This window comes from Eupeodes corollae, chromosome 3, assembly GCF_945859685.1.
Source record: "Eupeodes corollae chromosome 3, idEupCoro1.1, whole genome shotgun sequence".
NCBI lineage: Eukaryota > Metazoa > Arthropoda > Insecta > Diptera > Syrphidae > Eupeodes > Eupeodes corollae.
Window position 1 is genome coordinate 22,174,562 of NC_079149.1, and position 60,948 is coordinate 22,235,509.

At 30.0% G+C, this 60,948-nt stretch overlaps 1 protein-coding gene and 1 long non-coding RNA gene across 2 annotated transcripts in view; both read left to right on the forward strand.

The window, feature by feature from the left end:
- The window catches only part of LOC129952318 (scavenger receptor class B member 1), a 28,417-nt gene extending 2,973 nt beyond the window's left edge, over positions 1-25,444 (forward strand). The window contains exons 2-6 of the mRNA XM_056064854.1: positions 23,222-23,313; positions 23,375-23,596; positions 23,660-23,938; positions 23,996-24,587; positions 24,650-25,444. Of these exons, the coding sequence (XP_055920829.1) occupies positions 23,222-23,313; positions 23,375-23,596; positions 23,660-23,938; positions 23,996-24,587; positions 24,650-24,927 (1,463 nt within the window). The 3' untranslated portion in view covers positions 24,928-25,444. The remainder of the gene's footprint in view (positions 1-23,221; positions 23,314-23,374; positions 23,597-23,659; positions 23,939-23,995; positions 24,588-24,649) is intronic.
- An 11,640-nt stretch (positions 25,445-37,084) lies between these two features.
- On the forward strand, positions 37,085-37,761 carry LOC129952320 (uncharacterized). The gene is made up of 2 exons (XR_008782294.1): positions 37,085-37,587; positions 37,660-37,761. It is a non-coding gene; the product is annotated as an uncharacterized LOC129952320 (long non-coding RNA).
- The last annotated feature ends 23,187 nt before the right edge of the window (positions 37,762-60,948 follow it).

Genomic DNA, 60,948 nt, shown 5'->3' on the forward strand with positions numbered 1-60,948 from the left:
TTTTTGACTGAAGGCCGACAAGTTTTTAAAATGTATAAATTAACATATAAGACCTTTCATGTTCAAACCCAGAATAGAACTTCGTACTTAATGTAGGACTGAAAATTTATATCGAGTTAAGAAAAATATTTAATGGAAAATCATTTTTTTTAACAAAAAATTAATGCAAAATATAAAGCAAAACAAACTTTTTTATTTTTATCTCTTTTGATTCGGAAAGTAATCTCCAATTTTTACATTTTCTAACATTTTTGCAAAAAAATGAATGCCAAAAAAATCAATCCTTTAAAATTTGTAATGGAAATACTTAAAAGTTAAAGCTGAACATTTTTACCATTTTAAAGAAAAATAACAACTTTATGTTAAAAATTTAAAAAATAAGAATGTATCACAAACCTAATGGATCTTAGGTTTAGTTTTCAAGAAATAGTTTCATTTCATACTTTCAAGTAAAATCAAAGATTCAATTTTTAGTTTTTATTTATTTTGGTTAATGTAAATTTAAATGTTGGATTAAAATATATCAGGAACAAAGAAAGACATCAACATTATTTAATCATATTTCAAACACTGTAGTTATTATTAAGTTAATTTTTTCAAAAAAAAAACGAAAACCTACAAAAACAACTAAGAACTGGTTGAATTTGATTTTCTAAGAACAAATAATGATATACTAAGTGATATGTTCTGGCAACTCTGTTGCTGCTGTCAAACGATGACAACTTCAATGCAGCTATCAAATGAATATAAGTCTTTTTCGTCCGCCTTTTTTGCGAACGATTTGACTTCTGTTCCGCCTTCAGCGTTGATCACATCCAAATCGAATTAAATTATAAATCTTTAATTAAATTTAAGTTAAACCATTTTCAATCGTCTTTTCATTTCCGGTACTAAATTTATCACTTGGTTCAAACATAATTCATTTTAAACAAATTATTGTTAATAATATTTGGTAAAATACAATACAAAAAAAAACTTTAAAAGCAGTTGGGCACATTTAAATCCTTCTCTAAATCAATTTAAATTTAAAGTTGACTTTAAAATCAGTTTTTGAATGAGGGATGATATAGTATACTTCAACGCTAAAGCACTGGTCTAAATTTAAGTCTAAAAAAACTACAAAAGAATTGTATTTTCTAAGGTGGCCACCGGATCTTCTCGATCTTCAATGGAATGATCTACCACAGTCTAATAAAAAACAATACATAAAGTGCTAGGGCACGTTAGAAACCTTCATTAGTTAGAAGAGTTGTTTAAAGTGTTTCAAATTAAGAAACACTTAAACAAGACATTTTAAATAAAGAACTGATTTAACTAGAGTAAGCTTTTTTGTTTAAACGAGATCTGTTTAAAATTATGCGCAAGTGTTTCTTACAAAAGAGAATTCCAAAAATATTGATATATTTATTCCACTTCTCGAATGTACGTATTTCGGTAGAAAATATTTTAAATTTGAACCTTTAAAAAAATATTTCCATAAAAAAATACTTTTTTTAAAAATACAATTTTAAGATGTTTAGCAAGCACTAATGACCTCTTTTTGAGAATTTTATTGGTCTTCTTTGCGACCAGTTTCAACTCCATAGTTATATTATAGGTGCCATTCAAATAAAATTTGTTTTTTTTGCAAAATAAAAAAAAATTTGATTTCCAAGGATGTAAAAATTACGCTTTCAGCTTTAAAAGTAAGAGCAAAATTACCTTTGCATTAACGAAAATTTGACAACTTAAAATATATCTAAAAATACCAAGTTCGTTACTGTTTTTTCAATTGTACTTTGTCTTGGGAGAACTTGACACATTTTCCAATACTTTTAAATGTGGAGAAAAAAAGAAGAAATACAAAATTTTTGACTATTCTACCGTAATTCCTCTATAATTTAAAACCCTTTAAAACATCAAATCCTTGACTTAAAATAAATTCATATGATGCAACTTAGATGTATATAAATACATTTATCAAACTTTTAGACTTGTATAACTAAAAAAAAATATAAAATGCAAGTGTCTCGTACTTCCTTCTCTTAATTTCGGTTTTTATTTTCATAAGCTTTAGCAAGCAGACACAGAACAATACAGTTTAGGAGAAGATGCGTTTATTTTTAACTTTTTTAATACCTGCTTACTTCAGTTTTTATTTACATTGTATTTTAAAACATGATTATTTACCTAAAAACCTCTTGGTGTCTGAAAAAAATGATCATTTAAAAATGTATTAAAAGAAAAGAAATACCTTTTGTGTTTTTATTAGTATTATTTACAGATTCAAGCAACGTTTAAATTGCAGGGTAAGACGATACACCTTTAAGGTACTCTGAGTAACCATTTATATACATACGATGGTTATACATTTTTAAGTTCGATAAAGTGAACAATTATTTTAATTACATATTTTTATGATCCACAATATGGGATACAAAACAGGTTTATATTGACAATGGTTTTAATTCAATTAATTAACTTTGTTTAGGGACAATATAAAGTTCTGTAACCTAAAAAAGTATTTTAGGAATTGGAAAAGTTTGAAGGACATTTTAAAGGTGCGCGGGATCTGACTCAAAAATTTAAGTGCCATTTGAAATTTTGAAAATCGTTAGAGCCGTTTTTCACTAATTTATTATGTGTACATTTGTTTACTTTGAGTTTAAAAATAAGTATGCAGTGGTATAGAGCTTATAAATATGCGTTTTACATTTCAGTTTCATAAAAAAAATTATGACTAGTTTTCGAAATATCGAATGTTTAATATTAAAAAAGAAAAACAATAATAATTTTAATTATCAAATACTATTAAGACGGTATAAGAGCTTGCGCAGAACAAATATTGAAAACTGTTGATTATATATTGAGAAAAGTTAAAAACAAAATAACTGTTCTATTGGGGGTTCCCTTGACCCTTTTGTAGCAAAACAAGAATGTTTTTTATATTGAAAGAAGCCTAATTAAGAAAACAAAATTAAGCAAATACTAAAAAAAAATCTATCGGTTTATTTTTGATAAAAATTGAATTTTCGATTAGTTTGAGGACTACTGTAATTATTAGTCTTTAAAAAATGAATAAAAAACACGAAACGCGAATCGGCAACAGCCATTTCCAAGTTTGAACTCAATCGTCGTAATGGGATGGGATGGGATGTAGGGACAAGGTTCGAGTCCGAGAAAAAGCCAAAGCAACTTTTAAAAATACATATTAACTTCCCAGATTAAGTTATTGTAATGAAAAATGTTGACATTTCTCGATGTTTCAAGGTCCCTAGAGTCGAAATAAAACGTTCACGACGTTTTTTCATCGTCCATAGCTCAAGAACCAGAAGAGATATAGACTTCGAATAAATTTTGTTATAATAAGGCAGAAAGGGCTCTTAAGAAAGTTGCGTGGGTAGTTTTTTTTTAATACAGCATTTTAAAAAAAGGCGAACATTTTGGTCAATGACGCTAGAGACTTGAATTAAATTTATATTATATATTGTAACGTTATACAAAACCAGTATATTTTTGGGAAAAATAATCCAGTTAACAGTTTGTATTTCAAATCGAAAGAACTTTAAAAAAAATGTGTCATCTCAAAATTTTAGGAATAAAAATTGATTTCATTTCCAAAACAATTTTGTGCAACAAAAAATAACGTTTTTAAGCATGTGGTAAAATTTTGAGTAAAATCGAATGAATAGTTTTTTTTTAAATAAAAACTTAAAAGAAAATTTAAAAAAAATGGTTGGTAAAAAATGATTTTTGACACAAATATATTTTCAAAAATTTGAGATAATATCTTCCAACTAATTTAAACTTCGAAGAAATATTGTTTAAATATTCGAAAAAAATTTGAGAAAATCGAATTGAATCAATTTTATTTGTGACTCAAATATCTTTTAAAAACTTTGAGATATTGGCTTCAAACAAATTCTATCTTTTAAAAACTATTGTTGTTAACATTCATTAAAATTTTGAGAAAAATCGAATTGACAGCTTTTTTACAAAAAATGAAAACCAAAAAAAAAACAATACAATATTATATTTTCAAAAAATAAAAACATTGTCTTCAAACTTATTCTATCTTACAGAAAATATTGTTTTCGACATTCGAATATTTTTTATAAAAATTCAACAGTCCTTTTCATTAAAAAAATCTACAAAAAAAATACGCAAATTTGTTAAAAATTGATGTCCGGTTTTTGATATCTACCAAATTAATTTCATTGATCCAATTTGTAAAAATTTAAGAAATAATACTAAGATTGGTAAGATCGACTAAAAATCTATTTAACAAAACTATATTTTCAAACTAAACTTTTTCTTGATATGAAATATATTGTTGGTAATTTTAAAATTTTTAAGAATAATTCAACTGACAACTTTTTTAACCCTACACAAAAACCTACAAACTTTTAAGCAAAACAAATCGACAGACAGGATGGGAAGTTATCAGTGTGGGTCGCATCCCAGCATCTTTTCTTTTTTTGTTAGTTTTATTAAAATGTTGCTAGTAGCAAACCCCTTGTTTTCAATCATTTCAGCACATCTTCGAGGCATGGAGTCAATAAAATTGCTTATAATACTGTTTGGAATAATCCAATTTACTTTGATCTAACAGATCGTTGTAATTTATAAAATTGATCGATACAATTCGTCGATCCACAATTTCCAACAAATTTTCTATCGGGTTGAGATCTGGGGACTAAGCTGGACATTGTAACACGTCAATCTGGGTTTCTTGAAACCACGTCTTAACCGTATTAGACGTAAGCTTTGAACAGTTGTCCTGCTGAAATAATAATTTCAGAGCCAACTGATCCTCAGCGTGTGGCAGCATTATTTGGACTCGTCCAAAAAAAGTACGGTCCTCCATTTCCTAGCGGTCCAGTTGAAGTCGTCATAAGTGAAGTTTGAATTTTAGTCCACCATCAAAAGCTCGTTTGTTCTCGCGTTTACGTCCAGGTCGAGTTGATTTTAATTGATTTTAATATTTCAGAATCTTCTCGTTTTGTTGTTTTACTTGGCCTATCACCTCAAGGAATAACTTTTTGGATTTGTAAACTTTTATTAATTATCAAATCAATTATTTTGGAATACAATATTTTTCCGATATTTTTATTTGACTTACTCCACTTTTATATTCTTTTAGAATTCTTTCTTTTATTTCGTTACAGTATTTGTTTCCAGCCATTTTAAAAAAGTTAGCTAAGAACACTGATAAACTTGCCCGTGAACTGAATAACACCTAATAAATAGATTTAACCGCATTCGTTTGCCAACACCTTTAATATGAGTAATTTTGTAGTTAACGGACTAACTTTTTTATATTAATAAGAAAAAAATGGATACCAATAAAAAGTTGCTTTTATTTTGACCAATGCGAAATTGGGTTAACTGCCCTACTTATGTCATATTTAATGATCCGTTATGAAAACTATTTTCTCTTGTGGTTTATTTAGAAGTCAATACATAATGTATTAAGTGTTAGAAAAAAATTAATTTATTTAATTTAATTATTTGTTTAAGTTATGAATTTTTGAATGACATAAAGATGAGGATATTATTAGTTTCCCATGTTTCGGCTAACACGGTAGTTCCTATATGTCACAAGTAAAAATTATAAATAAGTTTTACGAATGTTGTTGAAAAAGATTAAGTTTTAAAAATTATTTCTAGCTTTTCAATTTGTCGTTGTCTAATGAAACCTAAATTCTTTTTTTCTTAATTAAAAAAAATTAGTCACATTCGTAGTTTTTTTTTATTAAACAAAATGTACATCATACCACCATGGCGTATGTGTAACCTTTTTATATAATTCATTAACAAAGTCTAATGATGTTGAACACGCGTCTTCTTAACCATCGATTTATGCTGACACAGACAAAAATATATCTCAAATTAATCTAAATATTCAAATAAATGTTTCTTCTTATCAATAAAAATGTCTATACTGGCACCACCCCACCACCGACAGACCGCACCATTTATGCTGATAACAGACAAGACATGTATAATTTTTTAAGTTTTTAAGGAAGCAACAAGCAAAAAGCAATCAAATGTCAATTAATTTGCACTTTTAGTTGATTATTATCCCTCAAATCAAAATCAAAACTCAATTAAATTATTAAAATAAACATGCGCGCAAAAATAATAATCATCAAATTCGTATATTTTTAAAGCCTCTGTCTATACCTATAATAAGTGTTATCATCGTTTTATTGAAATTTACATATATGAGCTCCACCATAAGTAAAAGGTCAATAGCATTGAATCTTCTTTTATACAAACTAATCTCGCTCTCTCATTCATTAATTGACTTAGAAACAATATTATTAAATAAACTTTTATAGTTACAAACATACAAATAGGCCCTTATAAGTGGGGATTAATATAACAAACATTAATATGTATGCTAGTCTAACCCTTAGTACAGGGAGAGGCATCTTATAGGTAGGTAGAAATGTTGTTATCAACTTTGTAATTTTTGTTTTTATTTTGTACTATTTTTATGTCGAGCAGACAACAACAACCGCGATTATGCTTATCGTCTTTGCGAACTCAATAGACCTTATGAGGCCTACAATACAAAAGCCTCATGGAAAAATATCTTCATACATTAAGATTTTTTTTTCTTCTTCTTTTAATAATTTGATTTGGACTTCTGTTTTTAATTAATTAAGGAATTACGTGCGATTAAATCAAATTAGTGAAATGCTGAATTTATAAGTAGACTATGTACTCCTAGTAGTAGATTAAATCTGCTCATAATCGTCATTTGCTTATAGGTTCTTGAATTTTCGGAATAAATGGCTATAGAAATTTAAAGTATGTTAAGGCAAGTCTTATCTGTATCTTTTAAGAGGTCGATTTTATGCTATCAATATTAAATAAAGTAGCTATGTACTTAAGCTTATCTAATTATTACAGTTTTTAAAAGACTTAACTCAACTTGAACAAATGTAATAAATTGTATTGTAATTTTTATCGAAAGTATTTATGTAGGTAAACTTATCTGAAGGCGGTTCATAGTTTCAAAATATCAACTATTAAAAAAATGTTTGGCACAATTTTGAGAAATGACATGTAAATTTTGATGCGTATTTATATTTAAGTATACCGATTTATATTTCATGTGATCTCACTGAATTATGGGGACAACTTAATTCGCCGGAAACAAAAAGATCAGCGAAAATTACTGGACTTCAAATAAATCTACCGACTTCAACACACATTCATATAATTTTTCTTAAGTGAGCAAATTTATAGAGCATATAAGTTCTAAAAATAATCTTTATGAATAATATAACAATGGTTAATGAAGAGTTTGAATTGAGAATGAACTAAGTGAATAAATTAGGATTTTGAAGTCTTAAAAGATTTTCCAACAAGAGGTTTCATTTTGATTAGCCTAATATTCGAGAATCTGTCACTTTACGAACTGTCATCTTTTGATATTTAAAAAGTTGCATAAACTTTGTAATCGATAAAATTATAAATATATAGGCTTCAAAATGAATTGCAACAATGGTATACATTTTCCAGCACAAGCAAAATTAATGATGTGAAGTATCGAAACCCTATGCTGTGCTTATAAAACAACCGAATATTGCTGCAGAAATATTTTTCTTAGGAGTTTTTTTTCAGTTTTTGAAAATAAAAGCTGTCTTCATACATGTTTTTAGGTCAAAAATCGAAAATTCGAATTTCCTCCAAAATTTACTACGATTTTTTTTCTCACTTCGCTTCTTTCAATATACAAAAATATATTTTGTCAGCTTTGATGATTATACATTTCTTTCTTCTAACTTCCCATAAGAATCAAATCAGTCTGTTTTGTCGAATTGAAAATTTTGACATTTCTCGACGTTTCAAGGTCTAGATGCCTGTTTGTGCGTGTGTTTGAACGTTCGAACGATTTTTCGTCGTTCTTATCTCAGGAACTAGTAAAGATATCGACTTCAAATAAATCTTGTTACACAAATAATAATGGAGAAAAACGCAGAAAAGACTCTGGTTAACCCAAAATATATTACAAACCAATAGCACTAGCGACTTAAATTAAATTTAATAAAATATATTATGACTTGGTTCCAAACTAATATAATTTTAAAGAAAAATTGAACAAAAAAAAAAATAACATTTTCGACATGTGGTAAAATTTGATATACATCGAATTGACATTTTTTTTTACAAAAATTGGTGTTCGATTCTCGATATCTCGTGAATAAATGAAGACCTTGACTTCAGAATGATTTTGTTGTGTCGTACTTATTTTCAGGAAAATACAAGCCGTATTTTTTGATATACGAATAAAAAATTTTAGGAAATGCTACTAAAAAACAAGAAAACTTACAAAATCAATAAAAACTGATAAGAAATGGTTTTCAACTCAAGAATGTATTTGGAGAACAAAAAAAAGATATCACACACAAAATAACGTTATGAATATTTTGTTCAAGTTTTATTTTTAAAACAAATTATTATGGATCAAAAAATGTTGATATTTGAAAAATGTATCAACATTTTTTAACGAAATTCAATTGCAGATTGAATATTTTTAAGCACATAGTACCGTCATAACAAGAATATTTCTGGAAGAGAAAGCGCGTATTGCAAATCGGTTTAAAACCTTAATTTCCAAGTTTGAATTCAATAGATCCAATGGTTTGGGCTGTAAGGGCCTGGTCATACAGACAGACGGATGGAATATGGGACAAACTTTTTTCGACTATTCTACCATCGCTTTCTCATGTTTGAATGAAATATCGTTGTAAATCTTCAAATGTAAGTACTTTTATTAAACCTGAATTTTAAGATACAGACTAATGATTCTAATTAATAAATTAAACTCGGTAATTCCGGGAGGGATGGCACGATGGGAGAAATGCCGCACTCAACCAAATTCTTAATTCCGGCAGTTTTGTTCGTTAAGTATTTAAGGCTAGGCATAAACTTGCTTATATCGAATATGTAACAAATTAGCAGATTTTTAACTTCCCATAGGATGTTATTGTAATGGGTCCGATTTCACATTGAAAATTTTGACATTTCTCGACGTTTCGTCCTCCATAGCTCAAGAACCAAAAAAGAGATGTCGATTTCAAATAAATTTTGTTATAAAGATAATAAGGCAGAAAGATGCAGAAAGGGTTCTGAAGGCAATTGCGTGGGTGGTTTTTTTACCATAGCAGTTTGAAAAAATGGTAAACATTTTGGTAAACCCTAAATATCTTACGAACCAAAAACGCTAGAGACTTAAATTAAATTTTAAATAATATATTGTAAGGTGATATCAAAGAAGTATATTTTTTGAAAAAAATCCATTTAACAGTTTTTTTTATAAATAAAAAAAAACTGAAAAAAATGTGTGAGCTCCAGAATTTTATGACTTAAATATGATTTCATATCCAAAACAATTTTGTGCAACGAAGAATAATGTTTTTGACATCTCATAAAATTTTGAGAAAAATTGAATTGACAGTTTTTTTTATAAAAAATAAAAATCTAAAAAAAACATTACTCAAAGTTCGTAAAAATTGAATATCGACTCAAATATCTTTTCTTGAAGTTTAGGCGTCAAACTTATTTTAACTTATAAGAAATTTTGTTTTTAACATTCAGTAAAATTTTGAGAAAAATCGAATTGACAGTTTTTTTTACAAAAAATTAAAACCTAAAAAAGTTAATAAAAGTTGGTAAAAATGATTTTCGACTCAAATATCTTTTCAAAACTCTAAGATATTGGCTTATATTTACTTTTATCTTCCAAAAAATATTGTTTTCAACATTAAGTAAAATTTTGAAAAAATCGAATTGACAGTTCTCTTACAAAAAATTAAAAACCGAACAAAATTAACTAACGTTGGTAAAAAATGATTTTCAACTCAAATATCTTTTCAAAAATTTGAGGTAATATCTTCTTATTAATTTTTATTTATAAGAAATATTGTTTTCAACATTCGATCAAACTTTGAAAAAAATCGAATTGACAGTTTTTTTACAAAAAAAAAGTAAAAGAAAACACAATTCTTAAACTTGGTAAAAATTTACTTTCGACTCAAATAGCTTTTCAAAAATAAAAATATTGGCTTCAAACTTATTTTATTTCACAGTAAATATTGTTTTCGATATTCAGTAATTTTTATATAAAAAGCCAACAGTCCGTTTTTTCATAAAAATAAAATCTAAAAAAATACTACGCAAATTTGGTAAAAATTGATACGAGTACATATAGACAAACTTTTAAGCAGGACAAATCGACAGACGGGATGGGAAGTTATCAGTGTGGGTCGCATCCCAGTCTCTTTTTCGCAAAACATTTTAACCAACTTTCTATCATCCATGTATACCCAATTAGTCCTGTCAAAAGTAACAGAAAAAAATAGTCAGTCAACCGTCGGCAAATTTTCTATCACAAAATTGTACGACTTCTTGCAATCGTTTGTACTTGTCTAAACACCCAAATTGTTGTATTTTCAAATAATTGGACGATTGCCAACTTATTGTATTTTGGTTGATGTTCTTTTCAAACAACATCATCTAATTTTTATTTTGAGTAGGAAATAACAACTAAATATTCCAGGATTTTGAAAGAATTCAAATACTACGAAAATCGAAAAATAATAGGAAGTTATCGTTTGCCAAAATAACAAAAAAATAAGTTATACAAACAAAATTCGAAAAGAATGGAACGCATAAGCAAATTTTCTAAGATAACCGTTATTGACTGCTTTATTATTGTTTCACTTTTTATATTTTTAACTTCCCATGGGAAGTTATTGTAATGAGTCCGATTTGTCAAATTAAAAATTTTGACATTTCTCGACGTTTCAAGGTCCCTAGAGTCGAAATAAAAGATTTTTAGAAAGATGTCTGTGCGTGCGTGTGTACGTACGTTCGTACGTCCATACGTCCGTACGTCCGTACGTTCGCGACGTTTTTTTCCTCGTCCATAGCTCAAGAACCAGATGAGATATCTTCTTCAAATAAATTTTGTTATACAGATAATAAGGCAGAATGATGCAGAAAGGGCTCTCAAGAAAATTGCGTGGGTGGTTTTTTACCATAGCAGTTTAAAAAAAGGTGAACATTTTGGTTAACCCTAAATATCTTACGAACCAAAAACGCTAGAGACTTGAATTAAATTTTATATAATATATTGTAACGTGATACAAAACAGGTATATTTTTTGAAAAAAAATCAATATAACGGTTTTTTTTATAATTCAAAATAAACTAAAAAAAAAAATTTGTAACCTCCAAAATTTTACGACTGAAATATGATTTCATCTCTAAAACAATTTTGTGCAACGTTGAATAATGTTTTTGTGATATTGGCTTCAAACTAATTTTATCTTATAAGAAATATTGTTTTCAACAGTAGGACAAATTTTGAGAAAAATCGAAGTTACAGTTTTTTTTTACAAAAAAATAAAAACCTAAAAAAAAAATGTATAAAAGTTGGTAAAAATTGATTTTCGAAAAACTTTTAAGCAAGACAAATCGACAGACGGGATGGGAAGTTATCAGTGTGGGTCGCATCCCAGCCTCTTTTTTTAAATGTTTTTGCACGACCTGTTGTCGCTACTAAAATATCATCTGCCTAGAAAATTGTGTTCGAATGATTCTACCAATTTTGTTTGTTTTCTAAAGTCTTCCAACCATGTAAACACACAATATTTAATTAGAAGATACAAAATTGCAGGCAATTGTAAGCCGATTTTCTACCAAAAAGTTGTCTAATATTTGGATAAAATTAACAAACCGTATAAACGGATAATTTTCACCTGATTTTCATTCGTCACCTAATAGAATGCAATTGGAAGACTTTTCCTAAATCTGCCAATATTGGTACATCTTTTGTATACTTTGCTTTTACTTTTTGTATACTTAACTTAACTATGGAATTTATTTAGTTTGCAGCTAAAGGTCCATACCAAATCGATTTAAGGTTGTTTTGTCCAGTTTCAGAGTTTTATGTGACTTACATTTATTTATTTCTTATTTGTTTTCTTTTTTTCTTAAGTTTAAAATAGTAGTACGGCATCTCTCTCTTTCATCTTGGGAAAAGTTGCCGCAGTTTATTTTTGAGAAGATTCCGCAACTTTATTATTACAAATCAAAATTTAAAATAAGTTAGCTTCAACCAGCTAAGAACCATTGCTTGTTCAGAGTTTTAGAGTTCAAATTAAAACAAAAACTGATAAAATAGGATGCAACGCACAAAATGTTTTTATGTTGTTTTATTTCTTTTGAAAATTGAGTTTACGTTTGTAAAATAACTACATTGAAATGAGCTGCATTTCCGCAATTACGACATAATTGAAATTGGTAGATATTAGTGTTAACCAAACTTATTTTCAACAAATCAGTGTTATGTGCCAAACAAACAAAAAAACGGTCAAAATTTTGATCATAATTTGCCAACGATGACATCTGATTTAAAACTTTTATATAACTTTTTCTTTTTAAAACACGTTGTCCACAAAGTCTATGAATTACATTGCTTCAAATACAAGACATTTAAGATTGAATGTGAAAAGGTGCTGCAACAATGGACGTGACGGCCATTTGACTAAAATCGTTTTCTTCCTTACAATTAAATAAACATTCACTGATAGCTTTTAAAACACAGTTTTTTTTTTTAGAATGATACCTTTTATTTTCAAAACCCTGTAATTTTGTCGAAAATATAATTCTTATAAGTTGATCTTCAACTAAACTTTAAAAACTTGCATTTCTGCTGCCGGCAGTACCAGAAAATGTACTTATTTTACTACAAAAAAAATTCTATACAAACTAGTATAGTTTTGGTTTTTCAGATTTCTGGATAAATGTTCCCACAATATGGCAGGTAATAAGAAATTGAATTTTAATAACAAAAGTTTTTATTCTTAAGCCTTTGGTTACATAAAATTATTACTCAATGGTATATAAAACTGTCTTCACATGGTGATATTGAAACAGCGACTGATTTGTTTTTTTTTGCAAAATTTCAGGTTCTGTCTGCTAAAGCATACTGACAAATAAAAATACCAAATATCAAAAGTGTTATTAAAGTGTTAATAAAAATGACAGAGATACATCGTCAAAAATTTACAAACCTATGTACGAACTTTCATATAGCTCTTCATAATTATTTGTCAAATTCATAAGAATAATGACCACTTTGCATGAGTCACTCTTTTAAGTCAGACAATTCATTAAATAAATTGTCTTATAAATTTTAGTACCTCTCCATTTTAAATATAGACTTTCATTTTTGTATTATTGTTGTTGTTGCACCGTCTTCGTGGTCGTCATAATAACACAATAAAGTCTCAAGTCAACAATGAAAATAAAAGTTCTTACATATATTGTACTTAATCACGCATTCTTTCAGTTAGCGGGTGGCGTCTGTCTTTTTAAGTGTATAATTTATATCATAATGTTAAATGTCTCGAAACTTAGAAAAACTCAAGACAAATTTAATCCACCATACAATACCAGAAGATAAACAAATAAATAAGAATATGAAACTGAAATCTGTGCGGGTCAAGCTCCGATAGGAAGTTTCGTTCCAGAAATTAAAATAAAATTAAAAGCGCATTGTGTGGAAACGTGACACTCAAATGTGTGGTCGTTATGATTTGTCATCAAATGTGAACTAAATTTTTTTTTGTACAGCTCTATGACATATAAAAACAGTGACGTAGGTCAAGATTATTTTTAATGAAAAGCTTGAAGTTGAATTTATTTTTTTTAGAAATTATCTCAAAATGGTATACATCCATACAAAAATTAAATATACATATAAATAAATGTTAGATATTGTGTTGAGTGCAGTTTTTATATTCTGGGACTGAATATCTGATAGCTGATCACTATTGTAAATAACATAAGAGTCGATCTTCTGTCAGTTCATATACAATTATGTAAAAGTAGATCTTATAGGTAACTTCGTAGGGGTTTCATGCAAGAGGACTACATTCAATCCCTATCTTACAGTTCCTCAAGGATATTACCTCTTGCGGGGAATTGACAAATTCCCCCAGGCATAATTCTTTTTATGAAAGGTGCTTCTCAAATAAGCCGTTTGGATTCGGCATAAGAACTGTAGGTTATTTCTATCTCTGACATTATTCGCACCACAAAAGATTGGTTTAGAGTTGTAGGTTTCTAGGCCCGGATACTTCAAAAAAGCCCCACTAAATTTATTCATTATTAATTCTGATGCCTCCCCATTTCACTTTAGATTTTGAGCTAATACTACGAAACTGTTATTCTGTAATTAAAATGCTTACAGTAAACCCATATTATTGCACTGTCTCAATTTTCTTCCTTTTATGGAAAAGCTATTTAAAATGTGTTTCGAATTTGAAGTTTTCATTTTTATACTACATGTAAATACAAATCAAAGTGCATGTGCCTATTTCACTAAATGCTTTTCACTTTTCACTTTGCAAGCTTGCACATTTACCTTGCGAATTATGTTTCACTAAACTGAAATTTGCAAAGTGCAAAGTCCTTTTTGAAAAGTGAAAAATGTTGTCCTTTCTGTTAAACGAAAAAATAAACTTTTGTAAATTATGTTTAGAGCTCTAAAAAGTTTTTCAGTAATTTGTATTTGCAATTAAGATATTGTTTTGAAAAGTTGTCGAAAACTAATGAAAAAATATAAAAGAACCGTTTGAAAAATGAGAAAGTAAATAAGAGCTTTTTTAAATTTTGACAAGGAATATGAATGTTGATTAAGATGATTCATCTTAATTTAAAAAATGTCTGATTTTGTACAGGTTTTTTAATCCTTCTGCCGAATTGTCCTGCTTAAAACTTTAACAAAATATTCAAACCAATATTTTATGGGAAATAAATAATTTGAAGTCAATATCTTATTTCATTCTCTCAATACTTCAGTCGAAATGCATTTTTCATCAGCTTTTGTTGTTTTTGTAGGGTTTCTAGTTTTGTTAAAAATTGCATTAATTGAATTTTTCTAAAAAATTAACTGAAAATCACCAACAATATTTTATGACTGTCAAGTTAGAACTACATTTTTCGAAATTTAAAAACTGAGTATGCAGTTAATTGTAGCTTTTTTTGTTGTAATTTAGTTGTGGAGAGAAAAAATTCCAAACATTTTTTTACTTAATATTTTTTTTTTTAAAGAGGGGGTATGTATTGCTAACTCGACACTGAGTGTACAGACATAGAACAAGGATATTCGAAAATGTAACGATGCAATTAATTGTAGTTTTTTTGTTTAAAATAAGTTGTGGAAAGAAAAAAATTTAGTATACTTTCATTTTTTTTAAAAGCGGGTATGTAGTGAGTGCGTGAAGTTAGCCTCCCTTTTTTCATTTTCCTATCTTAGAAAGTTGTTCCGGTTTGTTCCGCATTGTTCCAAACTTTTTTTTTTGAAAAACAACTAAAACTGGGGGTCTTAGAAACGAACATTGTTTTTGACGTCTCTTTTCCCACGTCTCTTTATTTTTTAAAGCCTACATTTTAATAAGCACATGTAAACGAACCAAAACTTGGCTTATAAACTATTATTAAACTTTCATAAATAATCCCGATGTTTTTTTTTAATTTTGTAAACATTTTATAGCTAAAGGCGCACAAAAAAGAAAAAAAAATATATTTTACTTTTTAAAATCTTTATTTTTTATTAAATCCTTGGACTAATTAGATTTAAGTGATTTTGGATAGGAAACAAGTTCTTGGAACAATGCTGAACAAACCAGAACAACTTTCAAAAGTAGGAAAATCGAAAAAAGGGGGCTAACTTCACACACTCACCACATACCGTCTTTTGAAAAAAAATGAAAGTAAACAAAAATTTTGGAATTTCTTCTTTCCAAAACTTATTTTAAACAAAAAAGCTACAATTAATTGCATCGTTACATTTTCGAATATTCTTGTTTTATGCCTGGACTCACAGTGTCAAGGTAGCACTACATACCCAATTAAAAAAAAAATGTTTGGATTTTTTTTTCTTCCACAACTAATTTACAACAATTTAAACAAAATCAAAAAGTGTAGTGCTAACTTGACATCAACTTAGCACTACGTTACACTTTTTTGAAAAATCGTCGAGCTACAAATTTTTTTCTTACACAACTTATTTACAACAAAAAGCTACAATTAACTGCATAATCAGTTTTTTAAATTTCGAAAATGTTGTGCTAACTTGACAATTGTCAATATTTTGAATATGTTGAAATCTATTCTATTCAAAATCTATTTTTGTTAACTAGATTTTTAGTCGAAAACAAATTTTTCCAAATTTTAGTAACATTGTTCGAAAGTTTTTCTCTCTTATAAAGGGTGTCCCAAAATTAACGCAAGATTTGAATTAAATAGAAAACGCCGTTTTTAGTCTTTTGATAGTTATATTTTTATTGACTCGTAAAGTACATAGGATAGGGTTATGTATGGAATAACACATCGGACAAATGACCTCCACAGCTTTGCATGCACATGCGCACTCTTTTGTTGAATTTTTCCATGACCATTCTGCATAAATGTGGCTGAATTTCGTTGATGCAGCGTTGAATCTCCTCCTTTAATGCACGGGTGGTTGTGGGCTTGTTGACATAGACTTGTGATTTCAAATAACCCCATAAAAAGAAGTCTAATAGTGTTAAATCACACGATCTAGGAGGCCAATTTTGATCACCGAAACGAGAGAGTACACGACCTGGAAATGTCTCATGCAGTAATTTAATTGTTTCACGGGCTGTATGACATGTGGTACCGTATTGTTGAAACCACATATTGGACACATCAATATCATCCAATTTTGGCAGAAAGAACTGTGTAATCATGTCGCGATATCGAGCACCAGTAACAGTCACTGCTTGACCAGCATCATTTTCAAAAAAATATGGCCCAATTATGCCTCCAGCCCAAAATCCACACCATACAGTCACGCGTTGTGGATGCATTTGTTTTTCGACGATCACATGTGGGTTCTCCGAACCAAAAATGCGGCAATTTTGGCGATTGACAAAGCCATCAAGATAAAAATGTGCTTCATTGCTTAGGATGATTTTGCTCGAAAAATCAGGGTCCATTTGTTGATGTTCAATAATCCATTCAACGAACTCTCTTCTGTGTCCATGGTCATTAGGCTTCAATTGTTGTGTGAATTGAATTTTGTAAGCATGAAGACACAGATCTTTGGTGAGTATACGCTGTAGAGAGGTTCTTGAAATTAGCAATTCTTGTCCACGACGTCGAATTGAGGTTCCTGGATTGTCAGCAACACTCTCACGCACTGCTTCGACATTCACATTTGAACGGCTTGTTTTTGGACGACCAGTGTGTTTGGCGTCTCCAACGGATCCAGTCTCCATAAATTTTTCAATTAATCTCTTCACAGTTGACGAAGTTAAAACACTATTCCGACCATATTTTGTATGAAATTTTCGAACTGCAGCCGCCAAGCTTTCACTATTTTTGGAATATTCTTTAATAATGAAGACACGTTGTTCTATCGTGTAACGCTCCATTTTTAATAACCCTATACTGTTAGCTGTCAAATTGCTTTTTTTCAGGGTTGCCAACACTTCACTGCACAAATGGCGACAAATTCAAATCTTGCGTTAATTTTAGGACACCTTTTATAAACGAATACATGCTGAATTTTTCTAAGAAAATTTACCACAAAGCGAATCATTTTGAAATCAATAATAACATTTATTCACGAGATATCGAGAATCTATTATTAATTTTTAAAAATGTTGAGTACTATTTTTGTAGATTTTAATTTATATGAAAAAAAACTAAGTGTTGGATTTTTAATAAAAATTTTACTGAATGTTGAAAACAAAATTTTTTATACGATGAAGTTAGTTTGAAGTCAATATCCTAAATTAAAAAAATTTGTTTTCGATTTTTATTTGTTTTTGTAAAAAAAACTGTCAATTCGAATTTTATCAAAATTTTAACAGATTTCAAAAAAGTTATTCTTCAATGCATACAATTATTTTGGAGATGATATGGTTTTTTGTTAATAAAATATTCGAAGTAACAATTACTTGTTTTCCAATTTTGATTTATAAAAAAACGTCAATTAATTTCTGCAGAATATTTGATTTAAAATATAATTCAAGCCGCTGGAATTAGTGGTTCATGAGATATTTTTGTCGTTAACCAACATTTTCACATTTTTTAAAATTGCTATGGGAAAAAACAACCTACCCAATAATCTAAAAAGTCTTTTTTGCATCTTTCTTCATCATTATCTGTACACCAACATTTTTTGAAGTCGATATCTCCACTGGTTTTTGAGATATGGACGACGAAAAATGCTTAACGGACGCACGTACAGACATCTCTCTTTGAATCTTGATTCTAGGGACCTTGAAACATCGAGAAATGGCAAATTTTAAATACATTTTTAATTTTGATAAATGGGACCGATTACAATAACTTCATATTTAAAATTAAAAGTAAATCGTTCTGAAGAATATTTTGCATACGAAAAGTTAACTAATAGTGACCAAAGAACAGTAAAACAAAAAATTAACTTCGCTATCGGGAATGACAAAAAAAAGTTTTTAATATCATCGATTTTTTGTTGTCTAAAATTGGACATAACCTTCACTTCAATAGCCAGAGAAACATGTGTTTAAGTCCCCTAGAATAAGCAAAGCAATCGCTTGCAGAGTCGAGTGTCGAATATTATCATTGAAAAATTTCTCTCTAGCCCCATTTGCTGGCCACAACATTGTTCAGATAAATCCTATCAATTTTCATCAAGGAGGATTTCCCTATGTTTTTGTTTATTTTCTTGCAAAAGTTTGTAAAGTAAAGAGTTGTTGGTGAAATAGTCTCCAGATGTTTTGAAGAATAATGAATTCATTGACATCTAATTTAAAAATCAAAATTCCTTGAAAGTAGTTTAAAGGCAACTAATTAATAATTAACATGGCTATTAGAATTTTTTTTTAATGACAGACAAAAAATAAGCTTATTCTAATCTGCTACAAATAACCAACTGTATGTAACAGTCTATTCAAAGTTATCATTATATTTGATCTTTCAGTTGACGTCGATGCATCGGTGATTTTTATATTTATTTGCAAAAGTTATGGAGTATACGAGTAGGGTCTTTTATTTCCAATGGAAAATCCTCAAAAAAGGGGAACCCTTATTTTGTCAATTCTCCCGATTTCTCGTTATAAAATCACCAAGCTTCACTATTTTTAAATTAGTCGTTTAAGTCTCATTAGCTTCTTCAAACTAAAATTTTAAAATGCAGTCTTATGTTCTAATTTTCTTACTTTTTGCAACTTTGATATCAGCTTTCTCTGCTGATACTTCTTCATTTCAAGACACTCAAGGATTACCTTCAGCTTCTAAAGACGAATTGGATGCCAGAGATGTGATTTTTACTCCCAACCGCCTTAAACGTTCTTCATGTAATTTATTGAATTCTTTTAATGTGCGTTGTAATCCCTGTCAATGTCATGTTCATTGTTTGGCTAGAGGAAGAAAACAGGGATATTGTAATTCAAATCATTTATGTTCTTGTAAATAAATTCTTTTAAAATATTTTTTTTTTTAGTTTTGTTTTATTTATTTTTTTTTACTAACTTTTTTAGCCATTGTTTTTTATATGAGGAAACCCATTAACTAAGTACTAACTAATTAAAGGTCAGAAACTTATGGTTTTTCAATTTTTTTGTTTAGATTTAAATTCAAATATTGCGAAAATTTAATGTATCGAGTTTTCGACAGAACTATACTCGTTAAAATCATTTTCAACGAATTTAAATTTCAATGAGCTGAGTGTTTTACCCGCTAATGGCAACGCTTAATTAGAATGGGATTGATTACTTAATTAAAATAAAAAACTTCTGAAGTGATGTGAAGGCCAAAACGTAATGGCCATTTTATTGGAGAAGAAGAAAGTAATGTGTTTAACAATAACACTGGTCGACAAAATTACCTTTTTCTACTGTCCCACAAACAAAATAATACTTTTTTAAATGGTTAAGATGTCTTAAATTCGAATCTCGCCATTAAATTTTTCTATCACATCAGGTTTTTAAAATACCCCCTTTTAAAAATGATAAAAACAATAAAAAATGGGGTTATTAATGCTAAGTTTAGCAAAACACAAAATTGTCTGTTTAAGATACAATTTGAATAATTTTAATGTCTCCTTAGATTTTGGAAATTCTCATTCATTATGGGCCTTTATTTGTCTCTCAAGCTATTAAAAAAACGTAGAATTTGTTACTTACATAGTTTTAAAACATAAGCTTTGGGCTAAATTGTTAGTACTGTTTTCGCAGACAAACCGTTTTTAACATAATTTTGAAGATAACAGATTCGTTACAAGAACGAAACTTATTTTCAAATTGTTTTGAATTTTTCTGTTTAAAACCTTTTTAGTTTTATAATAAGTTTAGCGTGAAATCTAAAAACTTATAAAGATTTTTCAAATATGATTTGATATAGTTATAAATATTTCAACTAAATATTGGAGAAAAGCTTTTGATTATAGATTTGGAAAACCATCATCATGATACAGTCGAAGAAATTTCTGATTCTGATATGTACGTTCTCTCTTACTTCAAGATTTTCACCTTTAAGGAATTGAATAGATTTTGAAGAATTGCCATCCCCCTTATTTTTAAAGTGGTCCCAAATATAAGGTGTCCAAACCTAACATTTCGGTAAACAATTAAAATCGAGTTCAAGATATAATACGGGTAGGAAACTTTTCTAAAAAATTGTAAACTGGTAAATTTTAAAACCCTCTAATTCATGAAAAAAGAGAATAATTTCCGAGTGCTTTCCAATCGTTTTTGATAAATATTATTTTGAGGTGCAATTTATTTTAAAATACGATGTTTTTGGTATTGACTGTTCAATAATTCATTAAAAGTAAAATTTAAACATTGTGAAGCCCCAGTTTGGAAACCCTTTAAATCTGTGTTCTCACTTTGAGATTTTGAACCTACTTCATGTTCATAATTTTTTGGAATTTATTTCAATATCACTCTTAAGAATTGGACTTCAGACATATGATATAAAAATATAATCAACAAAGGCTTATTAGGGCAGCAAGTACCACTGATTTAAAAAAAAAAATACCAAAACAACTTTTGAAAGAGAACGACCTTGTGCCACTTAATAAACATCATTTCTGATAATGTGTTACATTAAAGGATTAAGTAAAAATAAACCTTGAAACGTTTGAAATTTAAAAAATGTTTGTAATGAGAGACTTCGTATGAATATCATAACCTATTTCTAGAAACAACAATTCTGGGTGTAAACATATTGATCAACTCTCCTCCTATATCACTGTTATACTTACGTTCTTTTGTTTGTTTCAAAAGCAAAAGTTACGATAGCAAAACAATTTTCGCTTATTAAATGACGGAGATAACACACATCACAGTCGTCGTCATGATGGTCATCATCGACATATAAGATTTATTTTCATACTTTTAAGTTGCATTGTTGTGAATTTTATTTATATTGTAAAAACCAAAGTTCAATTATATTATATTCATGTACTTACGTTCGAATAAGTATATAATATAGGTCTGACGATGAATTCCAGAAAACAAAAATATTGATAAACATATTGTTTATTATTATTTATTGTACTCGAATTTCGTTTTATTTAATACTTAGCATCACAAATCTTAAATGGAATTATTTCTGTCATATTCGAGTAATTTCATAAATTAGTGAACAATAACCGAATATATTTTTAGGTGGGCCTTAAAATTTAACACCTTTGCCTTAGCTTCTAATTAATAGAAGCTAAGGCAAAAATATCAACGATCAATTTACAATTCTTAGTACACAAAACTCTCCGAGTGAAGATTAGAATGTTTGCTAAGAAATGGGGTTACTTGTTTCGTAGTATGCTCTGGCATTTGAAACTTGTTAAACTTGGCTGTCATATGTCTTGACACAATGGTTTTGAATTCGTGAATATCAAGATGTAGAGGCTTATAGATGCAAGTGCCATCCATGGATAATGGCAAGGGAGGTATATCTAGCTGTAATGATACAAAATAACACTGGGTTTTCGAAGCATTAAATTCCACGCGGTTTCTTATTCCCCATTGTACAATGCTGTTTAGGTCGGAATTTAATGAGCTTTTACAATTTTTTCACTGTAGTTTGACATCAGAATTAGGCAGATGTGAAAAAGATTATTCAAATGTTCGATTACTAACGTCAGCGAAACAATTATTGGATTAGAAGTAGAAAAAAGGAAATCATTAATAAAAATGAGAAAGAGTGTCGGAGAAAAAACGGAGCCTTAGGGCACACCAACATTTATTTTATGGACTTCAGACTTAGGACTTTCCAATACTCCTTGAATTAAACGGTCAGAATGATAATTTCTAATCCAACGAAGGTGGTTCTCATCTGAACCAAAGGTACACTTTTTCTATAAGAGGATCTGATGAGAAGACTCTATCAAATGCTTTTAAAATATCAAGCGCAATAATTTTACTTTCTCCAAAACGGATTTGCTTTACTGTTCGGTGAGATGAACATGAGATCACCAGTGGACCTATTGTTGCGAAAGCCATACTGTTGGTCATTAAAAAGCTTAAAATCTTCAAGATATATCTTGAGATGGTAATTAATGTCAGCGTTTCAATGACCTTGGAAAGAAGGGACGTGGTGCAATCGGTAGGTAATATGAGGTCGCTGAAGATTCGTCTTTTTTGGGAACGGGCTGGGCAATTGAATAATAGGGCAGATGAAAAAGGCTACTTATTGGTTTTGCAAGTTGAAGGACACCTCAGTAGGTTAATAGCGACCAAACGATATTTATCTTGAGATCTTTTAAAACTCTTGCCACAATACGAGTTCGAAAAAATAATGGTCAAATAGAATCACTAACTCTCTCAAGGACAAGCTCATAACATTACTACGAAATTGGAAATTCAAAAAACACTGTGAAGAAATTTGAATAAAGCGAAAGTTTTACTGAGGTCGCAAGACTTGTGCATCATTATAAGGCACACAAAAATATTCCTGCTGCCATCCCAAGTTTTGCTGAAAATTAGAATTGATTGTTTTTTAATGTTAGCCTTTTTTCCCAGCGGAGTTTTAAAAAAGTAGATAAATCAAAAGATAAATGGTTCTTGTTCTTTTACCTGTTTCATCGAAATCAGTTTTTTGAAAATGCTCTTAAACAAGTCATTGATATTTGTTTTTAAGCAATAATTTTCTCCAAATTTCAACTAATCCTTGAATTATTTTTCTATTTCCAGTATTGGGCACTATGCTGCTTCTATTCATGATAAGTGTGACAGGATTCTTTGTCATGTGGTTTACTCAGTACTATGATAATTCATACACATCTGTAAGTTTTAAAATTTCGGAGACAAAAATTAAACAATACTAAAGAATTATTTTATTTACAGAAATTAATATTAGCCAATAACTCAGCTGCTGCCAAATACTGGGTCAATCCCCCGGTTGATACGTATCTCAAAGTTCATGTCTTCAACTACACCAATATCGATCGTTATTTATCTGGAGAAGATTCAAAAATTAAAGTTCAAGATGTAGGACCGTTTACTTACCAAGAACATTCGACCAAAACGAATGTTAAATTTAACTTAAACAACACTGTTACTTATAATGTGAGTTGATGGTTTCGAAAAAAATTCATAAAACCTTAATTGGAACGATTTATTTCTTTTAAGGATCACCATTCATACACATTCCTTCCGGATAAATCGTCCGATGATCGGTTCAAAACCGTCACCGTTCCAAATATCCCACTTATGTCGGCTTCTGTTTCGGTGGATTCACTGCCATTCTTTGCGAAACTAGCTGCGACCACAACTATAAATGCTCTGGATTTGGATGCCTTTCTTGAACTACCAGTGGATGACTTCGTTTGGGGTTATTCGGACAAATTGTTGAATGTGCTCAGAAATATCATGCCCGAGCTGAAGCCAAAGTTTGGAATGCTCATGAATGTAAGTGGTCTTGAAATAAATCAATAACTTTAACTTATGTTTTTTTAAAATCATCAGCGTAATGGCACAAGCCCTGACACTCTTCAAATCCATACTGGAGTTGATGATGTCCGCAAGCTCGGAGTTATAAGCCAATTCAATGGAATGGATCAACTTAACTTTTGGCGAGATGATGAATGCAACCGAATTGATGGTTCCGATGGATCTCAATTTCCACCTTTCCTCATGGAAGACAGACAGCCATTGCATGTGTTCACTCAAGCCCTGTGTCGAAAACTTCCTCTCCAATTCGAGGAAGAAGTTACTATATTACAGGATATCGACGTCTGGAGATATCGTACTCCGATGAATGTCTTCGCCAATCCAGATGATAATCCAGAAAATGCCTGCTACTGCGACCCGAGTGCGGTCAAGTGCCTTCCAAGTGGAATCTTCAATGGAACCAGGTGCTATGGAGCACCAATATATCCATCATTTCCTCACTTCTTCTCAGGTGATCCAGTGCTGTTCGAAGAATTCGAAGGTATCGAACCGAACTCGGAGAAGCATCGAACATTTGCTGACATTCATCCGAGGTTAGCATTCCCTGTCGATGGAGCCTCTCGAATTCAAATAAACATCGCTCTCCATAAGGGAAAACTTCTTGAAAGTAAGCTTAATTAATTGGAATACAAAAGTGATTATATTAAACCTTTTGTACTCTATTTTCAGACAAACTTAAAAAGATGCCCGATGGCCTGATGCTTCCAGTTCTATGGATCGAAATTACTTCTGGGGAACTGAGTGAGGAACTCAGGACGTTGCTCTATCACAGTACTTTCAGCGCAAATGTCATTCAGATTATCCTGAAATATGGAACCCTACTTACTTGTGTGACATCGTTTGCACTTATTGTCCTTGCATTCTATTACCTCGGACAGATGCGAGAGGAAAAGAAGAAAGCTGACTCCAAAGACAAATCGGAGCTAGAAGAATTGAATAAAGACTAAGAGATGAGTCTAAAAATGTGCCTGAATAATCACAAACACTTGAAAACTCAGATAGTTTTGGATTTTCTTAACGATTTTTAATTTTGTTATTTTAAACTAAGGGAACACATGCAATATCATTTTTCAAGAGCAAAAATCAATTGCTCTCTTTTATTTGGAAACTTGTTTTAAAAATATACCAAAATCAAAAATGTTTAACTGAAACGGATGTTAAATAAATTAAGTGCTTTTTTTTAAGTCTGATTACAAGAACAAAAAAGACATCTTATCGCATTTAGTGAAGTGCCCCTTTCTATAGATTTTAAGCCTCCCTGAATCTTCTTCTTGACTTAACAATTTGCAGTTAGTTAAAATAAATAAATATATTTTTTTTATACTTTTCTTAGATAAAATATACACATTCATTTTTTATACATTATAAAATTTTGTAATATTATTTTTAGAATCAAGAAATGTTTAGTGTTAATTATTTAGATGTAAATATAAAAAAATTAAAATTGTTATTGTAAAATATAAATATTAATTGTTATAATTCATAATTTTAAATATTAAGTTTTTAATTTTGTTAAATAAACAATAGAAATAATAAAAAAAATATTGTTTATAATAATAATTAAAAATATTATGTTACCTGTGAGATTAAATTAGTTTCGCTTTTTATGCATTTATTTATGAGAAAACGAACTATGTAAATAGATTTAAAAATAAAATAAAATATTGGAGTCAATAGCAAGTTTATTTTTATTTTAATATAAAAACAAAAAGTGAAGAAATCGCACGAATTTTTGGGTTTATGTTGCTTGTATCTTTAAGGTTTCTACCCCAAAAATGGATTTTATTGAACAAAAATTCCTTGACGTGAATGTCTCTAGCAGCTTTTTTTCAGCAGTGGTAGAGAGAAGCGTTCGAAAATGGGCATTTTTCCGATTTTGGGGTCAAATTGATAACTACTGGACCGATGATTGCTTGTCAGATTCATTTTTAGGTTTTTCAAATGCATTTTTTAAGTTAAGACTCTAATAACTTTTTTCCTGGGATAAAAATCAAAAATTAAATCTATTTACAGATTTAAAAACACAATTTTAAATGAGTGCGAAGTCGATCCCAAGAGATTCGAAAACAAAATTCTAAATATTTTGCTTCAGAAAACAAGGCTTCAAAGACAGTTGCACGTGGAAAATTTCTAGAAATAAAAATGGTTAGGGATTTGATAGAGAGGGATACTTTTTACTACACCACAGAAATCATCCTTAATTGAAATGAAAACATTTTTTAACTTCTGTTCCTCAATGTTTTGGATATTTAGACGGATTGATGATAAAATTGTAAAACTGACATGGTTTAACGGAATTGCGGCACCAAAAACCATTCAACATTTCTGTGTAGACGAAAATGAAGGCACTGAATGTAAAGACCTTTGTAATGAAGACATGAAAAGCATTTAAAAGGCTTCGAAAGTTTGCCTTGTTTTTCAGAAGATACTGGTGCTTGATGTTACTTTAGTAAACAACCGTAATTTATTAGTGGACAATTGGAGTGTTTCCCCTTTGAATTCGTTTTTGGATCACAAGTGGATTCTTTTTCAAATTAGTTTCGAGTCGAAAAACCTTCCGCCTTATAGAAATCCCAAAAGAACTGACTAGAAGAAATTCATTCAAATTGCTAATTCTAAACTAAGCAACTTATCGAATCTCACAGAATTGATAGGAGACCTTGAATCAAAGGTGAAAACCTTTGAAACTTCTATAAGTAAAGCTTTTAGAGTCTCTTGTCCAGTTAAATATAGCCGTAAAGCCCTTCTATCTTGGTATAATGAAGAACTGCCCAGTATTAGGAAAATGACGAGGACAATTTTCAATATCTGCCACAAACATAAACTTTCATTTCTAAAAAAGCCTAATGGAACCTGGACAGCCTCTCCAGCCGAATCTCTTTGCCTACTGATGAAGACGCACTTTCCGGGTTGCGAGAGTGATAACCCCGAACCGCTTGAAACCACAGAGCTAAACGTAGCTCATGTGGAGCAAGTCAATTCCGTTATAACCAGAGAAAAGATTTTGTGGGCCATCAATACTTTTTCTCCATATAAATCCCCAGGCATGGATGGCATACTGTCAGTTATGCTTCAAAAGTTGCATGGCAGCTCCATGCCTGGAACAAATTTTACAAAGGATGCCTCCTTCTCAAACATGTGCCCATGTTGTGGAGACAGGTCAAATTATTTTTTATCGCGAAAGTGGGTAGGCGAGGTCACGAATCCGCGAAGGATTTCAGACCAACAAGCTTAACATCTTTTGTGCTTAAAACCTTGGAGCGCATTCTTAATTACCAAATTAGAAAAATAATAGTTGGACGACCTCTCGGAAGCTCTCAGCATGCTTATCTTAAGGGCAAATCTACGTACTGTAGAACAAACAATCCATTATAAAGAATTTACTCTTGCCACCTTCCTAGACATAGAAGGTGCTTTTAACAACGTCCTTACCGAATCAATAGAAGAATCGCTCGTTAAGTTCGGTGTAGAAGACTTCAATCGAGATTAGATTATTTCCATGCTCAGGAAGATTCGAGCCACTCTAGGGAATTCAATCGCAACAAAACACGTGAGTAGGGAAACACCCCAGGATGGTGTCCTTTCGCTTCTTCTATGGCTTCTGGTCATGGATAAAATTCTCTTTAAATTAGAGAGATGTGGAGTGAAGGCGGTAGCCTATGCGGATGATTTGGTGCTATTAGTGTCAGGAAAGTACACCTCTGTGATTTGTGAAATCACGGAGTCAGCTTTGAAGAAACTTAGCAGCTGGGCCACGAGTTGTGGACTTGGAGTTAACCAAAGTAAAACGGAACTGTTGCTCTTTACCACCAAAACTAAAGTACCGCCCTTCACGCTACTTCGACACAACGGTCAAATCCTATCATTGTTTTCCAGTGCAAAATATTTGGGAGTTATATTCGACACTAAACTAAACATTGAAGCACGGGTTAAGAAGGCCTGTTGTGCCTTCTACGCTTGCAGCAAAACTTTCGGCAAAAAGTGGGGACTTCAGTCGAAGATGATTTTATGGACGTACACAGCCGTAGTACGTCCAATCTTAACATATAGTTCGATTGTGTGGTGGCGTGCAAAGCCTATAATATTGATAAGCTACAGAAGGTTTAGAGAACAGCTTGCGTGGGCACAACAGGGGCCATGCGTACTTGCCCAACGGACGCCTTAAACGTTATTTTGGATCTTCTACCAATCGACCTTTTTATTAAATACATAGTTTCCTGCAGCGCTATTAAACTGAAGGAATCAAACAGCTGGTTGTCAAAACCTTATGGTCACAGCAACACAACGAAATTGATTCCCTCACATATTATCTCGGTAGACACTGACTACTGCACTTCTACTTTGAACCTTAGTAAGGGTTTTAAGGTTATTTTCCCATCCAGAGAAGATTGGGAGGATGACATCGTGCCGATAGGTTTCGACACAACCATCTTTACTGACGGCTCAAAGATGGAGTGCGGAGTTATTTTTGAGATCTTTTCCGAGTCCCTAAATGTAGCTAAATCCTTTATTCTTCCTGACTTTGCTAGCGTTTTTCAGGCTGAACTGCTGGCAATAAGGGAGGCATGTAAGATTCTTAAACAAAGCCCAAACCAAAACCGAAATGCGGCTATCCTTACAGACAGTCAGGCAGCTGTCAAAGCCATTAACTCTGCCACATCCTCATCTAAATTGGTCCAGCAATGTCACGATGAGCTTGCGAGCCTGAATATTAACCTCGGTGTCACCCTGATCTGGGTTCCGGGCCATAGTTGTACCGTACCTAACAATATACTTCAAACAACCAGTGAGAGATGGTAAAGCCTGGAAATAAGTGCTACAGCTTTTCAGGAAACCGCCTATTGGTTTATAAGAGATTCTAAATGGCTAGAACAAGCTAATCCATAGATATCATACGTTTTTATATATCATTTTAAGGGAAGTTTAATGCTTCGAGGTTTTACAATGTATGTATCGGGTTTTTCAATAAGAGCGCTACAAACTTTTTTTTTTAAATCAAAACAATAGCAGTTTTGGAAATCAATAAAACTCTTTATTAATGTGAAAGTACGTTCGATGCATGGCTACCACGGGAACGGGTGCGGAAGTCTAGACCCCAATTTTCGTCGATTTTCAAGCATAAGTCAGCCGATACTGCTGCTATTTCACGTTTAATATTCGTACGAAGATCACCAATAGTCACTTGCTTGTTGGCATAAACAATAGACTTGACGTAGCTCCACAAATCCCACTACCGAGGCGGCCAAGCGACTGGGCCATTTTGTGAGATAACACGTTCTCCAAACTTGGTTTCCAAAAAATTGACTGTTACATTCGCTGTATGGCTTGTGGCGCCACCGCACCGTCCTGTTGGAACCACATGTCCCCTCCAAGTCCAATTGGTTCCAAAAAAATATTCGGCTAACGTGCCAGCCTTGATCATCACGGAAAAAGTACGGCCCGATGACGCCAAAGCCGATAAATTACACTAAACTGTATTTTTTTCGGGATGCAATGATGACTCATGCAGTACGTGTGGATTGCTGCCTGACCAAAACCCCATATTTTGTTTATTGACGCAACCATTCAGCCAGAAATGAGCCTCATCGCTGAAAATATTTGTTCAATAAAAATAAGAATCATTTTCATTTGCTCAGACCAATTCACGAACATACGACGGTTCTGGTGGTAAAGCGGCTTCAGTTCTTGCGCCAATATAATCTTGTAACAATGTTAGCCAAGATCTTTCCGAAAAATTCGCCACAACGATGTCACAGAGATTCCCAACGCTTGAGAACGACGTGTGAGAGACACATTTGGGCTTTCTCCAACTGAAGCCTCAGTGACAACAATATTCTCGACACTACGGGTACTTCTTTTTCTCAGTAGCACGGGAACATTTTGTACTGTGCCTGTGGATTCAAATTTGTGTACCAGACGTTCAATTGTTGATCTGCTAGGACGATTTTGACGACATTAAATTGGACGTAGCGCTCTTAACGTTTAGGCCACTGACCAAAAACACTCTATATAAAGATATAAATCCTCGGTAGACATCTTGGTTTGCCTATAACCTAAACCGGAAATCAGCCTCATAAACTTTTGCATAGTGTGCGTGTAATTTCTCCTCTAATTTATTAAATTTCCCCAAAAAACTCAGTAAAGTACTATTCACATGAGCACGACCAACGACCAACGAATGAACGAATATTCGTCGATTTTGACGTTTCTTTCACATGAGAGTTTTTAATTCGTCGCGAATGAAGCCACAGCCGAACATCATTCACCACAGAAACCAAAACAAGAATGATTTTTTAGGTTAAGTACGCTCGATTATTTTATTCGTTGCGAGTGTGGATAATGTGGAACGCGAATAAAATTTGACAGTTCCTATCAACTATAATTTTTTTCGCGACGAATAAATTTGTTTTCTTAAATTTATTAATATATTATAATGAAAAGTAAAAGTATGTATCATAAATCAATTGGAAACTATATTGCTATCGTTTTGTTAAAAATTTGTGTGGAAATATGTCTTCAAACGTATATAAACTCACATTTTGTAATTCATTCGTCGTTCGTTGGTCGCGCTCATGTGAATACTACTTAAGTGGAAACACGTCAAAATTTCTCGTTGAATTCTTCCACATTACAAATACAACAATGTAAGCAAATGGGTTTTGGAGGGTGATACGTACGAAGGATTTATATCTTTATCTAGAGTGTTTTTGCCACTGACTCCGAATTTCTGTAGTAAATTTTAATAATTTCGACTCGTTGTTGGCTTGTATATCTTTCCACCATGAAATGGAAAAACCGTACTGAAGAGAAATGTCAAAAGAGCGCTCAAGAAACATATGAAGCGTCGTTTACTGTCCCTGTCGCTCTACTTTTGTAGCGTTCCTGTTGAACAACCCCTAAGAAGTGTGGCGATACGATAATGTCATCAATCGCCAGCCCATGACCCTAACCTTAACTTCCTCTGAATTCAAAAAGTTACAAAGCAAACTTATTGTAGTGTTTTCAGAAACAGAAATTGATAGTTTTAAATTGAAAGCATACTTTTAGGTCACATACAAACAAAACGAAAAATATAGACACAAACCATTAATAAACATTAAAGTTCCCATCAACAAAATATGTTCCTAAGTACAATTTTGATTTTTATAAACATTTGCATTGTTCAAATAAAAATAAATAAATTAATTTGTGATCACAACTATCAACAATTTCTTTATGTGATTAAGAGAACCTACCTTTCTGATGCTGAATCAAAACGGCTATTTTCATGCTAACAATTATTATTGAAGGATTTATCAATTCCCCGCAAGATTCAAAAAAATATCTAAGTTGACACTGGCACATAGATTTCTAGCAAGACAGTCCTAAATCAATGTTCCTAATCTAATTGTCATTGCAATTAAAACAAAAATTGTCATTAAGTGATTGCACATAGCCAAAATTACACCTAACGCAACATAACCTTGCAACCAAAAGCTAAAATTGACTTCGGATCATGATCATTATTAAACTTAACTTAAAACGCACCAATCTGATTTAAAATCATACAAGAAAGTCACGCAAGTTCATAATTTTTGTTGTTATTTTTATTAAAGTTTTGTAATTTAGTTCAAAAAATCATTAAAAAAATGAAATAAAATCAAAATTGTTTTAATTTTAACCATTATAGGTTCATTTGTCAAAAGGTCAAGTTTGTAATTCATCAGCACAGGGAGTCAAACAAATAAGTGAATCTTCAATGTCATCTCCTGATATATTTACGAATTCAAAACAAAATAACGAAACGAAACAACATTTTCTAATTACCCCAAAATTAGAGTAAGCCCAAACCACAGCAAACACCACCACACTATCCAAGAGAGAGGCTAAACTTATAATGTGGTTCAATTAAAAAATTGTTGCAAAATCTTGCGAATTGATATATGTATGAATAGATACTTAGATAGATACATAAACTATAGAGAAATGTGTGTGGAACATTGATAAAAAAGATACAGATAAATGTTACACATCAACCATAAACTTAACATAAAGTTTAGTGTTTATCATGCAATTTAAACTGTGATCAGAAAGAGCAAGAGCTTTTTTTTTATTTTATCCAAAGACATACTAAATTAGACAGGGTGTCTTTTGTCTAAAGGTGACAAATAATATTTCAACACGTTACAAGCATTTTTGGATTAAAAGGTTTTCTTAACTCTGTAAAAAAAATAAAAAAATGAATTTTAAATATTTTTATCATTCGAAAAACTATTTTTTTTTTTTGAAATTTTGTGGTGCTAAAGATTTGAAACAATGTTAAATTCAAAGAAAATTTTAAAGCGAAATTTTAGCTGCCGTGAAAAAAGCAAAAGTAGAATAAGACCAACTTTCAGCAGTTAGTCGTATTGCACTTTGACAAAGTTAAATAAGACAAAATCACTTTGTTTAAGTGCAATAAGACCAACTGTTGAAAATTGGCTTTATTACACTTTACAAAAATGATATAAGGCCAATAATTGAAATTTGGCTTTATTTTACTTGGCTTCTTTACACGGTACTAAACTTTTATATTAAACTTCTGTTTTTCGATTCAAATTTAAAATTCTGTTTTTTTTTAAGTTGAAATCGCAGTCATATTTTTTGAAAATGGCTACAAAAATGTCGATACTAAGTTTTGTGTGTATAATTTAAACCAACATTTTCTCTAAAAACAAATAAAACAATATTTTTAGAAAATATGCTTCAGAAAATTTGACAAATATTTTATGGAAAATTATTTTGATTTTAATTTTAAAAATGTGTGAACATTGTATTTTAAAAAATTGTTTTAATTGAAATATATAAAATCGCAAAAACTGTTTAGAATAAAGATTAGATTGTTAAGAAGATTTTTTAAACTTGAAAATAACCATTTTAAGAAAGTTAAATTTTCAAAATTTTTGAATTAATTAAATGCAGGGTACAAAATGGACATACCTATTCTTTTATGGTTCAGATTATTTGTTTAAACAAATTGTTGTCATCAAAATTAAATTTTTCAAAGGTGTTATGAATTTATGAATAAAAAAGCAATCCTATAAATTAAAGAAAACAACGTAATCCAATTGATTTCAATTTGTCAAGGCTTCTTGATGGTTTCGGTATGTACCTCACAAACTTTTAAATCGTTTCAAAATGTTCACCATAAAATCGGTAGTTCATGGTCTTAATACAAAAAATCATGATTGGATAGCATGAACTTACTCGTGTATATCTATTTAAAAAAAAGTACTTATATTTTATGACATACAAATAAATAAGTTTTAAAAAACCAGCAAAAAAATTTTGACATTTCTCGACGTTTCAAGGTCCCTAGAGTCGAAATAAAAGATTTTTAGAAAGATGCCTGTGCGTGCGTGTGTACGTACGTTTGTACGTCCGTACGTTCGCGACGTTTTTTCGTCCTCCATAGCTCAAGAACCAGAAGAGATATCGATTTCAAGTAAATTTCGTTAAACAGATAATAAGGCAGAAAGATGCAGAAATGGCTCTGAAGAAAATTGCGTGGGTGTTTTTTTTACCATAGCAGTTTGAAAAAAGGTGAAAATTTTGGTTAACTCCAAATATCTTACGAACCAAAAACGCTAGAGACTTGAATTAAATTTTATATAATATATTGTAACGTGATATCAAAGAAGTATACTTTTTGAAAAAAATCCATCTAAAGGTTTTTTTTATAATTCAATAAAACTGAAAAAAAAATCTGTCACCTCCAAAATTTTACGACTGAAATATGATTTCATCTCCAAAACAATTTTGTGCAACGAAGAATAAGGTTTTTGACATCTGATAAAATTTTGAGAAAAATCTAATTGACAGTTTTTTTTATAAAAAATAAAAATCTAAAAAAAACATTACTCAAATTTGGAAAAAATTGATTTTCGATTCAAATATATTTGCAAAAACTTTAAATTTAGGCTTCAAGCTTATTTTAGCTTATAAGAAATATTGTTTTCAACATTTTGAAAAATGTTGAGAACAATCGAATTGACAGTTTTTTTACAAAAAATAAAAACCTACAAAAAAATGTATAAAAGTTGGTAAAATTTGATTGTCGACTCAAATATCTTTTAAAAACTTTGAGATAATAGCTTTTAACTAATTTTTTCTTATGAGAAATATTGTTTTCAACATTTTTTAAAAAATTCAAATTGACAGTTTTTTTTTTTACAAAAAATAAAACTCTAGAAAAAAATAATACTAAAACTTTGTAAAAATTTACTTTCGGCTCAAATAGCTTTTCAAAAATTAAAAATATTGGCTTCAAACTTATTTTATTTCACAGAAAATATTGTTTTCGATATTCAGTAATTTTTGTATAAAAATCCAACAGTCCGAAAAAATAGTGCGCAAATTGGGTAAAAATACATGTACACAAACTTTTAAGCAAGTCAAATCGACAGACGGGATGGGAAGTTATCAGTGTGGGTCGCATCCCAGCCTCTTTTTTCATATTAAAATTATGACCCATTTTCAAAAAAATGTTAACATTTTTTAAGAACCAAAAATAAAAGCAATGACTTGATCATCAAATAGTATTGAGATAATATAAGACCTTGTGCAGAAAAAATTTAAATCGGTTGATTGGTTCTTGAGATAAATTAGAAACAAAATAACGGTTCTATGATGAGTACACTTCTGGAGCAACACAAACGCGAATCGGCTCAAAATGATAATTTCCAAATTTGAAGCCAGACAACCCAATGTTTGGGCTGTAGGGGCGAGGAGAGACACACAGACGGATGGATGAAATCGGGGTACCCATTTTTTTGTTCTTCTCGACCTAAGTGATGTCAAGTTTGATTAAAATGTCGGCATCTAAATTTTTTACGAAATCAGTACTTGTCATTCCTGTTGTTCCTATAAGAGGCGGATATAAAGCATTAAAGCGACCTAATTGACATCGCCAAAACAGCTGATGATGGCACGATTTTTTATTATTGCGTGGGTCATCCTACATGACCAGTTGATCGGCATAATCCATTTTCTTAATTTCAGTGCTCTTTAATGCCAACTGTTGAACGAAACGTTGTTCGAAGACTCATTTTCGAAGGCGCAACAAATTGTCTCACTTTATAGATGCATTATTGACTTCTCGAAAATAATGTTCTGGTGTTTTTGTGCCGAAATAAAATTGTCATCAAAACAGATCTTTTTTCACACAAAATCGTTGTCCAATTCAAGCTGTCAAACTTCAAAGCTATAACAAAGAGGATGGTCGTGAGCCCTTATTTGCTGAGACAAGAAAAATATTCTAGATCTTTGCGCAGAATTCTAATTAAGTTATTAAGTGAAATGTTTAGCTGTTGAAATCAATGATATTTCTAAATTGTGCTAAATTTCCAACAAAGAAAACACTATTTGGTGTCACATCACTCACTTTGGAAATTAGTTCTCGATATTATCCGTAACGTTGTTGAAGCATAAATTGAATTATTTTGTTCTTCGGAAGATTGCTTTTGTGTAAAGATTGTACTGTCAAATTAACTATTATTTAGAAATGAAACACTCGATGACCAACAGTTTCAAAGTATTCATGATATTTCTTTTTATTATAAAGTTTGAACGTTGACATTATGTCTGAAACACTACATTTAAATGACCACTACGTGAACTGTTGCAAGCATCGATTCTTTTGAGGTAATTTTTGAACACATATTTGCAGTATCTCAGCCATAACTTGACTAATGTTGTTTTTTAAGTGCTCAAGAGTTAAGGGTTCATCTGCATAAAAACGGTCTTTCACATAGCCTCAAGGCAAACGGTGTGAGATCGCCATTATGCCGACGAGAAATTACGCGGCCAGGAAATGTCTCTTGAAATAATGCCATATTAATTCGAGTTGTACGGCATGTGGCACCGTCTTATTGAAACCAAATATTCACCAAGCCGTAATCTTCAATATAAGGAAAAAAAGTCGGTTATCATATGACCATAACACTCCAAATTAACGGTGACAGTTGTTCATTGTCGTTTTCGAAGAAGTAAGGTCCACACCTCCGGAACCAAACAATGACTTTTTGTGGATGTAACTGCCTCTATTGAATTACTTGAGGATTTTGAGAACCCCAAATTCGACAGTTTTGTTTATTAAAACACCCACATACACACCAAGTGAGAAATGTACTTCGTCGCTGAAGAACATTTTGTTCGAAAAATCGCCGTCCAGCCCCTGTTGTTGAAGAACCGATTCGACGTATCTACGCGCCGTTGTAAATGGTTAGCTGGCTTCAGTTGTTTGGTGAGCTGTACTTTATATGGATAAAGGTTTAGATCCAAATGCAAAATACGAAAAAGAGTGTCGTTAGACAGTCCTAATTCCTGAAAACGACGAGGAATCGACACATTCCGGTCTTCGGCAACACTTTCACTTACAGCAGCGATATTTTCCGGTGGTACTAGCGAAACATTGATGCAGAGGCCCTACAATGTCTGTAACCAATCCAGTCTCTTAAAATTTCCCCACAATTTAGTTTCTTGCGCGTTTTTGACAGTAAGATCGATTTGTTGCTCAATTTTTGTTCTTCCATAAAAATATCTATAAAATAAATTCCAATTGAAAAAAAAGAAAAGAACATTTTTGTGTCAAACAAACAGAATTTGCGTTCAAGAATTCCAAAACCGAATTAATTATGTCCAAATTTCGTATGAGCTAAATTTCCAAGCCACCCTGTTAATGTACATCAAAAAACAAACAGATAGCTAGAAAGAAGCTTAAAATTCATTAAAAAAGATTATTCAAACGTGGATAAACTACCAGACTTTTTTAACTACTTATAAGCTTACTGTACATCTTTTTTTTTTTTTTTAAATATTTTTATTATTTTATACGTTTTTTTGTCTTGCTTCCAAAAGGTGCTCATATCTTTTCATTTTGGCATAGAAGATATTAAAGTTTTTCCTACCTCGGCGTCCGTCCGCGTAGCCACCGCCGTCATATCATAGTCGTCGTCGTCGTCGTCGTTGTCGTTGTCGTTGGCACTCTATAATCGTCTCGAAATAAGCCAAAATCGAGGCTTGTGCTGCAGTCTTCGCTTGATGCCGGTCGCAGTCTTGATCGCCAATACAATCCGAACGGTTGGTTGATTTCTTTCATAATAATTTTTTTGTATCTCTTGGATCGTAGATAGTTTTTATATATCTTTTATAATTCATTCATACTCATAGCACCGAAATAAAGGCAGAAAAGAAAATTTGATAATTTCTTTGATTCTGTGAATATATTCGTTGTTCGTTCGTCTTGTTGGCTTTTTTTAAAATTGTACGTATTTCTGAGTTGCAATTGACTTTCCGTTGTACCGTGAATCGATTTTATTGCCGTATCTAAGATCAAATATTTTATTGTTTCGTCAGAGGAGATCAAAAGATTTGTTTGTAATTGAATTATATATGTAATACCCCCCTGAGGGCGATTTGCTTAAATATTTTTGTTTTAAATATATTTTCGGTTTTACATAAAGGTTCAATTTGAGTTTTAAATAAAGCGCGATCAACCTGTTTCTTAAAATTTTTTGAAAGTAGTTCATGTTGTGATTGTTTTTCATTCTTCTATTCACTTTTTACGGCTTGAGGCCAAAAGTGATAAAGTAAACTGAGTTTTATCTTTTAATTGTTTTGATTTGATCCAATTTTTATTTTCTTTCTATTTGTGCGATCAGTTGGAGGAATTTAAGTGATATCGGATTTCAACAAAAACACATCATCAAAAAATTAGAATAAATATTTTTCTGGATTTTGTTTAATTTGTTTTTTCTTTGAGGTAAGTTGAATGAACTTTTTAAGATCGATTTTCATGATCAAAAGAGTAAAAAGTAAGAAGTCTTAACAAAGAACGAAAAAAAAATATACTATAATGTAATTAGCTTTCTCTTACGAAACCATTGTGGAATTAATTGATTGTGCTATTTTTTTTCTTTTTGTTCATACTAATTTCTTACTGGGAATAAATTAAGAACAAAAAGAGAATAAAATATTTCTGTTTATCATCTTCATAATTTTAGTTCTTGTTTTTGTTTTATTCTTGGAAATATTTTATAATTCGTATTTGTTTTAGGATGTGAAAGATTTTATAGTTTTATTATTATTATTGGTTTTTACACAACTTAATATTTTGTGTTTTTGTTATGGACTTTCGTGTGACCTTAATGCATTTTTGTGGAGATATTAAAAGTTAATTAGAAAACATTTAAGTATAAGTTAAGTATAGTATACCCACCGCAATCTAGGATTTGTCAATTAAATAATTTATTTGTATCTACTTTTATGCATATAAGTGCATTTTTGAAACTATATTTAACTCATATAATTTAGAGACAGATACAAACGTATGTCGTTAAGTTTACTGATAGAAAGAAAGATTGATTGCAAAGGTCACAAATGTTAAGTGCAATTGCATGCTTGTAATTTGTTTATCACTGCACTGCAAGTATAATAACTTAACGATGTTATTTTTATTTAAACAACAACAAAAAATATTTTTAACCAGAAGGAAAAATGACAGAAAATATAATTTGAAAATAATAATAATTACAACAAAAAAATTAAAAATTAGCAACAAAATAGACAAATTAAAGATTCTTATTTAGTTTAGTCCAATTAGAGTATATTTGAAATGACTAATAAACGATTTTCTTTTAACTTTCTTGAAAGTAATTGATCTTAAATATGGATAAATATAGGTAGTGTGTATTAATATTATAATTAAGGAGCTGTCGGAAAGCGGATTTGGTCAATATACAAAATTATTTCTGATTATAGGATGTCAGCAAATTAACTGAAAGTAAAGTTTTTATATCTTGTATGCTTTGAAACAGGTGAATTTTTTAATTCTATTCAGGTATTAAAAATAGTATGAATCGATGACTGGTTTAAGGCTTGATGACAACCCAGAAATTTACTTTGAAAAATAAGTAAAGATCGTTACTAATTCATTTAGTGATTTCAAGAATAAGCACAAAATCGTTCCAATACGTGAAATTTTTGAGTGTATGTGAACTTAGAAAATCTCTTTGTTTTTGTACAGAAATATGTTAGAAACAACTTACATTATTCTAAAAAAAAATAAGGTGGCGCAACAGTCCGTAGAGAAACTTTCCTGTGTGCAGTTATTGCAGGGATGGAGGGGTCCTACAATTTATATGCCGAATACGAACGGCTAATTTGAGAAAGCACTTTTTCATGACAAAAACTACTCTTGGAGATATTGTCAATTCCTCGCAAGAGTACCCGTGAAAAATAATTTAGGTGGAACAGGCAGGGATCGAACCCAAGACCTCTCAAATGACAGTCGAACGCACTTTTTTTTTTAAATTCATTTTTATTGATTCATTCTTAAACCTATCTTAAAGCTAGACAAAAATTCATAAAACTAGCCTAATTATCCATAACTTACAACCAACTTAATGGTCCCATACGGACACTCTAAGTTAAACTATAACAGTCGAACGCACTTACCTTCATGCCACGGGTACTACTATTATATTACATTATTCTGCGGTTTATTATTTGAAGAAGGTAGTTAATATCCATTTTTTTTTTGAATTTGTACTGAACTTAGAATTTCCTTACAATCAAAATTTCTCAAAGTCGAAAATATTAACAATATCCTCCAATCCGTTACAAGCCGATATAAATAGTCATAGCTAAGGTTGCAGCACTATAGCTTTTTCACGAAATTTTCTATCACAAAATCAACTAAACTTTAAGGAAATGACGCTTAAACTTTTTTCTCAAAATTTCATGTGTTGACTGCAAAGCGTTTACCATTTTCGTAAAATATTTTAACCATTTCAATGCGCTTTTAAAAGATTATTGGAAACTCTCAAATAATTTTCTATTCATTCTTAATTTACAAATGGTTCTTTTGAAAAAAACATCATTTATATTTTATGGAAGGGGATCTCTTTAAAGTTTGTGTGATTAAAATTTTGTGTTATAGTTTTTGATACAGCTTTGGTCATACTGTTGTATATATAAAAGTCTGTATTTCAAACCTCTGTAAACGAAGAATAATGTATACTAAAATACTGTATAAACACAAGTTTTTGATATTTCTGTTTTTTAACTCTTGAATTTTTCTACATCAGCAAGTGCAGCCAGCAAGTGACTTGTTATTGTAATCGATCCGATTCGCCGAATTGAAAATGTTGAGATTTCTCGACGTTTCAAGGTCCGTAGATTCAAAATCAAAGATTTTTAGAGATATGTCCTTCCGTCCGTACGTTAGTAGGTTCTGAAAGCTTTTTTCGTCATGCGCATCTCAAGAACCAGTAGAGATATGGACTTTAACTAAATTTTGCTATATAGATAATAGCACAGAAAAATGCAGAAGTGATTTTCGAAAATTTGAGTGGGTGTTTTTTTTTACTAAAGGAATTAAAAAAAAAACAGAAAATTTGGGTTACCTGAAAACATCTCACGAACCAATAACACTTGCAACTTTATTTGAATTGTATGTTATATAATGTGATGTGATGCCAAACTGGTATAATTTTGAAAACAAAATCAAAAAGAGGCTGGGATGCGACCCACACTGATAACTTCCCATCCCGTCTGTCGATTTGTCTTGCGTAAAAGTGTAGGTTTAAAAAAGTTGTCTGTTGAATTATTCTTAAAAATTACCAACAATATTTTTCATATAAAGAAATAGTTTATTTTGAAAGTCTAGTTTTGTTGAATAGATTTTTATTCGAAAACAAATTTTTATCAATGAATAGATGAATTAAATTAATTTGAGAGATGTCAAGAACTGAACATCAATTTTTACCAAATTAACGTACTATTTTTTGTAGATTTCAACGGACTGTTTAATTTTTATAAAAAGAACTACTGAATATCGAAAACAATATTTTCTGTGAAATAAAAAAAGTTAGAAAACAATATTTTTAATATTTTAAAAGCTATTTGAGTCACAAGTAAAATTTTTCCAAGTTTTAGTATATTTTTTTGTTGGGTTTTTATTTTTTGTAAAAAAAACTATCAATTCCATTTTTCTCAAAATTGTTCTGAATGTTGAAAACGTTTTTTTTTCGTTACACAAAACTGTTTTGGAGATAAAATCATTTTGTATTCGTAAAATTTTCGCGGTGACATTTTTTTTTTAGTTTTTTGATTTATAAAAAAAAGTTGATTGGATTTTTTTCAAAAAATATACTGATTTGGTATTACGTTACAATATATAATATAAAATTTAATTCAAGTCTCTAGGGTTAACCAAAATGTTCACCGTTTTTTTAAACTGCTATATTAAAAAAACCACCCACGCAATTCTCTTGATAGGCCTTTCTGCATCAACCTGTCTTATTATGTGTATTACACAATTTATTTGCAGTCGATATCTCTTCTGGTTCTTGAGCTATGGAAGACGAAAAAAACGTTGCGAACGTACGGGCGTATGAACGTACGTACACACGCAAGCACTAGGTTCTAGGGAGCTTGAAACGTCGAGAAATGTCAAAATTTTCAATTAACCAATAACTTCTTATGGGAAGTTAATAAACGGTTTTTGTATAAATCAAAAAAAAAACTGAAAAAAGAAATATTGGACACCTCGAATAAATTATAAACAAAAAATGATTTCGTCTATAAAATAATTGTATCCAACAAAAAAAATGATTTTAACATCTGGTAAAATTTTGAGAAAAATCGAATTGACAGTTTTCTTACAAAAAATAAAAAACTTCAAAAGAAACATTACTAAAAGTTGTTAAAAATTGATTTTTGTCTCAAATATCTTTTCAAAAATCTAAGATTTTGGCTTCAAACTGATTTCATTTTTAGAGAATATTGTTTTCGACATTCTCTAAAGTTTTTATAAAAATCCAACAATAATCAGTTTTCACAAAAATTTAAAATCTACAAAAAATAGTACGAAAAATTGGTAAAATTATCTCGTCAATAAATAAAAGTACTGACTTCAAAACGATTTCGTTTGGTACTTATTTTTCTTAAACAAATCCAATCTGTATTTGTTTATAGAAGAAACTTGAGAAATTAATCAACGACTTGGGTCTAAGAAAAATATTTATCATATTTTATTCTAAAATATTTTATTAAAAAATATAATTTAAGATCAAAAAGATATACTTCATAACACAATTTACTCTTTAAAATTTTATGAAACCAACTTCGGAAAATCAAAAATTAAAAACTTGCATTTGTTTCAATTGTTCTATTTTTTTCGGTTCAGAACTCCCATAGGGGAACGTTCGTAGAAAGTTTTTGACAAATCAACTACAAATTTTGACGGATATTCCAAACGACACTGACTTATAGTCCAAGACTTATGGTTTAATGTAGCCTTATACACAAAAATCTTAGGTTAACTACAGAAATACATGGTCTTGTAGCGATCTCCATTAGCATTCACGTTACAGTTATTTTATTTTTTCAGCCATAAGCTTAACCATGATGTTGTTGAACGCTGTGAAATTAAATATTTTCACATTGTTTAAAAAATGCATTCAAATTTAAAGTTCAAAGTCACAATATAAAATTGGAAACCCCATTTTGCTTGTCCTATTATCATATACATATAATAAAACACAAAGAAAACTTTTGATATCGCGATTTAAAATGTGGTGACATTCCGAAGTGTAGCTCGGTAATATTGAAATATCAGATATCATTCAACCGTTCAGATTAACAGCAACACTTGGGATTGCAGCAGCAATATGTTCGATTAAGCGTTCATTACGATGACAGATGTGCCTAGACACATAAAAACCACTTCCACTCTCTAAAAATGTCTTCACAACTTTAACTTTTGCTTGGTAATCGGTCGGTTATGACAACCAAAAAGTGAATCACCACTTTTTCGCTATTGAAAACTACTGATTTGTACCTGTTGTTCAATTTTTAAAACGATCAATTATCTAAATTAAAAACATTTAACAAATGTTTGACACTTCAAATGGCAGCTAAGTTTTGATAAATGTCAATTGGAAGCACTTCCATTTTACGAAATGAACTCTAATACAAAAACAGGATTATAAGGTCTAAAAGTTGCATTACAACTTATAATGCTCAAGTCATTTTAAAGTCCTTACTAGAGGGAAAATTGATGACAAAACCTTTATTTTCAAGTGTTGTTACAATTATTAAAATTTTAATGTATAATAATAATTCAATTGAAAAAATTAATGTTGGAAATATAAACCTATAAATTTAAGTCTTTTGATTTATTGAAAAATTAAAAACATCAGAGGACCATAAAAACAGCCAAAGACGCCCATAATATTGTCTGTCCGTATTATCTGTACCTCGAAACCACCATTTTCTCTGTCACGTGGCTAAGTTTATACAAAAACTAAGTAGCGCATCAGTCCGTTGAGAGCTAGAACCTAGTGACATACAACTCTAAGCCATTCCTGTGTGCGATTAATGTTGTCAGAGATCGAGGGGACCTACGGTTTTAAGCCATATCAGAACGGTTAATTTGAGAAAACACTTTCATGACAAGAATTACTTTTGGAGGATTTGTCAATTCCTCACAAGAGGCCGTACCCGTACAGTTGGGTGGCACAGGCAGGGATTGAACCCAAGGCTTCTGGCATGCCAGTCCCACTCACTAACCTCATGCCACGGGTACTACAGTCTATAAATAAATATATATTTGGTCTCTGAAAAATGAGGTACATTTTATAAGTCAAGTAAAAATGACTCCATCATAATAAAAAATAAGTTTGCGACCATATAAATGTTAAAGTCAGTCATACAGACTATTAAAAATATAATTGATAATCATTTCGCAGTATTTTAGTCATTGACATCCTGAATTAATTCACTACTTTATGATTCATTCATAATATATTCGAAAATTCTTAAACTATTAATAAAATTAATGAAAAATATAATTTATTACGAACTGATCTATTTTTAGTAGATGTACTTATTTGACAACAAACTGAAGACCACCACTGACTAAAGTCCCATCAATTTGTGCTTAAAATTTCTCTCACGTTCCAATAAAAAAAATTGTATCTTCGTGAACTTTGAATTTCCTTCACACATTTATTGATATTCTACCAATGCAACTCTCAACACTCACTTTACCTACACTACATACTTTAGTGACAATAAGAGGATCTAAAAATTATGGAAAAACCAAAGAAAAACTAGGGGTGCCTTGGTTACCACAAATAAAAAATCTACCTTCTTACAATATTTTCTTATTAAATTCTTATCAAATTTTTATCATGCGATGAAAATATGGAAAAATCAACTTGAAAGAAAAAAGAAACAGCAGAAACTTATTAAAATTTCAAAAGAGTGATACTTGATTGCGGTTAATTTCGATAAAATAAAATAATTCACTTTAAGGTCGAAAACCATTGCTTTGAAATGGCATTGATAAAATATAATAAGGTGCAATTATTCCAACATGATACGTGTTAATAATATTAATGCTTTCCATTTACTTATGTTATGTGTTTTCTTGTTGTTGTTATAGAGTTTTAAAAATGATTTGAAGAGGTCTTGATTGCCCTCAACTTCAAAAAAAGAAAAAATCAATGACCTCTTGCCAAAGAATTAGGTGATATTTCATTTGATTGGTTATTAATGTATTAATAAATCTCAAAATCAAATTTCGAAAATATTAAAATTAGGGTTACAACAGCACTAGCATACACAATTAGGTGTATTAATTCCTAACAAATAGTGATAACGGGTTATCCATTTTGCGGCTTCAAAAGTATAAGATTGGCATTCGACAACTGTCAAATTAAGTTGTTAAACCAATTCTTTGCTGTAAGTAAAACAACGACTGTTCCATCGATTCGGAGCGTTATAGTTAAATGATAACCGACTTTCTTTTGCCTGCTATCGAAGAATACAACTTGGAGAATGTGGTTTCAATAAGACTGTGCCACATGCCACAAATATCGAGCGAATGTGGCTTTATTGCAAGAGACGTTCAAATGTTATAATAAAAAGAAACATCATTAAAACAAAATATTTTATATGTGTTTTGTATACGTTTAATTTTGAAACCGAGAAATGGATAACCCTGTATGTTAGTTAACTTAAGTAGGGTTCACATTATAAAATGTAGAATCTACAACAAATAATTTTAAATTTTTAGTTTATTCTGATAAATTGAGCTTCTATTTACACTTTTTGTTTATGTAAAGTATATTTGCCAATTAAACACCTTTCACTTTTACTTTTACGGATTTCGGTTCTTGAAAATTCTACCACAAAAGTCTATCTTATAATTTTTGAATGTTGAATTTCTGCAAAACAAATGCATACAAGAAAGACAGCTGCAAAATTTATTTGACATGGAGCTTCTTAAGCGAAAACCTTGTCAGCACCCACATTTTCAAGTTCGTGCACCCGGTTGTAGAATTGTTTTTTTGGTGTGTGCGAATTTGTTGAAATAAGTGAAAAACACAAATTGCATTGATTACACATTCCAAGCAGATGTCATGGTACAGTATTATATTTCCCCCTTACATAATTCACTTATAGGTTATTATGTTTACAACAACAAAAAACCATAAGCTCTAAACTTTTATAGTCTTACTAATAAACAAATACAATGTAAATGTTACCTTGTTAAATATGACGACTCATATTATTTACATATCTATAGTGTGTCTCGACAGAGTGCAGTGGTGAAATTTTTTGACATAGACGTGTCAAGTTTGATATTTCACCGTCAAAACCATTATTCACATACAAAAATATCATATCAACCTCAACCTTAACTCACCAAAAGAAAACAACAACAAATAAAAAAGTTAACATGATTCCAATGACTACAGACATAAACATAAATAATTACAAATATGGATAGAAGTTAATGAAATGCTTGATGATTCTAAAGCTCGCTATCGCTCTCTAACTAACAACAATAGAAAGTTACTTAAATTATTTTTTGAATATTAAATTTATCGATTTAAACGAAATGGTTTGGTGTGTCCGACTTTTTTTTAAATTCGGTTAACCGAAATGTTTGCTTCAAATTAATTCTAGAAGAAAAAAAAGAGAAACAGTTCTCGAGAGAGAAAGACATTGAAATATGTTAATTATCATAATTCGCCAAGTTAGCACGACGATCGCTGTAACACGTGCATTTTGTTAATGACAAGCTTTATTTTTGCATTGAAGTTCTAAGGTAACCTAGAATCTAAAGTTAAATAATGTAAAATAAGTACAGAACATAAATAACTACACTTCGAATCAAAAGATTGAAGATTGAAAACAATACAAAAATAAGCCATAGGTCTTGTATCAGTCTTGTAAAAGAATGTAGTCTTTTGTAAAATGGGACTTACAAAATTATTTTTTTAAATAAAACAAAAAATGGTTTTAGGTATCAATGAAATTCTTTATTCCTGTAAAAGTACGTTTGATGCCATTATGTATGGAACTCGATTTCTTTAGCATGGCCACCATGGGTACGTTTCCAAAAGTCCAGACGCTGAATCTAATTTTCGACAGTTTTCAAGCGTTCGGCCGATACTGCTGCAATTTCCCATTCTATATTTGTACGAAGTTCATCAATTGTCGCTGGAATAGACCATAGACTAAACGTAGCTCCACAGGGTATAGTCTAACGGCGTCAAATCGCACGACCGAGGCGGCCTAGCGACTGGACCATTTCGTGAGATAACACGTTCCCAAACTTGGTTTCCAATAAATTTATTGTGACATTCGTTGTGTGGCTTGTGGCGTCGTCCAAGTTCATATCATCCAAAGGGTAACTTTTTCGGAATGCAATTACGACTCATGGAGTACGTGTGGGTTGCTGCCTGACCAATACTGCATATTTTGTTTATTGACGTAACCATTCAGCCAGAAATGAGCCTCATCGCTGAAAATGTTTTTTTCGATGAAAATCCGAATCATTTTCATTTTTTTAGACCAATTCACGAACATAAGACACTTCTAATGGTCAAGCGGCTTCAGTTCTTGCACCAATTTAATCTTGGAAGGATGAAGGCCAAGATCTTTTAGCGAAATTCGCCACAACGATGTCACAGAGATGCTAAATGCTTAAAAATGACGTGTGAGAGACACTTTTGATATTTTTGCAACCGAAGCCTAAGCGGCAGCAATGGCATGGAAACATTTTGTACTGTGCCTATGGATTCAACTTTGTCCCCTCAATTGTGGATCTGCTAGGACCATTGTGACGACTATAAATTGGACCTAGCGCTTAATTAATATTTAGACCACTGACTCCGAATGTCGGTAGTAAATTTTGATAATTTTGAATCGTTGTTGGCTCTTTCCATCATGAAATGCCGAACCTTACTGTTGTTACCTTGCTGCTGTCCCGTTGCCCAACTTTTGTAGCGTCCGTATTGAAAAACCCGTTACATGTTTTTTATTCGTTTTAATGTGAAATGATTGGTGCTTCAAAATTTTGAAGTCTCAGACTTCCAAATATAAACACAATGAGTCCAATTTCTAAACTTAAGTCATAAGGGATTGCATTCTTTCCGAAGCATTTGGTAGGGTTTAGCATCAAGCTCTCTAGTCAAAAATGTGTGCTTTCGGTATTCATGAAACAGTCCTTCATTGGAGTAGTAATTAGCTTTCAGATCGTTCAATACAAGTAGTATTAGATGGGTTAAAGCCTGAAAACTACAAAATAAATGGTGGTGTACCACAGGGCTCTATTCTATCTCCAACACTCTTTCTCATTTTTACTAATGATCTATTGTCTGCAACTTCTTATTGAATTCAATGTTTCGTTGATGACAATTTTCTTAACTCATATTCATTTTAATTTTTAGATTCACATCCCTATTCTTCGGATGTGGAACTTAAACAAGAAAATGTAATAGGCGCATTAAATTTCGACCTAAACAGAATTGTTTATTGAGGAATAAACTCTCTAAGCAGTGTGGAACTTAATGCTAAAACCCAATGCTGTCTTGTATGATTAAATTAAGATAAACCCCATGCCATTATCCATGGATGGAACTTGCATCAATATAAATGAACATCCCCGATACTTTCGGTATGTATGTCACCAACCATCTCTTGTGGAACGACCACTACGCGATGTGGCCCAAAATTCCGCAAATTGTTTAGGCTCTCTTAGGCTATGCAAGAAATTACTTTCCCATTCTGATCTGGCTGTTATTTATAAGACAAAAACGTTCTCTGGGCTGGTGCTCCTGCAACTTTCTTACGACTCTTAGACAGCATTAAACGTAGAGAAATAAAATAGAGAAAAAGCAAGCTGCATTCCATCCCTTAAACAGTTCAACAGTAATATTCCCACCTTTAGGATTGCTCATCAATATATTCTCGAGCCCAACTACGTGCGTACTATTAAGTGCGGAGATTAGTTCTTCAACCGTACTACGTGAATGTGAAATGCCAAACCACACTCTGTGGAATGCCTTCAAACTCTCTATTTTTCCCAATCTTTGCAATTTTCAGAAATTCAAAACCTACGTTCATCGACATCTCCTTTCAAACTCTCTCCCCCAATCCTAGTGCTGAGTATGAATATGGCAATAATTTTCAAAATTTTTTGTTCTAAAAAAATTGGACTGTTTTTGCGGAAATAAATTTTATATTGAAACACAGTATTTCCTAGTTAAAAGGCTTTACACTTTTTAAAAGGTTTTTAAACCAAAATTGATAAAAAAGTAAAAATCAAAGCGTGAAATAAGTTGATATCAGATTTATCTTGAATTTCATTTGACTCAAATTCCGACTCCTTCAACTTAAGATTAGATACAATTTTCGTGCTTTGCTTCTAAAATTTCTTTTATTGGCTCAAGTTTAAGAAAAAATGTGTCTTAAATTAAGTGACTTAGAGTGTAAGCATACAACTGAGATTTATGAAGCATGGCAAACCAGTTTAATGTGATTAGTTGCATTTTATGATTATTGTTTTGTTTTTTTCTTTTTTTTGAGTGAAAGGAGGACCACTATTGAACAAAACTTCGTAAAGGTTAAAAGTTATACTGAATCTTTATTTATGAGCATTTGATTAGATGATTTTGTTTGATTAGCACAAAACTAGAAAAAGTCATTCATAAATTAACATTATTTTTCGTAGAGAGAAGATTTATGTTCTGTTTTAATTTAATTTTTGTGTTTAAATAATTTTCCACTAAGTAAGAATGAATAAATAAAAACTCTTCCTAATTGGATGCATTTTGATCGGATTCGGTTGGGAAATAACAACAAATTAAAACAATATACATTTGTTTTAAATTTAATATTGTATCAGATTTAATTAATTTAAAATTTGTAAATTTTTTGAATAGATTTTTAAATAATATGTGTTTAATTTCGATTTAACCTTGTGCAGTTAATATTTGCAAAATGTCACCAAAGTTGTATAATTTAAGTGTATGACGATTACTGTCATCAAAATGAAGATTAAAAATTATGGTGAAATACTAGGAGTTCAATAGTTTTGATCTTTAGAAAAAAAAAATGTATTTAATTTATTAAATTAAAGTTTTAAGCCGATTCATGTTATACTTTTTTTTTCATTTTTTAAGACTAAAAATATCAGTCACCCTTATACTAAGTTCTTAGTCAAAAATTAAAAGTTCGAATTTTTTTAAAAGCGAACTGATATTAGTTTAGCTTCTTTTAATAAACCACTTATTTTGTTTTTAAGTTTTTTAAAGAACAATTCAACAGATTTGAATATTATTTTTCTTTCTACATAATATGCTCTTATACTTTCTTAATAATATTTGCTGATCAAAAATGTCATTGAACATATTTTTCGAAACTCGAAAAGTAGCTACAAAATTTTTCGTCATATTTTTACGAAATTGAAATGCAAAACGTATAATAATATGTTCAAAATAACTGAATACCATAAACATAACCACTTTAACGGTTTTCAAATAATTTTTTTTTTGAGAAATCAAATGGCATCACACATTTTTGAAAACAAACTTTTTTTGTAGGTACATTTTTCAATCCAAAAGTACAGGAATTGTTTTTAAACATTGTATTTGGATGCATGAACAAGTTCTTGTAAATTTTTTTTTCAATAATTGGAAATTTCTGAGCAAAAAATCTTTCTTAAGGGTAACAATTTTTACCTTTTTATAAACTTCTGTAAAACTCTTTTCCTAAGAGAATTGGATACATTTTTTGATTTAACAACATTCATTTTTTTTCGTTGTGTTGAAGCTTATGAGGGACGCATTTGTATATTATACAAATATGTCTAATGACCAATATATGACGAAATATTGGTCATTAGACAATCATGGTTTTCAAAGAATTTCCACAAAATAAGGAACTTTTGTTCTCAACAAAGATTTATGACATACTTTTAATAAATTTGTTTGTTCAGCATTACAAAATGTATTAATGCCTAGTGATATAAGGATTTTTTTAAGTTCTCATGATAGGAAAAAGATTTTTAACATATTTTACGTAAATATTAATTTGGCAAAGCGCTTGTCATTTGAACTGATTTTTCACTTAGAGTGAAATCAAAACTGTTAAACATCAATTATTTCATTAATTCAATTTGTAATTGATTCCTCTTTAGGACTTAACAATTTCTTTTGCGCCACTACAAATGGATGATCTGCTAAGCTAACTGAATTTGAAGTTAAAAGTAAATCTTCCATAAAGAAGTCAAGTATTTTTTTCTTTCCAAAATTGGTTGTTAAAAACATTTCAATAAAATGTTGGTTTTATTATTATAAATATTAGGTAATGAACTCCAAAATTCATTTTTGAACTCATTTTATTTGAAAGATTGATTGGAATTCAATATTTTATCACCATTAAAATTTCATCTTACTTATAAGAGATGTTGTTCTCAAATTTTGTAATAAAAAGATACCTATTGACCTACTTTTAACTGGAGTGTATTGTAGATAAGTTTTAATATGTTTTGAAAAGAAATAAGATACTAAATTACCATAAATATGAGTGAGAAAATAAAATAAGTTTATTATTTCTTTATTCTCAATAGACGTTTGTTTGAAAATTTTCAAAGGTTTACACAATCCTATACTATCCTGGTCTTGAAGTGCTTGAATGCTAATGTGTAGTTTCAACTGGGGGAGTTTACAACCGCATGATTTAAACAGAATCTCGACTTTGAACATTTGGCTTTTATGGTCCTATTAAAGCGTTAATACAAAACAAAGAAAACATCTGTACAATTCAATATTTGTATTCATAAATCTATACTTTGCCACTTTTTAAACATTTATTCATGTGGTCTTGCAAACTAAACAAAGCTTCTATTTTATATGATTTTTTTATTTTAAACGGACAAAATTTATGAAATAAATTAATAAATACGGTGCTCAAATTCTATATGGAAAACTTTTTGAAAAATGTTTAAACTGAGAATTTTAAAAATATAACTAAAAAACTTATAACTTATAAGAATCTGTAAGTGAATTTGTGCGATATTTATGATACAAGGCTTAATTTATAGTTTAAAGTTAGGAACATTATTAAAAAAACAAGAGTGTTTGAGATACTACATATATTATGTACAAATATATTACATTGACAAAAATGTAAGTTAAGTTAAGTTTTGTCAATTTATAAGCACTTGTAAAAATGTGTTTTATAGAAAACTTGAAATGGGAATTATTTTTATTATGATTATTATAATTACCTTACTATTTTTTTATGAAATGGCGTCACTAATCAAGTAAATTAAGTACAGAAAATAGTTCCATTATTTTCTCTTACGATCTGTAAAAATTAAAATCAGATTTGTATGCGTACAAAATTAATTTAATTTTATTTTATTACATTTTTAGGAAACATTTTTAAGGGATCTTGCACCTCCTTTTCAACTAACCTAAAAATAATTTTTGTCAAATAGTTGACAAGGTTTTTGAATATGAATTCGTCTACAGAGTTCCATTCTTCTACAATTGCCTTTCGCAGCGCAGCTACACTTACAAATTGCTTGTTATGGCAATAATTTTTGAGTGTCAAAATTCAATTTTCAATAGGGTAACAATGTTGAGAACGTGCCGACTATTTCATCAAATTTTTATTATTGGACTTGAAACAATTCAAAATTTGACGATTAACGTGAATTTGTTCATTATCTTACTGGAAGACATGCCAAACTCGAGGAAACCGTCTTTAGTAGGAAATCAAATTATCCTGAAGTACCTGGATGTAAGCTTAACTGTTCATCTTTGTAGAGGTGAAAAAAATACTACAATTGTAATTGTATTAAGGAAGTTATTGTAATGGATCCGATTTGTCAAATTGAAAATTTTGACATTTCTCGACGTTTCAAGGTCCCTAGAGTCGAAATAAAAGATTTTTAGAAAGATGTATGTGCGTGCGTGTGTACGTACGTTCGTACGTCCGTACGTTCGCGACGTTTTTTCGTCCTCCATAGCTCAAGAACCAGAAAAGATATCAACTTTAAAAAAAAATTTGTTATACAGATAATAACTCAGAAAGATGCAGAAACGGCTCTGAAGAAAATTGCGTGGGTGGTTTTCTTACCATAGCAGTTTGAAAAAAAGGTGAAAATTTTGGTTAACCCAAAATATCTTACGAACCAAAAACGCTAGAGACCTGAATTAAATTTTATATAATATATTAAAACGTTATACCAAACAGTTATATTTTTTTTTTGAAAAAAATCAATATAACTGTTTTTTTTTTTTTATAAATCAATAAAACTTAAAAAAAAAATTGTCACCTCCAAAATCTTACTAATGAAATATGATTTCATCTCTAAAACAACTTTGTGCAACGAAGAATAATGTTTTTGTGATCTGATCAAATTTTGAGAAAAATCTAATTGACAGTTTTTTTTTATAAAAAATAAAAATCTAAAAAACACATTACTCAAAGTTTGTAAAAAATGAATATCGATTTTAATATCTTGTCAAAAACTTGAAATTTAGGCTTCAAACTTCTTTTATTTTATAAGAAATATTGTTTTCAACATTTTGAAAAATGTTGAGAAAAATCGAATTGACAGTTTTTTTACAAAAAATAAAAACCTAAAAAAATGTATAAAAGTTGGTAAAAAATGATTTTCGACTCAAATATCTTTTTAAAACTTGATAATAGATTCTTACTAATTTTATCCTATAAGAAATATTGTTTTTTAACATAAGGACAAATTTTGAGAAAAATCGAATTGGCAGGTTTTTTTACAAAAAATAAAAACCTAAAAAAAAATTTATAAAAGTTGGTAAAAAATGATTTTCGACTCAAATATCTCTTTAAAAATTTGAAATATTGGCTTCAAACTAATTTTATCTTATAAGAAATATTGTTTTCAACATTTGGTAATTTTTTTTAAAATTCGAATTGACAGTTTTTTTACAAAAAGTAAAACTCTAAAAAAAACAATACTAAAACTTGGTAAAAATTTAGATGAATCACAATGTGTGTTTACAATTTTAGTTTTAAACTTATAGTTTTGGAGTAATTTGGAAGAAAAAGTCTACTTGACCCCCCTTCACCCCCACCCACTAGATTGTTTCCTCCGTTTCATAAAAGGGGACTTTTTAGGAGTGTCAAAACTCTCCACCAAAATTCAGCTTTGTCTGTTTTTTTTCAAGAGAATATCCAATTTTCCAGCTAGATTAGGTTGTAGACAGAATATAAATACAGGATCCGGCAAAAAGACCAACCATATTTAAAAAGGCAATGCCAAATAAATAAACAATTTAACAGAAAATTTTATTGAATTTTTGAAATAAAATACAATCCCATATACGGGAGGTTTTTTTGCCGGACCCAGTAGAACCGATCATACAATTAACGATGACTTTTTCATAAAACTCAAAATAACCCCAATTAATTTGGCTTTGTTATCTTTTTACATATGTTTTATGTAGGGAGGGGCTTTGCTAAACTCAATGTTTTGGCAGTTAAATGGATGAAGTTGAAAGTTCAAAGATTAACACTTATTCAGTCCATTATCCGAAATCCTAAGAATCTTCAGTTATTTACCGCATATGTGTTAGTTTTGAACCTCCAAGGAATATTAGCTTTGACACAATCCGAACTTGAATAAATAATAATTATTGTCATCGTATTTTTCAAGGGTCATGAATAATAAGTTAAGTACCACTTGTAACTTAAATAACATTCTACGTAAAATTATATTGCTCTCAATTGTATGATGGTCAATCCTTAATCAAATTAAATCATGCTCCATGAAGTATTTGTTAGAATTCTATATTATTACATTTTTGTCGACCCAAATAAATAAATAAATTATATAGATTGATGCAAACTCTCAAAACTAGTAACATGAATAATATTGAAATGCTACAAATACTAACCCTGATGCTTACTCAGTTTATGAATATTGAAAACGAATTCTATAATAATTACAATGCGGCAGACCATAAGTTCAATCAAAATAAAGTAGAAGAAAATTATACTTGTGGTTCCGCGAAATTAAAAATAAATATATAAACAACAAAATACCATCTGGAACTAAAAACTCGTAAATGCAGTAAATTTTTATATTGTTGATAAGATTGTAAACCTTCCAATATTTCAAACAAGTTTATTGAATACTCGTATAGGTAAAAGAAAAACCTACCTATGGTGTATTTGATTTTAACGACATCACATTACAATTATTTTGGTATTATTTTATTATTGTTGAATTCAAATTTAATGAACCATGACACTAACGAAGTAACAAACCAGAGAAGACAACAAATGATAAAGAGAAATATAAAAGAAACCTGCAGAGAATTGTACTCTGAAGCAAACAAAAATAAAAGTTACTTCAAACAAACCAAATACTCGAATACAAAATATACCTTGACTTGATGAAGTTTCTATGGAAGTGCATTCAACATTAACAACATCAACATGCTGCATGCAATCAAACTGGAACAAAACAAAAAGTGTTGCATAAAAATAATAAAAAAAACTGTATAAAAATAAAATAATGCACAAAGGCATAGCACTGTGGTTATTATATTTTTATGCAAGTGCAGCACTTTAGTATGATGATGATAAACTAGCGAAAGTGACAGGAAATAAACTAAACCTTTTACTTTGAATGAACATAGTAATTGACAAGTCTATAAGAAGACTTAATTTGCTATAAAAATAAAAATATAAATACAATTTTGGTTTGTTGACATACTTTTGAGACGACACACGTAAATAATGCAAGAAAAGTAAAGATTAAAGGTTTGCTTTTTAAGACAGCTAAATTTTATAACACTTTGATTTATTATACTTTATTAAAATATCCTGATCCTAATCTAATCACATTTACATCAAGCAAATTTTTTCTTGAGAATACAAAAATATTTCACCGCAATGTTACTTGCAACTTCCTATTAAACATTTTTCTAGTATCTATTTTTTTCAAACAAAATGGCTTGTTTAGTACTTCGGAATTCAAATCGGGAAATCTATTTTATCAATTTAATTTGTTGTTGTTTAAATGTTACCAAATCCTCATCATCACAGTTTTATAGCAATAAGATAATAGTTCTGCCTTTTGCTTTGTGCCATAAATATTTTTCAAATCTGTAAATTTGATTTGGAAATTTGAACAGCTTAAAATAAAAATATAAAAAGAGGCTGGGATGCGATCCATGATAACTTCCCATCCCGTCTGTCGATTTGCCTTGCTTAAAAGGTTGTAGGTTTTGGTGTTTTGTTAAAAAAGTTGTCAGTTGAATTATTATAAAATAATTAAAAACTACCAACAATATTTTGGATATGATAAAATAGTTTCATTTCGAAATCTATTTTCGTTAACTAGATTTTTATACTAAAACCAATTTTTACCAAATACAAATTTGATGAATGAAATTAATTTGAAGTCAATATCTTCTATTGTTCACAGGTTATCGGGAGCCGAACATCAATTTTTACCAAATTTGCGTACTATTTTTGTAGATTTTATATTTTTTTGTTAATTGTTTTTGTTAATTTGATTTTTCTCAAAATTTTCCCAGATCTTAAGAACTTTAGTCCTCGTTGCACAAAATCGTTTTGGAGATGAAATCATTTTTTGTTCGTAAAATTTTTGGGGTGACAATTTTGTTTATTTATTTTATTTATTAACCGTTAGTTGGATTTTTTCAAAAATATATTTGTTTGGTATTACGTAACAAATGAAATTTAATTAAAGTCACTAGCGTCATTTATTCATGAGATATTTAGGTTTAACCAAAATGTTCACCTTTTTTTTAAACTGCTATGGTAAATAAACCACCCACGCAATTTTCTTGAGAGCCCTTTCTGCATCTTTCTGCATTATTATATGTATAATAAAATTTATTTGAAGTCGATATCTCTTCTGGTTTTTAAGCTATGGACAACGAAAAAAATAACGCGAACATACAGACGTACGTAGGTGCACATGCACGCAGAGACATCTTTCTAAAAATCTTATATTTCGACTCTAGGGACATGTCAAGGATAATTGTCAAAATTTACAATTTGACAAATCGGACCATTATAATAACTTCCTATGGGAAGTTAAAACTCTTAGAATAACTGTTTTTTCAAAATGAAAGGCGATATAAGTCCCTTGTTATTTTCCAAGAGAACGAATTTATACATTGTCGAAGCTTGAACGTTGACGTTACGTGTGATCGCAACGCGAACTGTTGCAAGCATTGATTCTTTTGTAATTTTCGATCACTTTTGACACATATTGGGCAGTATCTCAGCCATAACTTGACAAATGTTGGTTTTTTGGTGCTCAAGAGTTAAAATTTTTACTGTCAAAACACGGTCTTTCGCGTAGCTCTACAAAAAAATGTCCAGCGGTGTCAAATCACTTGATATTGGTGGTCAGTTTATATTGCCAAGATGAGAAACTACGCTATCAGGAAATGTCTCTTGCAATAAAGCCATAAAGCCAAATAAGACGATTTTGTTTATTGACATATTCACCAAGATAGGAATGTGCTTCGTCGCTAAAGAAAATTTAGATTCTAGGGACCTTAAAACGTCGAGAAATATCGAAATGTTCAGTTCGACAAATTGGACAGATTTCAATTACTTTCTATGGGAAGTTAAAAACAGTCTATAGAAATTTTAGAATTTATCTTGAATGAAATCATAGCATACAAATATTTATTAAAAGATTTTGGTACGTTTGATACTCGAAACAGACAAACATTGGTTAACAAATATTTTTATGTATTTTTTAACTGAATCATATTTATACACATATATTGTATATAAACATACATAATTTAGAAAAATAGTTGTTATATATTTTTAATAAAATTGAAGAGTGGAAATACAAAATTAGCTTTTTAACAAATTAAAAAAAATAAAGGAAACATTTCTATGAACTAAAACAAAAGAACGTGTTATTTTTACTTCCTTTAGGCCATTCTCATTATAATTTAAATGTATACAAATTTTAAAATTATAAATTTAATCAAATAATATATTTTAATCCAAAGTGTTTTCTAATCGTTTATAAACAAAAAAAAATCTTAGAAATTCACAACATGTAAATTAAAACGTCGAATGTATTCATTTAATATTCTTGATAGATTGTAAAAAGTATGTATTAATAATGTTTTTGTTTTTAGTTTATCTTATTGCAAACAAGTTTAAAATAAAACAACTCTAAACGAGTTGCAAAATAAAATCTATAAATTTTTTTTCTATTTTGCATTAAATGAGCTTCCGCTTCAAAATATTTGACAAAACAATAAACAATATAAAAAAAAACATAGAATTTAAAATTAAAGAATTTCTACAAAATTTACATAATGTCAAAATATATTCATATTATGAACACATAAATAAAATACAAATTTATATTAAATTTATTTTTCTTGATTCTATAATTTGCCAATCAACAAAATAAAAACTTTTTTCTTTTTAATATTTATTTTTGCTCAATGACACAAAACTGAGTGATGGTTGCCTTTTGAAATGGCAACATTAAAAAAAATATTTGGAAATAGAAAACCAAGATGGAATCAATTTGATTATAAACCTGTGATTAAAATTCAGACAACATTGCTTGAAAGCTTGTGGTTTAAATGCTTGACGCACATCGGTATAATAATAATAATTACCACTGTTGTTGTACATAGAGTCTTGCAAAGACGTTAATATTTTTAACTTTTTTTGGTTTCAAATGGCTTTAAGCTTCTTTTTTTTATTGTTTATTATACTTGGCGTTAGGTACTTGCCTATAGTTTTTAATTATTATAATCATTCATATTTAGTAACGACTTAAATGTCAGAATGTTTAAATGTTACTGCGTAGATATTCGTAAATACAAAATGTGTGCTTATCCTGCAATTAGCTTTGCAATTATTTGGCAAAAAGTATGATTGATTGGGAAGATTGTGATTGCGATGGAGGTTTTGGTTACTTCGAACTTCATGTCAATTTTATAGAAACATAAATGTAGGGTTTTCCAATCACGGGTTTCATTTCGAATAAGCCGATTTTTGGGGCAGTTGGCACTGTTGAACCTGTTATTTTTGACATTTGACGCGTAATACGCCAAAACTATAAATGGTAGGATTATGGTGAAAATTTATCACTCATAATTCGCAGTTTTGCAAGAAATGTTTTGTGATCTTTTCAGTTCAACGTTCTCAATCGAAATCTTAACACCTCCAGATTTATTTATTTTAAGCCATGTAGAAGACAAGGTTTATTAATGCTCAAAAATAGTTTCAACATCTTAAAGATAGAATTAATGAAGTTATAGAGGACATGCACAAATAAATGGCATACTTTAAACTTGCCATAGACACTTACTGATGTAATCGGTCCGATTTTTCGAATTAAAAATGTTGACATTTCTCGAACTTTCAAGGTCCCTAAAATTTAAATAAACATTTTTTTAAGAGGGATATCTGTGTCTACATTCGGGAATCTTTTTCGTCGTCCAAATCTCAAGAACCAGTACAGAAAATAACACAGGCAGATGCAGAAAGGACTCTCAAAAAAATTCAGGACTGGTTTTTTTTTAACCCAAAATATCTCACGAGTAGCGACTTAAATTATTTTTTTTGCCAAACTTATTAATTTTGAAACAAAAAAATAAATTATCGTTTTTTTAATCAAAAAAGCTGAACAAAATTAAGTGATATATCCTATTTTATGACAAAATGATTTTATCTTTAAAATTATTTTGGGCCGATCAACGTTTTTTACATCTTGTAAAATTTTGTGATAAACCGAATTGACAGTTTTTTGAAAAAAAAACCTAGAAAAATGCATTGCTTAAAGTTGCAAAAAATGATTTTGGACTTGAATATCTTTCTAAAAATTAAAGCTATTGGCTTCCACCTAATTTTGTCTTATAGAACATATTGTTTTCGACATTTAGAAAAATGTGTATAAAAGTCCAACAGTGAGTTTAATTTTCTATACCTAAATGAATAAATGAATATATTGACTTCAAAATGATTTAATTTTGTGCTTAATTTATTTAGAAAAATCTAATCTGTATTTGTTAATATAAGACATAAAACTTTCAAGAAATACTACTAAAATTGGTAAAAATTGGTCTTCGACGAAAAATCAATCATCATATTCATAATATTGTTGCTAATTTCAAATTAATTTTTTTTTTAGAAAAATGCAACTGAAAACTTTTTTTTTAACAAACCACGAAAACGATAAAAAACAGATAAAAAGGGTTTTCGAGTCAAGTATTAAGAAAAATATTGACTTCAATTTATTTTTCTCACATAAAATATTGTTTTAAATATTTTGTTCAAGTATTGAGCGAGACAAGTCGAAATACCAGTCTCTGTTTATTTTTACAGTGAGATAAACATCTCTTAAAAACTACTCGTGTGTTTTAAATAGCATATTAAGGAAAAATCAAATTGCTGAAAAAACAGTAAGAACTGCTAAGCTTTTACTTTCTTTTTAAATTCTAAACCTTCACTCTTATTAAGCTCAAAACTATGTTTGCATAAGTTTAATTTAAAAAAATGTGTAGTAACAACAATATTTTGTATGAATTGTAATTTAATAAGCGTCCATCTTTCATAAATTCATTGTCTTCATCTGTTACATTTTCCAAAATCTTTTTTCCCAGACCAATTTACATATTAAAATTGAGAAAAGTCTTAAAGCTTTTGCTAATTTCCATGCAATTTATAATTCTCTTGTCCCAAAAAATAAAGACCTATGCTTATGAACTGTCCAGCTTAAAACCCGAAACTTCTTTTGTTAAAGTGATATAAAAATCATATTACTGAGAAAGTCTTTTATTTATGTTTTATTTAAATGAAAAAGAAAACGACGCCTTTCCGGTCATTTATACCCTAAATAAGTTTAGTCAAATAACTCTGAGAAAAAGAAGCTAGTATTCTCTGTGTAAGCCATTATAACTAGATATTTACCTTTTCAATTTCTTAACAAATTTTCACAAATTATTTTGACTGATGATGACGACAGATTAGAAGTGAAATTGTATATTACCACAATAATTCGTAAAAAACAATGAATACTTAACTAAAAGTTTGCTATAAAGATCGTTAAAAATGGTAGTTTAGATTTGATCATCATTAATCATTCACTGATTGCAGATACAAAGAGAGGTAGGTACCTTCTTCTGTACAACTTTGTATTTTTGTTTTAAAACATTATCTGTACATTTTTTAATTAATCTATGAATTACATAATATTTTTTAACAGCCATCAGCATGAGGTCCATCACTTTTTTGTTTTTAATTTTTATGAACTATGTGCAAACACATTTTTCAGTTAAAAATTTAAAAGAAAAAGGTTAAAGTGCCTTCGTTAAACATGGTTTTGCTAAAATATTGTGTTACATGTTACATGAAGTGTTAATGGTATTTAGCTTTGGGTCAAGAGATGATTGAGAAAAAATAGCAACAATTGGATCTGAACACACTTTTTTAAACGAATACGAAATTACTCGTACGAGTATACAAAAAAGTGTGAATTATTGAAAGCCACTAAAAATGAGACAGTGGATTATGTTGTATTTAATAAAATATAAATGATTTCTGCCAACGTGTTTTCGATTAATATT